Here is a 69364-nt window from a genome sequence, read left to right on the forward strand (position 1 = left end):
CGTAGCCTAGTGGTTGGGTTCGTGTGCTCCACTTGAGCGGCGCAGGGTTTCACGGGTTCGGATCCTGGGCACCGATGTGGCACCACTCATCGAGCCATGCTGAGGCGGCATCCCACATGCCACAACTGGAAGGACCCACAACTAAAAATACACAGCTATGTAGCAGGGGCTTTAGGGAGAAAAAGGAAAAATAAAATCCCTAAAAAAAAAAATAATGATGACTTTCGAAAGTCTCTCTTTTTTTCTACTTAAGAATGTTTTGACTTTGATGGTAATCTTAATTTGATTGGGTCAACAAGAACTTAAAATAGTTTGAAGGAATTGAAAACTCAACAGAGGATGCCTATCTGGAAAGTAGGGCTCAGTTTATTGTTAGATATACCATGTTCCTCTTTGCCCCTCATCAGTGAGTTAAATCACATCACATCATACTCATCACATCAAATATTAGGGAATTTTCAACATCTTTGCTCTCAGTATGTTAAAGTTATACTGGTAGGCCCATTTGAGATCAGTCCTATTATTGCTAACATTACTATTACGTATATATACGTACTGCCAAATGATATTCCAAATTGTTTTTTCTTTTAAATAGGTTTGTACGTTCTTTGTCTTTCACATTTTACTTGATGAGAGATGAGATTAATTTACATGGCAGACTGAGCACATGGTTTTACGTCACATTTATTCCAAGCCTTTTAAAATGAAAAAGTAGGAAAAAATAGAATAGAAAGAGAAATAAATTAGTGACAGTTTAAAAAGTGAGTGTGCCATCAGTGGACCAAAATTTTTTGCGCCATTCTTGATAGAGAGGAAGCAGAATGGTTCAAATACATTAAAAAAAATAAGATCAGAGGAAACAATAGCCCAATATACATTGAAAACTGTCATGGAAGTAGGAGCCTTTCTGGAGGAGCTCAATTTAAGGAGCAAGAAGAAAAGGACTCAGAACAATCTTGGAGTAGATTAATTGGGGAATTGTTTTCTAAGCTAACCAGACCAGTTGGCTCCTCCCTTCTCTCCCATTTGGGCTAAGCTGCAGACAAATAGTGTTTGTCCTCAGAATATAGCATTGAGAATGAGCACTGGGAGCAGAGGTAACTAGCGCAGTGCCCCAGGTAGCCTGTGGCCCTTAGGAGGCTCTCTCAGAAGATAATCTGCTCACACCCCCTCAGCAGCAACAGCAAGTCCCTCTCCTACAGTCACTCTAGGTAAACAGAGCAGGCAAGCTAAATTAAATTCAAAGAGGAGCACCAAACATTTGTGCAAAACTGGTACCAGGAAAGAGAAGCACCAAATTCAACAAACAGTAGATCTAAATTCTTAGAAAATGGTCAAAAGAACAAGACTTTAAAATAAGTATAGTTAATATCCTCAAGGAGACTTGAGAGATTATTGCATGTACAAAAAAGAAATAAAAGTCTAAGAAATTAAAGATAGAACAGTTAAAATAACTGAATAGCAAAATGGGCATAGCTGAAGAACATATTAGTGAATTGAAAATTGGAACTGAGGAATTCTCACACAAAACATAGAATGAAAAAAAAGATAAAATATAGGAGAAAAAATGAGATACACAGTTTAGATCCTAACATTTCAGCATCCATCTGTATAGGAGATCCAGAAAAGTAGAATGGCCGTAGGGGGCAGGAGAGGGAATCAGAATGAGTAACAGAAGAAATATTTTCCATAGCGTTCTTTAGGACCTGTGGAACAGTGTTGAATAGCTTCAGCGATAAGTCATCTTTGTCCTGCCAGCTTTTCTGTTGGTTTTTTTTTTTTTTTTAGGCAGATTAGCCCTAAGCTAACATCCCCCGCCAATGCTCTTTTTTAAAATTTTTTATCTTTTTTTTTTCCCCTTCTTCTCCCCAAAGCCCCCCAGTACGCAGTTGTATATCCTAGTTGTAGGTTCCTTCTGGTTCTGCTGTGAACTTAACCACTCGGCCACAGGGTCAGCCCTTTTTTTCCCCTAATCTTTCTTTGTTTTTTCGCCAATCCTCTTTTTGCTGAGAAAGATTGGCCCTGAGCTAGCATCTGTGCCTGTCTTCCTGTATTTTATATGTGGGACACCCATCACAGCATGGCTTGATGTACCAGCGAACCCCAGGCCACAGAAACAGAGTGCCCAACTTAACTGCTGCGCCACTGGCCCAGCCCCATCTTTGTCTTGCTTTTAAAATTAGTGACACTGCTTATGTTTCACTGGTACTAGATATGCTGTAGAATTTTGGTAGATAACGCTTTATCAAGTTGAGGGAATTTATTCTATTCCTACCAAAAACTAGTAGTTTTGTTGTTGTTTTATGATATTTGAATGGGTGTTGAATTGTCTTTTTTCCAGCATGAGTTAAGATGATCACAAGATTTTCTCCTTTAATTTGCAGGTTACATTGATTTATTAGTACTGAATCATCCTTGCATTGGAATAAACACTGTAAACACAAATTGGTATACTACCAATTTGCTAATATTTTGTTTCGTTTTGCTTAAATGTTCAGAAGTGAAATAGGATCATAGCTTTCTCTTTTTGTGATTGTTGTATATTTTGGCCAAGAACTGATTATTCAGCTTTTTTAAAAGAAAAAGTCAAAGTTAATCAAAGCAGCACATTTATCCCCCAAATCAGTACAAACCTGTATTGATATGAAAGCTTTGGGATGTTTTGTGAAAAGAAAACTGAAGGCTCCTAAACAGTAAAGGTTTAAACAGGAAATTTTATTTCATGTGATGTGATGAAAATTTTGTAATCTGTTAATTTCTTCTCCTTTTATGTTATTCTTCATTATTCTCTTATTGTAAATTTTATTTCTCTTTAGGTACGCATAGCTGCTAAATTCATCACTCATGCACCCCCAGGGGAATTTAACGAAGTGTTCAATGGTGAGTAAAGGTTAATATTTATTTTATTTTAAGCTCTCTTTAATTACATATAAGCACTTATTAAGTGCTTGCTATCTCTTATAATCCTTACAACATTATAGCTATAGCTCAGGAAATCAAGATTCAAAGAGGTTAAAATAACTTATCTAACGTCACCCAGCTAGTAAGTGTCAGAGCCCGAATTCAAACCCAGGTCTGAGGAAAAAGCATGCTCTTAATCCATAAGCTGGGACACATATCTTACGTGAGAAAAAATTTAAAGTAGTTTAATATGAACAAATGTAGAAACAATACTAAATTATTTTCATAGTTTTATATCTGTCATTATAAATCATAAATTTCTTCACTGCTTTTACTCAGAAAGAGGCATAATATAGGACACTTTCTAGAGCCATTGGAACTGAACTGACACTATCTGGGAACCTTGTTAAATATACAGATTCCAGTATCATCATCCTCTTAAGATTCTCATTCTTGAGGTCTGGGGTAGAATTGGATAATCTGTTTCATCAAGTTATCCCAGGTGATTCTGAGTCACAGCCAGTTTGAGAATGACTATTCCAATACATTTACAACCTTCCATACTATTCACTGTCTGAACTTACAGAATGAAAAATGATGAGGCATCTTGAACTTCATGGTAATATCAATCATCATAATCCCATTATAAGTTATTAAATTAATTCTTTACCTGCCCCTTAAATAAAATCATAATCTTTGTGCACCTTGGTTCAGTTTAGCAAACATTTATTTTGAAATTCTAGTTTTACATTAGAAGGTTATCTGTTTAGAGGAACTGTGTGATATTCATCTGTCCCTGGCCCAGAGCCCCACACGTCAGAGAACAACCAATAATTTCCAAGTAACTCGGTCAACATATAAACATTTACTATAAGGAGTAAATAGTACAATAGAAGTAAATCAAGACATTCTTCTTTTATACTTGTTTATGGCTTTTGAGTACTAACATCAAGAGAAGAAAATGCAGCCTTTCTTTCCCTAGTCTTTCTTCCATATTGACCAAATGTAAACTTTCAGTAACTGAGCTCTCAGAAGATTCTCCTTCTATTTTAAACTTTATCCAACTGATTAGCTCAGATAAATTCTTGACTTAACAAAAATTTATGGTCTTTGTAGTTAGAAGTATCTTGTTTTATTTCTGACAATTGAAAGTACTTTACAAGAGAATCATGAGAATAATTGATACCAAAGCATTAGATTAAGAATTGGCAAGCTACTTGTGACTTGAGGGCTGGTTTTTATTGGCATGCTACACATTGGCCTCTGCCAGCACCTTTCAGAAGCTCTGAGTGTCAGTGGCATTTGGCTTATAATTAGCTTTCCTTCTTGGAGCTAATGCTTGGTAGTTTCTTAGTAACAAGGACCCTCTTCTTCCAAAAGATAAGTGACTGGGCTCTTGACACACAGCTTTTTAAAAAGATTGTAGGCACCCACGTTAGATTCTCCAAAGAAAAATATGTTTAGCAGTTTCACTGCTACTGACTGAGTGGTGCCCAGCTTTCTTGGTCTGATGTTATAGAAAAGCCTGCAATTCTTAATCTAATTTTAAAGAATTCTTTAGATACAAAGCTAACAGTCCTAACTGTAACCTTCTGTAAACCATGTTTTTCATTTGCTATGGAATACCTTGAGAAGTTATTATTGGATTATTGTACCACAAATAATTATTTACAAATCTATGAACATGCGCGTCTGTTTGCATTTTTAGAATTTCCACACATACATTGTATCCAAAGACTAACCTCACAAAGCCTGATTTTTAAAAAATCTAATCTGAAAATCTGCTAAAATTTCTCGTTTGTCTTCTACTGAACATTTTAATTTTAACATCTTTTAACATTTTTTTCCTCCTCAGATGTTCGGCTACTACTTAATAATGACAATCTCCTCAGGGAAGGGGCAGCACAGTAAGTCTCTTTTCAAATCCACTTACATGTTGTTCCAATTTTGGGCAAACCATGTTAATAGTAACCTGAAAATTAAGTTTTAAGTTCTTCAAATTAAAGCAGTTGGTTTTAGCAGTTTTAGTCGTTTTTTTCTTGGAGAAAACATGCTTCCTCAAAGTGTTGTTTACTTCCTTAAAGCTTGTTATATATGGTCTTATTTATTTTTATTTTATTTTTGTCCAGATTTTCCCTATTAAAGCAGAATTTAATGTTAACTGTTAGGTTTTTTTCTATAGTTCCTTGTTGAATTTTTTTAGAACTGCTAGTTATAGAAAGATTAGGCTACTGTTGAGAAATGGTATTGCTCAAATTGCCAAAGAATAGCAGATATTCGTAAAGTGCCTTAATAGTTAGAATTAACCATAGGATAATAGCGTGATTATTCTACCCAGTCGTTGACTCCTTATCATGGTCAGGCTAATTAATCTTTCTGAAATACTATTTTTATTTTGTCCTTGTCCTCAAAAGCATTAGTGGTGTTTTTTGTTTTTTGTCATCAAGTCTGAGCACTGTCTAGCTTTCAAGGCCCCCTGTTATCTAGCTTTATCACTGCTCACTGTCCTTTACTCTTCATAGAAAGTTCTGTTTCAGTTACAGTCTATTCAGCTGGCCCAGAGTTCCTTTGTAAAGAGGAAACCAGAATTGGATAATGACTGGAAAGGGTAGGGTGGGGAGATGGGACAAAGATTTTGATGCAGAACAAGAATAATTATCATAAAGGCATTTGGTATGATATTTAATTGGTTTAGATTTTAGCTGTGGAAAACTGCTTTAAGAGCTGCTTCCTGAGAAACAGTCTTCTTTTCCTGCCCTGTCCGTGCTGCTGTTTTGGAACTCGTTTTGGGACACAGATTCTGCAAACCTAAAATTTGCATACCATTACTCTAATTTGTTATCATGAATGATACCCTAATTATACATTGATTTAGAAAATTTTGCATTAATTTAGGCACACACTAAAGATACATTCTAATGCTGATTTCCCTTAGATGCGTAGAATCTGCCATAGAAAAAGACATTTGTGATTTGCTAGTTCAACCCCTGTCTACGCTCTGCCCTTTCATTGAAAGAATCTCATCTACTTGCTGTCAATACATGGTTATCCAATCAGAATGCTTCTAATAGTAAGGAATTCACTGTCTCACAAGGCAAGTTCTTCAATTTGCCGGCCATATTGGTCTTAGTTTTATCCTTGAGAGCTACCCAGAATAAATCTATATGTACTTCACTTGATAAGGTACTGCTAAAGGAGGGATGGGAGTGGAATGCCAAGACCCAAGGGTAATTGCATCCTAAGCCTATTGTTCCATTTCTAATTAAGAGTGACAGTGGAATTTGGTATGCAGTTCAGAAGCTTCAAGTGCTTTCACTGCACTGACAATAAAGCTTTATGTTTAGAAATATTTGGGTTCTTACAGACTCTAGATTCTTGAAGAACCTGCTTGCTAAAGGAGAATGGTCTTATGCCCAAATATTTGATTTTCCATAGGGATGAAGAGTTCAGTTTTATTTCTAATGAGGCGCTTTAGTTCTTTGACCATAGTCCTCATAGTAAGCACTCAGTACATGTTGTATCAGTAATCGTCATCCTCATCATTATTCCCTTCTATATAGAATGATGGAGGCCTGAACTACCTAGAATTTACCGTCTTCTCTGGATTTCCACCTATGCTTCTGACCACCAGAACCATTCTCTGATAATTCCCAGCACTTCTGGACTAAGTAGGGTGCTGTAGGCCACGTTAAAGAGTAGATTTTATTCTCAGAAAGACAGGAAATTATTGAGTATTTTGAGCAGAGAATGACATGATGAGGGTTATATTTAAGAACTATCACTGGCTGCTATGCAGCAGGCCAAAGATTGAAGTAAGATGAGTACTTAGAAGATGATTAGATTAGGACAGAGATAAATTGTGGTGGTTTGGACTAGAGTGGTAGTAGTAGGGGCAGTGGGAAGGAGTCAGATTCTGAATATATACTCAAGGTCTAATCTACAAAATTTACTGATGGATGTAAAGTGTGAGAGAAAAAAAGAATCAAGAATGATCCCAAGTTTTTGGCACATGCAATTGGTAGAATGGAAATGCCATTTACTTGAGATGGGATTAAATGTTAAATTTTAGTGTTGGCATTTGTAATCTATAGTCTTAGGACATATCCTAGAATGGAATGCTTATTTACTCCCTAGTCTTTAACCTTTTTTTAAAAAAATTAATCCATTTTCCATGAACATTTAATTTTCATTCCATTCTGAAGAGCCAGTGTCTTTAAGACTCATTTTGCTGCATGGAGATGTGGTGTTACAAGGAAAGGATTTGTTAAAGAAAACACCAGTAACTTAAAATGAGAAGATTGAAGATTAGCGTTAAATATTTGAAGAAGTTTAAATATTTGTTACTTTGGTTTCTCTTGACAAGTCTAGGAAAACTTTAATGCTCTGTTTAAAACCAGTGGTCTAGCAGGTGTTTTATTTTATTTTTTAATAGATAAGAGAAATAAGGTGAGTTTTACTTGAGCCAGAGTGAGGACTATAACCTGAGAAGGCCTTAGAAAGCATTCTGGAGAAGTGTGGTTTTCAGTACATCTTTTTAGAACAAAGAACATACACTAAACACACCAGCGTTCATTTTCATCAAAGTTTCAAAGAGGTATTTAGTTAGCAGGTGTTTTAGTAGGTTAAAATTGGGCTAGAGAGATGTTTCTCTCTTGCCTTGGCAAGTGACTTCTGTGAGAAGACTGATAACTTTATAATAATAGAAGTGTATTATGTTTTCTTATACTACAGCTTATTTCCATCTTTCTTTTGCCTTTTACTTTAGCTTACTTTCTAAGATATTCTAGAGAGCCACGGAAAATGTGGAGTTTCATGAATCTAGGCACTTGACAAATAATAATATTAGACATGCACTTTGATTATTCATATCCCTTTTCTTTAATAACTTCTACTCTGCCTTAGGCTCTCCTCTGAGACTTGACTGATGCTCAGCTTTCACCTCACCTTCTCCCCATGTCAGATGCCTTCCAGTACATTTAATTACGGTCTCTCCTACCCTTTCCTGCCTCAGACAGTCCAGAATAAAGAAGATGATGTTTCCAAAATAGTGCATCAATTGAAGATTCTTTTGAATTACTGAAAGCTTCTGTCTCAGTGATTAAAATTGTTAGTAGGTCACAATAATCAGATTGCTTAAAGCTTGGGAATTTTCTGAGTGGCAGCTCTGTTGGAGTTTAGGAGTGGAGAGGAGAAGGTGCTTTCAGAGCTTGGGGCACTTCTGAGATCTCTGTGAAGAAGAATTCCTTCAGAGAACTAGAAGGCATTATGATGAAAGCAGTTGTCTGGAGAGAAAGGGAAAAAGCACCAGAGAGTGTTTTCACATTCTCTTTCACTATTATGTGAACTACCTTTTGTGTTTATTTATATGTAATTCTTTTCTCTCCCTTCCCCCCCTTTTTTTAAATTTTTTAAAAAACAGTGCATTTGCCCAGTATAACATGGATCAGTTCACGCCTGTGAAGATAGAAGGATATGAAGATCAGGTAATAATTGTTCCTATTAGATAGGCTATGCCTGGAAGGTAGTAGAAATCCTGTAAACCAAATCAGGTATCTGAAGATAAGATGCTGAATAAGTTCATGTCTTAGTTTTCATAGCTTTTGTAAATATTCTACATATTAGGAAATTCTTCCTCTCTCTGATAAAACTAGGAGTTTCTTTGACAGGAAAAGAGAGCTGGCCCTAACGAAAGCAGTGAAAATAAAAGGAGTTGAGTTTTACACAAGTTCTCCTGCTGTCTCTAATTCTCCTTGGTAAGAATAACAGGAGACATATTTAATGGGAAAACAGGTATTCCTATTCAAATACAGGAACAAAGCAAATGTTCCCATTATTACTATAGTTATTAACATTGTATGACAGGGCTGTGCAGATTCATTAAGGTACGCTTCAAAGGCAATGTGGCACTAAAGACCACATGCCTTTTAAAAGTCTGAATCGAGGCCACAAGCCCACTAAATTTATCTGAGGAAAATAAATATATAAATGTGTAGAAAGATTATTTGAAGCAAGGTTTCTAATATTGGAAATTTTGGAGTAATGTAAATGTCCAATATTAAATTAAATATCTATAGACCAAAATGTTATGTAGCCATTGAAAACTGATATAAATATTGATCTGGGAAGATGTTCATGATGTATTAAGCTAGAACATAAGGCAACATATGTTGAATTATGCTAGTTTATTTTTTAAATATTTAAATGAACAGTTATACTGTATTAGAATCAATGCATTTTAAATTCAATGAAAGATGCATCATTTTATCTACCACCAAGAAAGAAAAAAACACTGCCAGTTATGGGGCTGGCCCAGTGGCACAGCGGTTCACTGCACACATTCTGCTTCAGCGGCCTGGGGTTCGCTGGTTCAGATCCCAGGTGCGGCCATGTCATCGCTTGGCAAGCCATGCTGTGACAGGCGTCCCACATACAAAGTAGAGGAAGATGGGCATGGATGTTAGCTCAGGGCCATTCTTCGTCAGCAAAAAGAGGAGGATTGGCAGCAGATGTTAGCTCAGGGCTAATCTTCTTCAAAAGAAAACAAACAGCAACAAAAAAAACACTGCCAATTAAACTATGACACAGTCCTAAGATGCACCAAGTGTAAGATGCATCCCATTTTATGAGATGTTAAATCACGGGGGAAATGAATATATGCATCTTAAGAATCAAAGAAATCAGAGTATATAGTTGTACATCGAAAAGGAAATGTGGGAAAACATACCCCAAAATGTTAACTCCCTATGTGTTGGGATTACAGGATTACTGGAAATTTGTTTTGTTTGTTATTTTTTGTTTGTTTTGGTTTATATTTTTGCTTATCTTAATCTTCTCAATGAGAATAGATTAATTACAAATATAAAATACAGAAATACTGGAAAATAAATGATAAATATTGCTTGTAGTTGATATTGTATACTTTAATAATGTAGAGGAATTATTGAAATAATAACGTCTGTATCCAGATGCATGATATAAGAACATTCCCATATTCCAGTAGTAGCCAGCTTAAAAATGTAGTCAAGAAGAGATCACATTCTTAGCCGTAACAAAACAGGAAGAAGACATTATATGGACACTAAAATAAGGAAAGATGTGTGAGTTATTAAAGTAGATGCCATCACTGCATATTAAAAAAAATCAACTACAATGGTTAACTAAATAGAGATTTTATTTTTGTCACATAAGAAGTAAAGAGATAATATTTAGGACTGTTATGGCAGCTCCATGATGTCATCAGAGACCGAAGCTGCTTCTAGCTCTCTATTCTGCCATCCTTAGGTATGGTTTTCATTATCATGCTCTTGAGATAGCTGCTTTATTTCTGGGCACTAAATCCGTGTTCCAGGAAGGAGTAAGCAGGAAAGTGCAAAAGGTGCTATTGGCCATTCTAGAAGCAACTTACACTGATAAGTTACTGCCAGAATGCATATCACTTTATCATTCCTAGCTGAGAAGTGTCATTTTTTTAGGTCTACACCTGCTTCTTGAAAACCTTTAAGGTTCTGTTAGTAAGGAGAAAAGAATGGATATTGCATAAGAAACTAGCAAGAGTCTGCCACACAGTTCATATACACTTACACACACACACATTTTAATCAGAGAAATAAGTGGAAAATTAAATAGATTTAAATGCCACATTTCTGAATAAGAAATATAAATGGTATGGGCAATTTTGTTTTTGAAATAGGTTTCATACAATTCCTATGAAAATTATAATAAACTGTACAAGATTATTCTGATCAAGAACAACAATGAAGGAACACTAATACTAGCAAACAAAGATGTAAAGCAACACTTGTAGAGTCCTTAAACCTAAGTATCATAAAACAGAAGGGAAGAGGAAACAGTTGATAAAATATTTGAGATTAATCTAACTTTGATTCCTCATGTCAACAATATGCTTAGATTAAGTGGAGTTTAAAGGCATTTCCTAAATTATAAAAATTTAGTAGGAAGGAAATGGAAAGAGAATCATAACTTGAGTGATGAAACATTAGAAAAGTTTATTTACAAAGTGACTTCTGCATAATAAAAAGTTTTAAAAATAAGACTTAAAAAGGAGAAAATATGTACCTCAAACATAATAGATAAAGGGGTTATTTGAATATCTAAGGATGATGCCGAGAGTTCAGTGGATAAATGAGCAACAGACATGAGCCTATTGCACCCAATTGGGGAATAGAAAGTAAACTTGGAAAAGTGTTACATCACCTAGTAATAGTAATTAAGGAGGTGCAGATTAAAATTTTAATGTGAATATATTTACGTTTTAGTTATAAAAGTTACAAAGTTATAATGAGAAAGCTTTATGAGGGTAAGACTTAGGAAAACAGTTACATGTATTGTTTCTACCATCATTACAAACAAGCTTTTTTAAGGGTAGTCTGGTGATGAGGACAGGAATCTCAAACCTATGAATTCTTTCCAATGAATTTTTTTTAAAGAGAAGATTTTATTTATGTAGAATTTATAGCAGCTTTCTTAATGGTAGAAACTGTAAATAGCTTAAACCTCCCTCAGTTCAGAAATGATTAAGTATACTTTGGTACGTAAATATTGTGATATCATGTAGTATTATTAAAAATGGTACATGTGTCAAAAGACAAATAGCAAATTAGGGGGAAAATACACGGAACCAAAAACACATGCAAAGGGTTAATCTCTCTAATTAATAGAGTTCAACTAGAGAGAGAGAAAAGACCCAGTAGAAAAGTGGGCAAAAGATAAGAGCAGACATTTCACAGAAGAGGAAATATAAATGACTATTTTTAAAAGGTGAAAAGAAATGCCAATTAAAATTTCTACTGATGGGCTTGTAACTTGGTACAACACCCTATTGATAGAGGGCAGTTTGTCAATCTCTATAAAAATTTTGGATGCAGGGGTCGGCCCTGTGGCTGAGTGGTTAAGTTTGCGCACTGCGCTGCAGGTGGCCCAGTGTTTCGTTGGTTCGAATCCTGGGCGTGGACATGGCACTGCTCATCAAACCACGCTGAGGCAGCATCTCACATGCCGCAACTAGAAGGACCCACAACGAAGAATATACAACTATATACCAGGGGGCTTTGGGAAGAAAAAGGAAAAAAATAAAATCTTAAAAAAAAAGAATTTTGGATGCATTTACCCTTTGGCCTATGTGTCCCACTTCAGGGAATTTATCCCACAGGCATACTTGAAACATGTACATAATTTTTACGTAGTAAACATACAAGGACATTTGTTGCAGTATTGTTCATAATAGCAAAAGATTGGAAACAACTTTACTGTCCATTGGTAGGGGACTGTTTGAATAAATTTTTGTACATCCATACAATGGAGTAGTATACAGCTGTAATACAAAAGAAGGAAGTTCTCTGAGTACTGTATGGAAATATCTTCTAAATACATTAAGTTAAAAAAAGAAAAAAAGTACAGTATAGTATGCTAGTTTTTGTGTAAAAGGGGGGGGTGGAGAATACATATTCATGTTTGTATTTGTAAAAAAGAAATGCTGAAAGAATACTCTAAATCAAGAATTGGCAAGTTTTTTCTGTAAAGAGCCAGATGGTAAATATTTTCAGCTTTGTGGAACATAACGTCAGTCACGACTGTTCAACTCTGCTGTTAGAGCAGGAAAGCAGCTGTAGACAATACAAAAACAAACAAGCAGGACTGTGTTCAATAAAACTTTATTTAGAAAAACAGGTGGTACCCACACACATAGCTTGCCAACCCTTGTTCTAAATTAGTAAAACCAGTTACCTGGTGGGGAATGGGAAATTTGTCAGGAATTTGATGGATGGGAAATAAAGGTGAGAAAAAGACGTGACTATATATTTGTTTCATTTTTGAACCATGTAAATGTATTACCTATTTTAAATGCTAAGTATAATGACTGGAAAAGATTCATGAAATATGTAAAAAACAAATAACAAACGTGTTTATGTAAGTTATTACAGCTATGTATAAAGTATATATACATAGGTAATAGATAGAAACCAAGAAATGAAGGGTATGGTTAGAATGAGGGAAATGTTGCAATTTAGAGTTGACTTGCCCATAAACATAGTACTTTATAAGAATAAAAATGTGACTTGATTGAAAAATTGATATGACAGAGAAATGTGACTAAATGAAAAGTTAACTGTCTTCTTCAGAATTTTTATTTGTTTTGTAAAATGTGACAGGAAGAACTATCTTTTGTATAGTTACTCATATTTGTAATTATTCTTTGGAAGGTCTTAATTACAGAACACGGTGACCTGGGTAATAGCAGATTTTTAGATCCAAGAAACAAAATTTCCTTTAAGTTTGATCACTTACGGAAAGAAGCAAGTGACCCCCAGCCAGAGGAAGTGGATGGAGGTCTGAAGTCATGGAGAGAATCCTGTGACAGTGCTTTAAAGGCCTATGTGAAAGATCATTATTCCAACGGCTTCTGTACTGTTAAGTATCTCTTTGCTTCATTATTACAGAGTGTTTTATTTCTTACATTACCTTATTCTTTGGGGGCTTTGGCCAGCCAAACATCACTTCTTAGTTACAGTCTCCTCTGCATTGTATTCCCTAAATAGTTTTTGAAAGGGGTATAAGTGGAAAATTTTATATGGAAAATTCCTTTTTAAAATCTCAGTGCATAAAAATTTTAGACCTCCAGTGTAACCTATTTCACATTTGTCTTATTTACTCATCAGAAATTGCTTTGGGGGCTGGCACCATGGCCGAGTGGTGAAGTTCGCACCCTCCGCTTCGGCGGCCTGGGGTTTTGCTGGTTCGGATCCTGGGCGCAGGCATGGCACCGCTGGTCAGGCCACGCTGAGGTGGCGTCCCACGTGCCACAACTAGAAGGATCCACAACTAAAATATACGACTATGTACTGGGGGGACTTGGGGAGAAAAAGCAGAAAGAAATAAAAAAAGAAGATTGGCAACTATTGTTAGCTCAGGTGCCAATCTTTAAAAACAAATAAATTCCCTTATATCCATCCAAAAAAAGTTTTTAAAGGTCTTTAGCTTGGACATGGGAAAAAAGTAAAGATTGTCAAGCCACTGGCCGCATTTATGACTTTTGGGTATAGATATTTTTGCAGAAAGCTGTTTCTACATAGTTTAGATGCTTTCACTGGATAGTCAAAACTATTTGAACAAAACAGTGTCTTAAAAATCATGGGTAATGTGACTTTCTTTTACTACCTCTTGGCTCTAAAAAAACGATAAATTTGGCTCTATCATGATTTCTCCTTTGTAAAATTGTGGCATATGATTAAGAAAAATGTTGGTTAGAATATTTTAAGTATGTAATGATACTGAGTTAAATGGCAGTATGGAATATTGGTTAAGAACACTAACTTTGAAGCCATACTAAGTGGTTTAAATCCTAGCCCTGCCGCTTAACTAGTTGTGTGACCTTGGGCGAATTATTTAACATCTCTGTACTTCAATTTCTTCATCTATAAAATGGAAGTAATAGTTCTTACCTCATAGGCTTTTTGTGAGGACTAAATGAGTTATTAATGCTTATAAGGTGCTTGAAAAGTGCCTGACACAAAGTAAACTCTGCATAAATGTTGGATATCGTTATTATTATGTGTTTGAGCTTTTTTCTTTTTAAATAATGGAGAAAACTCATTATGGTGGGTAAGGGAGATATGACACACTCTCTTTTAGAAATGGACTATTCAATTCTAAATATACTTTCAACTTACCATTTGTTACGTATTCAAAGTTTGTCACTACCCATTCCTAATTTGGAAAGCTTCCATACTGAATAACCCTACTGTCCTTTTCTCGCTTCTTCTCTTAGCTAACTAATGAGCTATGGAAAGTCATGGAGTTGTTCTAACAGTATCCACTGTACCCAAGTGTCTTATATCCTAATCTGTTCTGCTTAGTAATTCTTAATCTCATCGCAATATTTCCTATGATATTTTCCATATAGTGTGTTCCAAACCTTTCTCATTGTCCTTAGACAGGCATCTAATCCCCCTCATTTTAACAGGATTGAGAATGACTTGAAACCTTTTTATTTCTCTTCTTTCTACACTCAGAAGTCTTCCTCTTCTTCCATTGTACTTGAATCTGAAGAAGAAGGATCCTTATTCTTGATTTCATACTATTCTGTCTACTTCAAGATGTCTTCTTGTGACTTTGTTTTCTCTTCTGATCTATTTCTCTTTACCTAGAAATATTTTTATTTCTCTTGTCCTTAAGGGGGAAAAAACCTTTTCCTCAGTCATAATAATTCCTGTAAGTTACTTCTCTTTTCATCTCTTTCCACCCTGCCCTTTCTCCCTCTCCTCCACTGTCTCCCTGCCCTCACCTCTGTCTGCTGCACAACCAAACCAGGGAACATTCTGCTCCTACCAGTGCCATTTCCTCATTACCTACCCTCTTCTTAACCCTGTGAAGTTTGGCTTCAGTCTCTATTGTATAGAAACTGTTCTTTGAGGTTACTCATGGTTCCTGAATTGCCTGATCCAGTGTCCTTTTCTTGGTCCTTGACATGTATATGGCATTTCACGCTGAAACCAACCAGCTACTTCTAGAAATTATCTTTTCCTTAGACTGGTATGTCAGCACCCTCTCATTATTCTTACTCTGTCTCTACTTATTTCTTTTCTCCTCCCCTACTTTTATAAATGTAGGCATTTCCCATTGCTGTATTTCTTTCTCTTGAAAACTCATTCTTTATTTAATATAGAGAAAGTAACAGAATTTGGTGTTTGGAGTCTACCTTTACCTCTGACTTTCTGAATGACCTTGGGCGAGAAGCTCTAGGAACTTCGACCTTATCATCTGTAGATGGTAACAATGTGTTTCACCAGATTTATTAGAGCAAAAGAAAGTACATGTAAAAACATTTTGTGGATTATACAGCACTATTTATTTTTTTTTGCTTTCCTTTGGTAATCACATTTCTGTTCACCTCCGTCACACTAAATAACAGTTGCTGTTTCTACCTGCTAGCTGGACATCTCCATCTGAATTTCCCAGTTTGTTAATGACACCACCATCTTTCTAGTCATCCAAGCATACAAGTACTTTGGCTCCTTCCTTTCTTTTGCCCTTCGCTTGCAATGTATTCCTAGACTTTTGATTGTGCTTCTGCATCCTGATACCCATTGATACTGCCCTAACTTGTTACCTAGATTAATTCTGTGGCCTCGTTACCAACTTACCAGCTTTTCTTCCATTTTACCCTGCACACCCATATTGGTTATTCTCCCAAAGTAATAGTTCTGGTCCTGTTGTTTTGGTGTCTGTCCATTGCTTGTAGAATAAAATCCACACTTCTTACCTTACATCTACTACTACATCACCTAAATCTACCATCCTATATTGTCTCCATTAGTCTACTTCACACACGCGCTCTAACTTGACAGAACTAATTGCCTTTCACTGAACAAGCCCCCAGTTTCCTGCCTGAACTGTTTACTTATCTTTATTCTTAGTCTCTGCTTATCAGAATCTCATCTGTCTTGTAAGGCCCAGCCTAATGGCCACCTCCCTGGTACCCTAAACCAGGAGCAGTATTCCCCTCTGTATCATTGTGTCACTGTCTCCTCTAGAACTTAACCTGTTCTGCTTTGTGTTCATATCCCATGTTGTAAGCTCATCCTATCTGATTCTTTGTCTCCCCCAAGGATTTAACACACTGCTTTTGTACAGTGTTTATCATTTAGAGTAAATAGGTTTTCGGAGTCTAACTTTTTTTTTTTAAACAATAGGTTTATGCTAAAACTATAGATGGGCAACAGACCATTATTGCATGTATTGAAAGCCACCAGTTTCAGCCCAAAAACTTCTGGTAAGAAAGTAATATTCTCTTCTATTTGTATTTAATTTATATTGGAAAGAAACCAAACCAGCAGTTGAGACTTGGTTTTTAATGTAACTAGCCTGGGATAAGTTATTTGGCTTGGAGGCTCTATTCCCCATCTGCAAAATGAAGGATTTACACATGATCATTTAGATTTCTCCCAATTCTAAGATTTTATAATCTGTCTTTTTAAAAAGTACTGTTGAGTGAGAATAAGTGATTAATAAAATGCCCAGTTGAAAGTCTGAGTTTTGCTTGGGTTTGGGTATTAATGCTTGAATTAATTACATAACTCAGGTGCCCATCCATCTGTTTGTGGGAAACCCTCCCATGAACAGAATAGGTATGGTTTTCTACTCTAATATAAAAAAAAAGAAAAATGAAAGTCAAAATAACTTAGAAAAGGCTTATGATTAGGCCACTTGGATACAAACTTAAATTTGAGTGGAGAGAACTTTGCATTTGTCAAACTGGAAATGACTTGTTTCTTTTTTTTTCCTCTTCCCTAAATTCTCTGTCTCAGTGGGAAATCTCTTTTTTTGAGCTTATTGCTAATTCCGCAGTGATATATGTGTGTGTGTTTAATTTATAGGAATGGTCGCTGGAGATCAGAGTGGAAGTTCACTATCACACCACCTACAGCCCAGGTGGTTGGAGTACTTAAGATTCAGGTGAGATCCCAACATGTTAATAGGTCATGTTAAAACATCACATCTTTAAAACAAACATGCAAGTTGGTGTTTGTGCTGGTATTAGAAATAAGGAACAAGTATATGTAGATGCAAAGGGAGATCTATGGTAGTGAATGGAAATAGAAACTTCTTTCCTGGGGAAGTAGTTAAACAGAGAGAGCTATTCTGGGCTGATAAAGGATGGTCATGCAGAGTATACTGCTTGCTTGTTATTTTTCTTTTTCAAAGATAACCTAAGATCTTTCCAGAAATTATCAAACAGCAGTTCTAGGAGAGAAGAGAATAAATAATTATTAAGAAGTAACTATATAGCAGCTACTGTGACTTACTTAGGGTCTTTCGTGTATATCATCTCATTTAAGTGTGCACATAAACGTGTACAGCTATGCATTGCTGCATGATGGGGATATGTTCTGAGAAATGTGTCATTAGGCGATTTTGTTGTTGTGTGAACATCATAGAGGGTACTTACACAAACCTAGATAGTGTAGCCTACTACACACCTAGGCTATATGGTACTAATCTTATGGGATCACCGTGGGATCACTGTTGTATATGTGGTCCATCTTTGAAACGTCGTTATGCAGCACATTACTGAATATAAAACTTAACTTTTAGCTCTGAAGAAAGCTAAATGAATGGGTTTGCTGTTTTGTTTTTTTTACAGTAGTGACAGCATATTTTAAAATCAAGTAAATAAAACAGAAACTAGAGAGAATGGTCAAGTGTCATCACGTAATGGAATATAAATAACCAAGCAGACTAGATTTCTAATGCTGGTGTCAGGAAATACAGAAAGGTGAATAAGGAGCTTATCAACTCGTTTGATGGCTATCTGGACTGAAGTCTTCTGATATGCTAGCAGAGGTTTGACTTTTAAAATTGAGGGTGATTCAGTTCTTAGGCCCAACTAACTCTTAAGGTCAGAGTAAACAGTTACTGATAACTGAGAAGAGCAGTACCTAATTGTACTTTTGTTATACTGTATTAAGTCTTGCTTTAATAACAGTTGGCAAGAGTTACCTTTTTTAATGGTATAATTTAATCAAAACATATGTAATAGATGTCTGTACCCACTCTTTTCATACCTACCGATAGCTTCCTGCTATACAAGTAGCTGCAACTTTTCCTGGGAACTTTTCCTGGCTATAGGATCATGCCCAGCCCAGATGAGGCAAGCTGGAAGTGTTAAGTTCACAGCTCTGGAGCAGCCCTTATTGTTGTGTAAGAGTTGGTAGATAAATATGCCAGCTTCCTCACCCCTCTGGTGGGGTAACTCTGAAGCATGTTCTACTTAGTCTTCCAGAATCCAGTGCCCACAGTTGTAACCTGATCATTAATGCACCCATACTTCTTCCCTTTTGTGTCTCACTTCCTCAGTCCTTACTAGTGCTTCCTGAGATTACGTTTCAAATAAACTTCTTCCTTTCAAATCTTTAGGTCTGCTTCTGGGGGAGCCCAAACTAAGATAACATACTGTTCTATTTCTATTAATCATATCTATGAGGAGCCTAACGCTCTAGACCTCTTGTAACTATGGCGTCAGCATTAACCTGGCAGTTTATTTTAAATTTATGTAAGTAAATTTATTTTCCTTCTAGAAGGAAATAGTTACTTGTGTTTCAGCTTTGCCAATGCAAACCTATAAATTAAGAGCACACATCACAAAGAGTGATAGTTTCTGATAAGACTTTTATAACAGGGCCCAGTACCCAGACCTTATTTACCCCTTTTAACCACAGTGTGTCCCATCACATTTTGGGGAAAGGCTTACTTCATTTACATATCTTTTAATAATCAGAGAGTTATTTGGAAAAGTCATTAAGATATTTAGCCCTTTGGTTATTCTATAGGCAAAAGAGTAGCTCTGGGAAGGCAGCAGTTTCTGAGGATTTATGTTGATTGGAGTCATGTTGAAATTTTTATTAGTGAATGAGACTTAGAAAAGGTTTCATCGGGCTGGCCCAGTGGTGCAGCAGTTAATTGGTGGCCCGGGATTTGCTGGTTTGGATCCTGGGTGTGGACATGGCACCGCTTGGCAAAAGCCATGCTGTGGCAGGCGTCCCACGTTTAAAATAGAGGAAGATGGGCATGGATGTTATCTCAGGGCCAGTCTTCCTCAGCAAAAAGAGGAGAACTGGCAGTAGTTAGCTCAGGGCTAATCTTCCTCAAAAAAAAAGAAAAAGAAAAGGTTTCATTGCTTTTGGCAACTGTGAAGCTGGGGAGATCCCAGCCAAGCCAACAGTATCAGATCTCGTTGTCCTCCCAGCCCTTCAACTCCTCCCCCAAACCCCTCAGTAAAATGTTTGATCCCTCCTCCCCCCACCCCGCCTCCCGCAAAAAGTAAAGTTATCATTAGTGTGTTAGATAATGAAATTGATATTTTTAGAATTTTCAGTTGAGTTCATGAACTACAAGACTTAGTGGCCTTACCCTATATTCCTATCCATGTCCTGATTCGTGAGAAACATGATAGACATTCAAACGAATTGCATAGTTTTTATTCTTGGACAAAAAAGATGTGTCCTGCATGGATTCTGAGATATGCTGCAAATATACAAGTTCTTGTGTCTTCTCCGGACAGATCTCTATTTTTTTTACTGTCTTCCATGCTATTTGTATTCTCTCCCCTTCCCAGTGTTCTTTTCAACCTCTGGACTTTCAGTTTTTTAAGTTAAAAAAACAAAACTGGTGTTTGGGGTTGTGATTCACCTGTATTTTGAATATCTTTGTCCTTGTCTGTTGGAACTTTAGCCTTTATATGTCATCATTATTTAACCCAGTCTTTTTTGCCCATATCTTTGCTGTTCTGGTTTTTGCATGTATCACAGGCATTTATCAACTCCCTGCTTTTCCAGTATATTGTTAGATTGTCCTTTCCTCTCTAATCTCTTTTAGAAAGCCAAAAGATGAAATTTAAGTGTTTGGAGAGAGTATAGAAAGTCTAGCATCTCTTGCCTGTCTGGACAGAGCCAGCTATTTGTCCCCATTGGGGAAGACACCAATTTTTATCCCTTAAACAAGGCTACATAGTGGGTTTATGTTGTCCAGGGAAGTCCTTTTGTTTCTAATGGGATCATGGTTTCTGCCTAGATGAAGCTTGGCTGTTTTTATCCCCTTCTGATGACATCTTAGGAGAGAGGAGTCCCTTATGATACACTTTACTTCTACCTGGATGAGGGAATTTCTAATTTCTTGACAAAACATAGCATTGGGAAATATTATGCATTTTAAATAAGGCTTTAATTTGGGTATTTGACCTAATTCAGATCCTAGCTCCTTCTCCTACTGGATATATGAACGTGGGTAAGTTATTAAACTGCCTCGAGCCTCAGTTTCCTCATCTGTAACATAGGATTAACAGTAGTCCCTATCTCAGAGTTTTTGTAAAGATTGAATGAGATAATAAGGAATACGTAAAATGTTTGCGTAGTGCCTAACAAATAGTAAGGAATCAATAAATAATAGCTATAGTAATGCAAATTATTGCTCCTTTCTTCTCCTTTTCTGCTTTATCTCTAAAAATATTCCTTTTTGTTCAAATATCTCCTGGTAGTATGGACTAGATGAAGGAAACCGGCATTACCTAGATTGCTGTTCTAGCATTATGCCCTCGATTTCAGCTCCCTCCACTTTATTTTCTTCATAACACAAGTGTAATCTTGTGTAATCTCAAACATTCCCTTTCCCTGAGTCCCCATCACCTGTATAATAGGATAAAGCCTGAATTCTTAACATGGTTTAGAAGGCAATTAGCTCTTCACAGTCTGTCTCCAGCTTACTTCATAGCAGTGTCCTCCTGCCACACTACTCTTTACACATACTCATCTGCGGTGAGTTCTTTGTTCCTCCCTAAACTAAAAAGGTTGTGTTCCATTCTCTTGTGGTTTTTTTAATCCCCTTGCTAGATCCCCTTCTCTACCTTGTCCACTTAGGTGACAACTCCTATTTTCAAGACCCTGTTCAAATGCACTTAATAAAAGGATACTCTCATCCTGTTCTGTACGACCAGTTTGTAGCCATGTTAAGGTGACTGAAACTCTCTTGTAAGTTGCCAAAAATTCCTGAGCCTTATATGGTGTTGGTTGGTTAGTCTGTGTCTTGTGTACCCCTCCTTCTTGCTAATTGTTTCCATAATTGTAGCACCCTATTTTACCTCATATCCTCAGAACTGCTTTTGTCTTACTTATTTCTGTAGTCTAATTTACCAGTAGAATATTTGTTTTTCAATCCTATCTTTAACCCTCAATTAAGCTTTTCCTGCACCTGATCAGATCTACTTACCAATATTGATGATAGAGTATTGGAGAGATGTGTAAGGGATTAAAATCCATTAAAATTCCTTGGTTTTCACAGAGGAATGCTAATGTTCCATGATTTAAATTATTTTAATACTGTTAAGAGTGGAATCTTAGGATCTTTGTGTCTGCACTGCCTAGCATAGTACCTGAAATGCAATAAGCATATCATAAAATGTTTGTTGAACTTAATTAATAATTAGTTTTCCCTGATAAGGAAAGAGAGGATTTCTTTTTAACTGAGGTCATAATAGTTTATGACATTGTGAAATTTCAACTGTACATTATTTTTCAGTCATCATACATATGCGCCCCTTTACCCCTTATGCCTCTCGCCCCCGCCCCCGCCCCCGCCCAACCCTCTTCCCCTCTGGTAACCTCTAATCTGTTTGAAAGAGAGAATTTTTAAATTTAAATGTTCTGTGAATTTTAACCACTATTGTAAATTAACATTGGTCATATTAATTATTCGTTCAGAGTTGATAAAGATTGGGGATGGCGTAAGGCATAGATTTGTGTCTAAGCAGTAGGTTTCTCTGTGAACTACACATAAACTTGCTCAAACTTGTCTCACACAGGTTCACTATTATGAAGATGGCAATGTTCAGTTGGTTAGTCATAAAGATGTACAGGATTCAGTAACTGTTTCGGTGAGTGTGAAATATTTAATATCTGCCTGACTTGTGTCTTTTTTTTTTCTTTAAAAAATTAGTTTTGATCCTGAGTACTGATTCTGCCACTAGAAATTCAATTTGTTTTCAGTGCTTTGATTTTGGCAGCTTATAAGAGTTTATAACCAACCAGCTATATTAGTTCCTAGTCTGACTCAGAATAGTGCTAATGGCTTTGGAGAGCTCAAACTTCCTTCTTTCTCAGTTGTGAGATTTACTCAACAACAGCAGTATCTTCCATCAGTAAATACCAGGAGGCAGGAAAGTTTGCCAGACTAAATCCTGTGGAGCTGCATCCATATCGTTAGAGAAACTGAACATCTTTAGGAGTATTCAATCAAAAAGTAAGGTGCTCTATACCTAGAAAGAAGGGGCATAATTTTTCTTGCATTCTCAGTACTTCTTTATATTCCTAGACGTTATCAAACACCCTCAAATAGCTTTTCTTTAGGTGTGTCATATCTATCAATATTTACCTTATTAGAAATTAAAACTGAGAAATGCTAAAAATATTTATTAATAACAGTAACAAACCCATTACTTGTTAACCTAAATAACATTTTCATGAAAAACAACTGTTTTTCAAACCAAAAAAAAAATTAGTGAAAAGAATAGCATTGGTTTACCTTTTTATAAATTGTGTAATGTCTGACTTAATAAAAGACAACTGGATTCTCATATGTGCTTCACACATTCCATTAGCCCTCAAAGTGATGAAGTCATCACACATCATGTAGCTTCTATGAAACTGCATTGTATACACATGAGAGTGAGAATGAAAAAGGCAAGTAACTTTGTCTTAGTATTATTATGAAAATAGAATAGTTTTGACTATTTGAAAGAATCTTGGGACTACTGCTCTAGACGTTAAATCTTACCCTCTTACCCTTAATTCTGTTGTACTTAATGGTGAAAGGAGGAGAGAGATTCAGTTTATTTTGTACCTGAATCATGTAAAACAGAATGTGATTGGTTGGTTTAATATCATAAGTAGCAAATAGAAGAGTATATGAGCTTAACACATGTGACTGATATGTCTGAGGGCTTTGTTTATATCATATTAAACCAGAGATATAGGCGTAAAAATTTCAAGACATCATAATGATGTCTTCTGGGCATACTGCGGTAGATTGGAAAGAGCATGGGTTTTTTGGGCAAAAACCTGGATTCAGATCCCATCTTTATCGTTCAAAAGCTGTATAATTTTGGTCAAATCACTTGAGAGGATTCTGTTATCTCATCTGCAAAAGGAAGGTGATGATAACAGATCTACTTCACAGAGTTGTAAGAATCAAAGAAAGTAATGTGCATGGCAACACTGGATAAACTATAAGTTGTTATAAAGCGTAAGTTAAGATGGACTTTTCATGGGGCCAGCCCCGCAGCCAAGTGGTTAAGTTCACGCATTCCACTTCAGTGGTTCAGGGTTTCACCAGTGTGGATCCTGGGCACCAACATGGCACTACTCATCAAGCCATGCTGAGGTGGCATCCCATATGCCACAACTAGAAGGACCCACAACAAAAAAAAATACAACTGTGTACTGGGGAGCTTTGGGGATAAAAAGGAAAAATTAAAAATCTTTAAAAAAAGATGGACTTTTCAGTATCTTTATTCACTCATTGCTTACACATTTTTAAAAATTCATATTTTCTCCTCCTCCTTTCATTAGAATGAAGCTCAAACTGCCAAGGAGTTTATCAAAATCATAGAACATGCAGAAAATGAGTATCAGGTAAGAAGATTTGGAACTAGTTTTTCTAGATCTAGTACGTTATTATTTTGCTGTTAACATGTTTTATTAGACTTCTCTGTGTCCTTTTAACATAAATACATGTGTTGTTCAGTGTTACTAAGTATGGAGACTTTGTAGACCTTGCAACTTGGTCCTCTGCTTACAATCAAGGTTTCAACATTGGAAGGGACAATAGCCCTAGTTTTAGAAATAATATAGGTGCGCTTCTTAACCCACTTTAGAGTTTGGAGAAGAGCTTACTAGAAACATTATGTCCTGTCTGTGCTTCTTAGGGGGCTGAAGCATGTCCTTTAACTACAGACTTACTTTCCTATTTACAGCCATCACATTTCTGTTCAAACAACTTATCTTCAATTGTCTATTGCAGACAGCAATTAGTGAAAACTATCAAACAATGTCAGACACCACGTTCAAGGCCTTGCGCCGGCAGCTTCCAGTTACCCGCACCAAAATCGACTGGAACAAGATACTCAGCTACAAGATTGGCAAAGAAATGCAAAATGCTTAAAGGCTGGATGTAGGATTCATCAATATGTGGAAAGAAAGGATTCAACGTGTGGTCATATGATAAATAAGTGATTTATAAACAAGAGTGGTATTTTGCTAGGGCTTTCAGAGTTAACAGGTTTTCTAGCCTCATGGAATACTGTTGAACCTATAGCATTGTCTTGATTCCTTTGTGTTCTCTGCCTTGTAATTTTCTGTTTTTACTATATCTACTTGTAAATTTTTTTTTTTAAATTCTGCCACATTTAATGATGAAGAAAGAGTTCTATCCTGGAGTTGTTTTACTGTTTAGAAAATTTTCCTAGCCATGAAGCCTTGTATCGATAGAGACAGGTAATAGGTTCAGTACTTTTCAACCCCTGTCCTTCCAAGCACTTCTGGTACTTCAGTGGTTTTTACTGATCCACCAACAGCTAAAGAGGCCATGCTACAAACTATAGCTGAATGGAAGACACACTCATCCTTCTCCCTCTGCAACTGCTTTGATCATCATTTATAGCATCTCATAACTGTAGTTTTTGAAAGTTTGGATTGGGACTTCTCAGGTCCTTTTGGTGGGGGGCAAAGGAAGTTTTCTGGAAATTCCATTATAGCCAGCTTCTCTGGGGAAGTTGTTTTTAATCCAAAGACTTGAACCACATTCCCTGCACATGAACGTGTTTGCCTTTTTATCTTCCCTCATTGTCTTCCCTCATTTAGCACCATTATAGTTACAGACATCTGCATTTTTAGAAGAGTTTTACCCATTTATTATTTTTTTTTATATTCAAGAACTGCTGACATACTAGGGATGTAGTAGAGTATAAAACTTGAAAAATGCAGATGTTGAAGGAGTAATAGGTATCTTGTGCTTTAATACTTTGTGGCAGGATTGTACTGTAAGCAAATGAGTCAAACTACTATGTAAATCTCAAACAAAAACTAAAAATGAACCAAAGTGAAAAGGATAGCTTCCAGGCAGTATGTTTCTATTGTAACCTGTTATTTAAGGAAATACTAGTGATTTGTTCTAAATAGGATGTACAACTTGTTCCAAATTGCTCCTCTTCAGTCCTGCCTGCCAAGAACTCAAATGTAACTGTGATATAGCAACCCTTCCCAGGTATATTGGCAGGTATATGTGTGATCTCAGAATACACAGGTGACATAGATTTGATATGACAACCGGTAATGGTGGATTCATTTACATTGTTTACACTTCTATGACCAGGCCTTAAGGGAAGGTCAGTTTTTTAAAAACCAAGTAGTGTCTTCCCACCTATCTCCAAATACATGTCAAAAAAGAAGGGTGTTTGTGCTTCAAGCTTTGTTTTTGCTCAGTAATACAGTCAAGCAAGAGTTTGTTTCCAGGTGATCTGTTGAGCTGTGTAAGCATTTTGTTTATTTCAAATAAAATATATTTGTATTATTTGTCATTCATACTATCCATCCCTACCACACTATCCTCTGTATCAGGTAGTCCAATAGAAATATACCTGTTTTGTTCTTAAATTGTCTGAGTCTCTCCTCTTTGATCCATCTCTTTAGCCTTTGTTCTCAAGGTAAGATGTAGAACTGTATTTGATCTTACTTGATGAGAACGTTCAGGGATTCTGAAATTGGTTCCTACCTTCAACTATTGCAGCTTCATTGAATGTCCAAAGACTTGCAAAGAACAGGTCTTTCCTTTTTTTAGTTTGAGCAGTGTCTCTATGGATCATACAGCTCTTCTCTCAGAGGCTACCGGTGGTTCAAAGGTTTTGTTTTGCATTTTTCATTTCTGTCAAAAAGAAGAATCTAGTTGTCTTCTCTACATATCACTCAGAAAACAAGGTCCAAGTATGGTTGTAGTTACTAGGCAGGAAGTAGAAATGAAAGAATCCCTGTACTTTGAATTTGGGTAATATTTCACATTGACTTAACTCTGCTGCTTTCCTTCCATAAAAGTCTGGCTTAGCTACAGACATGTGGGAAAGGCTTTTATCCTGGTTCCCAAGAGAGAACCAGAGAAGCTTCAAACAGTGCTTCACCTCCATCCAAGGCCAGTAAAAATTCCCACCTTTTTGAGGGACATTCAGCTGTACTATACTTGTAGTGCAAACAAATTCAAACATTCTTGCCTTTTCCTTTAACTTATTAACTCTGTCAGCCTGCCCCCAGGGTATCCCATCGATTTCCTTAACCCATACAGAGTTGCATAAAAACTCTTAATCTCCTGGCCATCGAAAGCCCTTAGTTACTTGTATTAATTGGGAGGAAGTCAACCCTCCTTGCCAAGTCCTGCAGAGACTTCCTGACTTCCTTAACCTCCTTCAACAGAATATTTGCTTGAATTGTGTCTTATTTTATCACATGCTGCTGAAATCAGCTGATGGTATCCTAGGGCAAAGGTTTCCCAGCCAGATGGAAAGGACTTTTCTGTGAGGCCTCACTTGTCTGTTTGAAATTACGCTGCTGAAGACTGTTTGTTTCATTTGAGCCTGGGTGGTTGTGCTCCTCTTAGTCGGCTATTTGCAGTGCCTGTTCTCTGTTTTATAATCTAGAACTTTGATGCTGGACTCACCTAGGTTCATAGGATACTTGGCAAACCTTGGCGCATTCTTTCCAAACTCACAAAAGAATGATAGATACCTGAAGGCCAATTTATGAATTTATAATTGTATATAGAACTACCAAGCTACCTACTACTGGGGAAGTCAAAGAATAAGAAAGGAAGATTGGTAAATAGAGAACAAACCTGGGTGGTCCCATAAGATAAGTTAAACTAACTAAAATTCTCCCTAGAACAGATGGGGTATGCATAAGAAGACAAGGTAGATCTAAACCTTCTGATGGCAGAAACCAATTTCACACCCCCTCAAATTCAGAGAATTGTCAACACGACTTCCATAGTCAATCTATAAATCAAAATTGGGGTGAGTTTATTATGAGCCAAGTTTGAGGACTATAGCCCAGAGCCACCTTTCCCCAAGGAAGGAAGCGCACCAAAGAAGTGTGGTGTACAGAGTGGTTATATACCATCTTGGAACAAAGCTTACATCACACATGACAGGAGTATATCTTTTGCTACTGTCACGAGATGCTTAGCTGGCACAGCAGATCAGTGGTCACAAGGTGAGCATAGCAGGATGGTAATTAATCCTTAGTTTCCAGGAAGAGATGCTTATCCTTAAAGAATGCCGATCTAGGGGTGGAAGTTACATCCCTATCTTTAAGGGCATCATTCTTGTCTTTGGGACATAGTAAATGTTTAAAGCAGATATACAATGCATGCTCAACAGGCCACGTCAGGCCCTTTTGGAAAAACAAGATTCAGCCAAATTAGTCTTACACAAATGGCTTCCTCATAAACTCCAATATATATTATTGCTTTTCATTTATTTATCAGTATCAAAAAGCACTCTTATGTATAAGAATATATACAGTTGATTCTCATCATTCACTGTAGTTGTGTTCTCTAAAGTTGCCAGCAAAAACTGAATTAGCAAATACTGAAACATTGCTCCAAAGAGAAATACAGGGTAAGGTTCCTGTGAGCTTATGGTCACAATACTTTTGTCGACTGAATAATACATAATCTTGTTTTGTGTGTGTTTCTATTTAAATCATCTTAGTTAATATACATTGTTTATTCAGTGACATTGAACTCATGACCAACAGCACTATATAACTCATGCCTGAACGAAGCTTACCTAACATGGAATTTCGTCTGTAAGGCACATCACAGCCTTCTTGTGCTTAGGAACACTAGACATCTGTAGACAGGCCTAGGGGCCATTTTAAGCAGTGAAATCACTAATAAAAAGCACAAAAATTCAAAAAATGTGACCACAGAAAGGACATTTGTTTATAATGTGAGCTGAAACAAGAAGGCAGAAGATACCTTGTTCCATTTCAGCTGGAAATGTGCTCATTGGGCAACTCAAATTCTTTTGCTGCTCTGCACATGTCCATGAATGACTGCAAAAGTACGGCAAGTATTGATTTTGGGGTTACGAATTTTAGTGAGTAGGTGAATTGGCAAATACATGATCTGCAAATAATGAGGATCCACTGTACCAGCCACGGCCTCTCCTCTGGTCTATGGTAGACTGACCAATTTCAGAATTTCAGTTTAATGGCTGATTCTGGTTGCCTTAGTACATACAGTCTGGTTAGAATACAGTTAAAGAACGTTCAGTGCCAAACTGGAGAACCCAAGTAACTGGAGTAATGAGAATTAAGAAAATATGGAGCTTTTAATCTTCTCCAAAGTAGTTATCCTAGGAGGCCATAGGTTTATTCCAGTAACACTGCTGGCCAAAGTTAACTTTCAGATTGCCTTCAGTGTTATTTGGACCCATACTAAAGTCAACCTTATTACTTATTTAAAGTCAGATTCTTCTAAGTGCACATGGGGAAGGATCCAAGGAAGTGAGACCTGAGCTGTATGTGAAAGGTGGGAAGACCATTCTAGACACCTAGACATCCAAGTGTGAAAAAACAATTACAATTCCATGTAAAGTGTATTTTTCCAGATGAAACTGGTTAGAGAGGTTCCGTTGTAACCAAGGCCACATAACATCACATTTGTACCCAAGTTTTTACTTTTCACAGCTGTTTGTGTGTTTTTAGAACATCCAAGAGATAGGCCTAACCAGAGATAGGAGGTGATGTATCCAAGAATAAGGGAATTTAGATTTGCTGCCCAGAATGGAGCCAGACATTCAGTTTGGGTTTGGTGGATAGTAAGTAGGTTTTTGAAATGGTAAGTAACAAAGCAATTTTGAGGAGTTCACTGTCTTTCCTACTCTCAGTCTTCATCAGGTAATTGGGAAAGAAAAATGGTATAATCTGTGGGTACTTTTCTAGTTCTTTCCCCTACTTTGCATAATCAATTTCTAAGACATAATGTACCTCCCCCTCCCCACTTTTGTCCATCCCACATTGTATTTTTGGTTCCCAGTGACATTGCATTTCCTGTTGCCTACAGCCTGTTATTCTTGGCTTTAGTTGGTAGCCTGGGGAAAGGCAAAAAGGTAGCCCAGCTTGCATGACCTGGGTTCTGGATATTCTTCACACTAGGTCATATTGAGGGTGTGGCCTCCTACAAGGAATTACTTTGAAGAACAACACTACCTTTGATATGTTAAAAAACAAAATTCAAGTAAATTTGAAGATCTAATTAGCTTTATTAAACGATTCATGAATCTGGCAGCATCCCATCCAGCAAACGGAAGGGCACTCGAGTAGTGGAACAAAATGGAAGGTTTTTATAGGGAGGAGGGTGGGGCACAAAAGTTATTAGCAAAAGAAAAGAATTGTTTCAGACCAGGTCATCTTGTTTTGGGGGGAAGGAAACGCTGCGGTTTTATCATGCAGATTACCTCACTAGTGGTAATCAGGAAATTTCAGATTGACTGTTTTAAAGGTCACATTTCTAGGAAGGGGGAAATTGCATTTGAGTTTTGGTTGGCTCTCCTGGGGGGCAAACGATTCCACTTTGGGCCTGCCGCCTCAGTTTTAATAGATATATTTGGAACGCTGGTATATTTTTTTAAAAACATTTTTTATATACTTTTATTATCTTTGCCCCATTCTAGTGTGTGTTTTTGTTATTCCAGAGGATAAGCAGATGCAGAGGCTTGTTGTTTTCTGTTGCTTGTGGTGCTGGCCCCACCCCCTTTAGTTTGTCTTAGTCAGTCTTAGCCCGTGTTTTACTTTTCTTCCTGGTACTGATGCTGTAGCTGTTAACCATTTACTGCCTAACATAACAGCCTTTTCCTCTCAAGAAGCTAATATTTTGATGACTTGGGCAACCCTTACTTATATGCCAGTAACAATTAAAAGGCAATACAGACTGGAATGCAATTAAGTGCCCTAATATGTGGCTCAAGGGTAGAGATTATCAGCCTTTCCACATCGCGAAGTCTGTGCGGCAGAGAAAAGTAGTGACTGTTCGTTCTGGCAGAGCCCCTTGTCCCTCCCTCCCACACACGTACACACCTTTATCTCAGAGACACTTGGTTCTTTCCCCAAACTTCTTTGGCTCTTATGCCTTCCTCCCTGAGTCTGAAAGCCCAAGAAGGGAAAATGGGGGAGGGGGGCGTGCCGCTCGCTTCCGTACTGGTTTATGTCCCTGGCAGTCTGGGGGAGGTGCTGGATGAGCTGCCCCAGTCCAGCTGCAGCCGACCCAGGTCCCAGTCCCTGCCCTTTGCTCTTCTGCTTTTCACTAGGTCCCCAGGCTCTGGGGGTTGGGCGTGGGAGTAGCCCTAGCTGAGCCTCGGAAGTCCTCCTGGACTGTTCGGGGGCCCCAGGCGGTAGCCACGTTCTGATTCTGGCTTGAAGCCAGGGGAGGGAGCTTGGGGTAAGGGGAGGGCCCTGAGGGAGGGGTCAGGCTCCTGAGGAAAGAGTTAATGGGAAGAGGGGGAGGGGATAGGACGAAGAGATCGAAGGGAAGGCTCAGGTAGGAAAAGAACGGAGGTGGGAAGCGTGGTAGGGAGAAGGGATCCTGCAGGATCAGGGGTCAGAGTTAGGGGGTTCCCCCCTTGCTGCAGCCGCATCCGAGGGCCGCTAACTTCTAGCTGCGGCGGCGACTTTCAGTTTCATTTCCACCAACCCTCCTGCCTGGGCCGCAGCCGCCGCCGCGATGCCCAGTAAGTTCAGCTGCCGGCAGCTCCGGGAGACGGGCCAATGCTTCGAGAGTTTCCTGGTCGTTCGGGGACTGGACATGGAGACAGATCGCGAGCGGCTGCGGACCATTTATAATCGGGACTTCAAGACCAGGTACGGGCCGGCCCACTCCCTGGCCCAGAATCGTGGGCCCAGCGCGCCGCCAAGACCCCCGCGGCGGGGCCACCTTTCCCGCCCCGGGGCGCGGAAGGAGGCAGCTCCCCCAGTGGCTCAGCCCGGTCCCGGGGCGGCGCAGACCTCCCCTCCCGCGCCGTGCCCACGCCCCGCCAGCGCCGCCCGGAGCCCGCCCGCTCTGCCCCGGCCGGGCCCCTGCGCCGAGTCCCCGCGGGTAGCCTCGCGGGCAGTCCGCTCCCTGCGGCCCCAGGCCGGGAGCCGCGTCCTGCGCCCACGCGCCGCTGGCGGGGGCTGGGGCGGCGCTGGGCGTGGGGGAGGGGAGCCCGGGAGGGGGCCCGGGCGGCGCGGGAGCGCAGGGAGGGAGCTGCCTGCTGGAGGCGCCGAGCCCGGGCTTGGGCTTCCCGGGACCCCCGCCCCCTTTTGGATGGGCTGCATCTTCGGGGGCCGCTATCCCAGAGAGCTAAGAGACCTAGTGTGGGAGGGAGAATCTCAGGGCATTCGGCAAAGAAGAAAAAGGCACGAACTACATGCGTACCAAACCTCCGTTAACACCTGTGGCTTCTCCATGGAGACCCAGGGCCAGGACCAGGATCCTGGAGGCCCCTTGTCACCCCCCTTTCCTGTTACCATCCAAGTAAAAAAGAGACTTCCCTCTGTCAAACCACGGAATTGTGCTTTAAAAACACCTCTGTCAGCAGGCTGCAGCCTTGGGCCGAAAACCAAGAAACAATTTAACATGAGTAAATGTAAAGACATACAAATAAATACAGCGTGGTGGGACTTTAGGCTTAACCACAGACCTCCTGAAAAAGACTGGGTTTTCGCAGACGAAAAGGCCAGTATGGCTGCTGCCAGAGGAAAGGAGCATTAGACTGTATTAACAGTGTGGTTTGGGGTTGGGAAGGAGGTAGTGACTCTCCATATTGACCAGATCGTATCTGGATTATTGTTTTTAATAATGAGTGTCACATTTTAAGAGGGGCATTAACAGGCTTGAGCACCATCTGAAGAAGGGGCAAAGATGAGATCTGTTTTATGCTCCCCCACTGTGCTGGGCTCCATGGGGAATAGAAAGATGAAAAATACACAATCCCTGGGGAACAGTAGAGACTATGATGTGCATACAATATACATGCATCCAAGATACTAGAATAAATCGTAAATAAAATGAAGATTATAATAGAGATAATAAGAAAAATGCTGGAGGAACATAAAGCAGACACCACTGAGTTCACATCATCAACACTTCACATATGTGAATTCAGCTGTGTCCACAAAAAATGAGTACAACATGGCACTAAACACAAGTCAACTACTTCTTTTGGCTCTGCTAAAGAAATTATTATCCTGACACTTGTTAAAACTGTAAGGAAGACTTTCATCGAGACTATTGCAATAGCGGAGAGAGATCTAGCTGAACTTTAAATACAGCAAAGACAGCTGGGAATTTATAGCCAAGGAGCAGAACAAGGACGTCAGTGGATAGAAAATTACCAAGAGGAGACATGAAGAGTAGAGGGATTCTGGCTAAAGGCAAGGTTAAGGATTTACATATGAAAGGTATGGGATGAGGAATTTGGTAAGATATCAAGGGTCCGGGATTCTTAACACAACTGACAGCAGGATTCTTGCTGAGACTGTGCTAGGCTGGCCAGAGATGGGTGGGCAGGGGCGGGGAGGCAAAGTTGAGACCCAATCAAGAAGAGGGTTTGGAGGGGCCGGACTTAAATTTGGTCAGGAGGAGTTTGTCAGCTCTAAAGCAAAGATACACACTATGTCCCAATACTGGGGAAAAACAAGCTATGTGAGATTACACACAGAACACCAAATATACTGTACATTATGGGTGAATTTAAGAGGTTTTCAAAAGTAATTTTTTCTGTATGCACTTGTTTTTCCTGCAAGTAAGATACCGCTCCCCTGTAATTATTAGGAAATTCAATGGAAAAGGTGGCATTGACCTTGGCCTTGAAGGATGTAGTTTTAGTATTTGGAGGAGAAGGAAAGGCTTCTGTGTTGATCCATGTTCTGTCCTGAGATCTAGTCAAAGAAACGAAGAAATGTTGCCCTAAAAAGAGGAAAAATTGGAGAGGACAAGGTAGTTATCTTTGAATATTTTAAAGACTGTCCTGGTGGAGACACTGTACTTCCGTGTCATTCCAGAAGGCAGAACTAGATTCTCTGAACATGCCCCCTCATGCTCCGTCCTTCGGGTGGAGGAGATTTCTAATTCTGATTAGAGAGAAATTGCTTATGCATCCTTTAAACCCAGGCTGGAATGCTGTGACGTCATCCTCCCAATGGGAATTCATTGCTTCTTCCTCTGGGCTCTTCTAGCTCATTCTTCACACCCTGGTTATGGCCCAGTTACACTCGGCCTTGTGTTAGAGCTAGTACGGAGCTGTCTTCCCCCACCAGCCTGTCAGATCCTCTGAAGGCACAGACAGGCTTTTCATCATGGTTGCACCTGCCCTCAGTCCTCATCATAGAGCCTTGTAGGTAGTAGATGCTCAATAAATGCTTGCAGAATCTAATTGAATTAGTAAAGAGTTGAGCTACAAAAGAATAGGCTGTAGGGGAGGTATAGCAAGTCACCCTCTGTCAAGAATGCCAAGGAGATTCCTACACTGGCAGGGATAGGGCCCTTCCAACTAGGTTATTTTATGATGTGATGAGATGCTCTGCTCCCAACTCTTGCCTTTTCTCAGTTCTTGTTATTCATTTAGCAAACATATTGAATGAGGCTCACTATGAGCCTGTGCCTTGGTTCCTGCCTCTAAAGGGTGTAGTCTAGTAGGGAGTGGCAGATGTGTAGACAAACATGTAATACAGTTCTGCCGGTGCTAGTATAGTGTTTAGACAACTGGAGTTAAAATCCCGGCTCTGCCACTTGCTAGTTGCATTTGATTTTGAACAACTATCTAAATTTTCCTAACTGTTAAGTGTGTAAAATAATGCCTTTCTCTCAGGGTTGTATGGGGCCAAAATGAGCTATTGTAGGTAAAGGATTTACCCTGAGTAGCATATTGTGCGGGCTTTGGAAGTAGTAGCTGTCATTAGTACAGTGATGGCTAGGAGTCTGTTGTGTGAAGTAAGGACTGGTGTCGTGAAAAGTTTCTGAGAGAAGACTATTCTTGCTTTGGGAGTTGCTGCAGATACACAGAAGGAGCCTAACTGTCTTCAGGAGGCGGCAAGTAAGTAAGTATTTAATTACTGTTGTGATAAGGGCTTGTAAGAAAAAGGCCAGCGTGCGTTGCAAGTGTGTATCTTGGACATCTGACCTAGTCTGGGAATCAAGGGTTTGTGAGAGAAAGTGAAATTTGAACAGAATCTTGAAGGATAAACAGGAGTTAGCAGATGTAAGAGGCAAGGAGAGAGCACTCCAGACAAAGGGAGTAGAACCTTCAAAGGCTTGGGGAGAACCCGGTGACATGAGGCCACAGGGAGGCAGGGGCTGGATTGGGCAGGTCCTTGTGGGTGGTGGAGAGGTATTGTGGGGTTTTTTTGGTTAGTTTTGTTTTTTAACCTTAACAGAATAGGGAAGCACAGACAGTTTGAAAGTAGGAGACTGACAGAATCAGGGTTTTAGAAAGATCATCCTGGCTTCCGGGTGGAGAATGGCTTGGTGGTTGGACCCCTATCCACGGTAAAAAAAAACTACATTTTACTCTGGGGTCTGGTATACACAGCTTTCACAGAACAATATGTGTCCTTGAAACAATCTTAACCTCACTCCCTGCCCTCTGATATTTTTTATTCTATTTTACTTCAATTTTATAAAAATCCTGGTCTTGACCCACTAATGAGAGTTGCAACCCACAGTTTGTAACACACAGAACTAGATGTCCTTTTAAGATCACTTCCAAATCTGATATTCTGTTCTGAATAACCATTCTTCCAGCTATTAGTCTTTCCTTGGTCTAAAAAGATTAGTCATCGTTCACCCAACAAATAACAGAGGCCAAGGGCAGGGCATTACAGACCAAGGATGTCCACAGCAGCAGAAGTCTGGAAGGGAGTGCAGTGGTACAAGTAGCTGGGAATGGCTGAGGTGCCGTGAAGGATGAATTGACTAGAGGCCCCGTGTGGAGTGTGGACCTGTGCCTCAGGTTCTTCTGTAAAATGGGGTGATGATAATTGCTACCTCAAAGGGTTGTCATGAGGTTTAAATGAGATAACGCATGTAGGTACTTAGAACAGCACACAGTAAGTGCTCAATAAATGTTCTCTATTGTTGTTGTTGATGGTGTTGTTGTCGTTGCGTTATCATTGTTAATGTGGGAGGATCCAAGTAGAGGACTTAATCCTGTTGACTGTGGAGTCATAAATTGAGGGACCGGCCCTGATTTGTGTGTGATAATAACTCCTGCTGATTTAGGGGATGGACCGGGACAGGGGTGTGAAGAGGAAAACCAGCAGTTCATAGGGCTTAGAAAAATATGATCAGGCAGTTCACAGAAGAAATAGAATGACTAATAAACAGAAGGAAAGATCCTCCACTGTATTAGAGATCAGGGAAGTGCAAATTTAAACAAGATAACATTTTTTGCTTTTCAGATTGTCAGAAATTTAAAAGATTGGAGGTTTCTGATGTTAAGTGTCTAAGAAAAGGAGTTTTCTCAAATCCTTGTTAGTGAGACTGTAAGTCTGTACAACCTATTTACAGGACAGTTTGGCAGAACTTACTAAAGTTGTAAAGATTCCTTCTCTTTGGCCCGGAAGAAGTTCTACTTCAAGGCATTTGTCCCATATATCACCTATAGTAAACAGTTTTTGTGCAAGATGGTTATTATAACATTTGAAATACAGTAGGCAAAAATTGTAGTTAGCCTGCCTACCACAGTGCATTCAAACTGTGCTATCCTTTATAGCCATTCAAAAGAGCGAAGTGGCTTGATAAAATGTTGTGATGAAAGGATATCCATGGTGGTGAAAGCACTCTGTTGCAGAATAGTATGTGTAATATAAAAAATATGTATGCTTAAAAAATGTTTTTGTGTGCATAGAAGAAAGTGGAAAAATATACATCAAGCGCTTAAACAGGTAGTTGGGAGTGAGTGAGTGGGGGTCCTTAATATTTTATGTTAGATGTTTGTCTTGTTTAAATGTTTTTTAGTACTTTTGGTGACCACCCTTTCATCCGTCTCTCTCCTTATGCGTGATACTTCCATCACACAATGTAAATTTACCCACATGGGATCATTATAATAGACCTTTTTTTTATTATGGACCCTCCCCATATCAGCGTCCCACCTCCATTTCCTTGTTCTGCCCCATGCTCAGGAATTCATGATATCAACCAGGGTATCTTTTTAGTTGTTATTTTATTAGAAAAGAGATCATGTTACGCACATTTTCTACATCTCAATTTTCTTACTCGAAAATATGTCGTGGAAATCACTCCTGACCGTCAAATGCATTGGGGGTTTTCCCCAATATTTTATGGTGACAGATTTCAAACATAAAGAAAAGTTGAAATAATTGTACAGTGAACACCCATATTACACCCTTACCTAGATTTGTTAATTAGCATTTTATACGTCTGCTCATCGATCCATCCCTCCAGCCATCGTAATTTTTTGATGCATTTCAAAGTAAGTTGCAGGTATCAGTGCAGTTAACCCCTAAACGCTTCAGCATGATTATCATTAACTATAGGAGTTCAAAATTTGTTTACGATTCTTTTTTTTTAAGTAAAATTTACATATAATGAAATGGACACATTTTAAGTGTACCATTCTATGAATTTTAACGAATTCATATGCCTGTGTGCAACCCCCTGTTAAGATACAGAACGTGACATCACCCCAGAAAGTTCCCTTATCTCCTTTCCTAGTCAGTCCTCACCCTGAGCACCCAAAAGCAACCAGTGCTCTGCTTTTTTCAGAGAGAGTACCTGTTCTCAAATAGCACGCACTCTTTCAGTAAGGCATCTTTCACTTGACGTAACGTTTTTGAGATTCATCCGTGTTGTAGTGTGCATCAGTAGTTTCTTTTTATCACTGTGTAGTATTCCTTGTATGAATACAAATCACAGTTTGTTTATCTGTTCTCCTGTTCACGGACACGGTTTTCAGTTTGGGGCTATTATGAATAAAATTGCCATGAAGATTCTTGCACAAGTCGCTTTGTGGACATATGTTTTCATTTCTCTTGGGGATATCCCTAGGGGTCTAATTGCTGGGTCAGGGGGTATTTACTTATTTATTTTTAATCTTGGGCAGAGTGCTTAACCTCTTTTCGGTGGCAGCAGCCGAGTCTTCTGGACTGGTCTGCTGTGATCTTGTCTGGGGTTTAGACTGCTCAGCCTTCCTTACTTCCTGCCGGTTTTCTGAGCTGCCTTCTTCAAACCTCTCAGCAGTTTTAATTAAGCTCTTCTCACTTAAATCATCCATAATTTATTCTGTTGCCTACAACTAATGACTCCAAATGTACACAGCCATCTGAAAGTAGTGTGACCATGCCTTCATACATTTTAGTTCCCTTCCACTTCCTTCCTTCCTTTATCTATATAGTGCAAGTTGGACAGGTATGTTACCTGACACCTAACATTCCAGGCCATTGCACGGTGGGGCTATATGTCAGCCAGCAGTTCAGTGTTTGCATTGTCATCTTTTTTGTCTATAAAACAACAATCTAGAGTGACTTTGATATTACTTTCACCCATTCTACCAGCAAGTATTTATTGAATAAATACCAGCACTGGGTCTACACCAGGTATTAGAGTTGCACTGTTTTTTAATGAATTTTTATTGCAATTATAATATAGTATTCTTTTCATTAAAAGTCAGAACATTACAATATATATTTAGTTTTACAAGAAACTATCGAACCTTTTTCCAAAGTGATTGTACCATTTTATATTCTGACCAACAACACGTGAGCATTCTGGTGTTTCCATATCCTTGTCAACGTTTGGTGTTGTCAGCCTTTTAAATTTTAGCCATTCAGGTGGGTGTGATGCGTTCTTTTTGATGGCTGTATAATATTCCATGGTACAGGTGTTTAGAATTTATTCAGCCCTCTCTCTCGATGGGTATTTGTTTTGTTTCCAGTTCTTGGCTACTGTGAATGACTGCAGAAGCATCCTTGCATGTATGTCCTTACACATTGGTACTTTCCTTTCCATGGGATATGTTCCCAAGAATGAGATTCCTGAGTTAAAGGATACCTGTATTTCAAATGTTAGCAGATGTTTGCAGATTGTTTTCCAAAAGATTGTAATACACTTCACCTTTCTACCAGCAATGTATGAGAGTTCACTTTTCCAGATATACATAACAGCAATGCATGTTGTGACTATTTTCCATTTTGTCAGTCTAACAAACAAAATATTTCATTTTTACTTTAATTTGCGTTTCTCTACTTTTGGAGATCTTTTCATACTTCTTTGATCATCTGGATTTGTTCTTTAAGTTGAATATTCAATTTTTCAATTGAATTGTCTGCCTTTTTTCCCTAGAAATCTAGGTGACTAGATGTATAATACAGGAATTGGGGCTTGTTTCTCAAGTATGTACTAAGTTTGTGGGTTTAAAATATATATATGAATATTTATTATGGCTGTCACCTTAGGGCAGGGATAGGTGAATTAGGGTAGTCGTAACAGATATGGGGAATAATTTTGAGAAATACTTAGATGGTAGCACCCACAGTAGATGTTACAAAACATGCAAAGTTGAGTTCCTCCTGCCCATGCACCCACACAGAAGTTTCTAAAGACAGATTTCACATTAATGTTTTGATTCGGGCTTCTCCTAAAACCCAGAAGATCTGGCTATCTTGGGCCTACATTTCCTGCTAGGAGCATTTGTCTGGAGATGAGCATCAGTTATCCCTTTCAACGGCATGGTTCAGTCCCTTCAGAGCCCTGATTCCTCCCCTGCACCAAGCCCAGAGCTCTGCGGCATTTCACGGCACCTGCACTTGTTGTCTTGTTGTTGAGTAAGATTGGCCCTGAGCTACTATCTGTTGCCAATCTTCCTCTTTTTGCTTGAGGAAGGTTTGCCCTGAGCTAATATCTGTGCCAATCTTCCTCTATTTTGTGTGTGGGTCACTGCCACAGCATGGCTGACGGGTAGTGTAGGTCCCTACCAGGATCCAAACTCAGGAACCCCCCACCGCCAAAATGGAGCACCCTGAACTTAACCACTATGGCCCAGGGGCCAACCCCAGCATTTGTTTTCTTATAGTAGTTATGAGGGGCGTGTAGTCCTTCTTACTCTAATGATTCAAAAATGGGACTGTACAGGTGCCTGAGAGGGCTACAGGTATCAAAGACACCTGCAGGGCCAGGCTTCTGTCAGCATTTGAATTTGTGCCCCATCCATGGAATTCACTGACCAAGGGGCCCTGGTGAAAGTTACTGGTGGCTTCCTGGTTTCAGTCCCTGTAGGACTGGGCCTCTCAGCGGCGTTTGAGCCTGATACCTGATTCTGAGACTCTTCCTGATTCTCCTCCCTCTCCTGGGGGCATTTCCTTCTCTGTTTTCTCTTCCTCCCTGGCTTGTCCTGGCCCTGCCTGTTCTCAGACTGCTCACACTCCCTGGGGCGATCACAGACATTTTCATGGTTGTAACTACTACCTGAGGACTGCCGAACATTAGGCTCTACTTTGACGTTAGCCTGAGTTCTCAGCTTCTGACTCATGGAACCAGCTGCCTCTGGACACAGGAGTCTCAAACTGAGCATGTCCAAATCCAAAGGTCATGGTCAGTCCCTCCAGCAACCTCTTTCTCCCCCTCCTCCCCTCCTACTCTCCCCCCTCCCTTTACCTCCTGTCTCAGGTATAGTCCCCAAATAGTCCCCAAAGCCCAGCCTCCGTTCCCCCTCTTGTCAATCACCAAATTCTGCTGATTTTATACTCTAAATATTATCAGATCTAGCCCCTCTTCTATTCTTACCACAGCCTTGTTCAGACCCTAGTCACCTTTTAATTGGACTATTACAATGGCTTTCTTCTAACTGGTCTCCCTGCCTGCAGTCTTGCCTCCAGCAAATCCATCCTCCAATCCTGATGCCAGAGTGATCTGAAATGCAGATCTGATCTTGCCACTCCCCTGCTTAAAACCCACCGCCTGGTGGTTCTGTAACCGCAGTGTAGCATCTGAGGCGGGCTGAAAGTAAGTTGTTACTCCTCCTCCTCCTGCTACTGTTAGTACTATTGTTTACTACTAATACAAATACTAATAATAGTAGCTAACATTTACTGAGTATTTGCTATGATGTTTTCAAATGATTTATTATCTTTTTAAAACAAGTGAGAGCCAATTCAAAGTCTTCCAAATAGTATCATTCTCATTGGCCCGGGGTGAGGGAGAGGGGCAGAGTTACAGGCAGGGGGCACCAGGGAGATGTCCATAACTGTAAATGATCTTATTATATGCTCATGAGTGACCGTGCTGATTTAGCTTTAATAGTTATATAGGGATTACCATGGCCCTTAGGAACTAGCATCTGCTTTCATTCCCTACAAAGGAAAGAGGGAGGGTGGTCAGTAGTCCAGATCTTGAATATTTCCACGAAGTATGTCACATATGGGGATGTCCTCTGGCTCCTGGATGTTAGTAAAGGAGGACGACTGCTGGCCTTCAGGGTCAAGTCCAGGCTTTAGGACCTGGCATACAAAACTATGTGTGACCTGGTCCCTGCCCACCTCTGCTGCCCTCTGCCACTCCCTTCCTTGCACTTTTCACTCTAGTACAACCAGACTGTGTGTGATACTAATCCTAGCATCTCTTACTGAGATCTCCTTATGTGCCAAGCACTGGGCTAAGTGGACACTGCAATGTCCATCTCATGTAATCCTCACAGCACCTCCACGAGGTAAGTCTGTAGTTAGCCCCATTGTATAGGGAGGAAAGCGAGGCTCTGAGAGATGAAGTGACCCGAGATGGCCCACTAGTGACAGAGTGGGTAGTCCCCCCAGCCCCTTGCACTTGTTCTTGCATATCCGCCCACCTTAGCTCACACCCTACCTGGCTGACCCCCATTGGTCCTTCAGGACTCCATTCTGACCCTGTCTCCTGGGGAAGCCTTCCTAGACCCGCCGCTGTCCCCAGGCTGCCTGGAAGCCTCCTTTTTGCTGTGCTCCCGGCAGCTTGCTGGAATTGCTATGTTCAGTCTGCTCCTTGAGGCAGGTCTGAGTCTTTTGCCTCTTTGAACCCCCAGCATCTAGCGCAGTGTCTGGCACATAACAGGTCTCTGTAAGTGTTTGTTGACTTGACTAAACTGAATTCCAGGCGCTGAATCTTGCGGTTATTGTCCTTCTGACCACTTTTCCCTGTCTTCACCTTCTCTAGGCACAAAGCCAAGCTATTTGATCTCTGGAGAAGGATCCTTTCCCTTCCTGCTTGGGTTCCACCTGCACCCTTTGACTTCAGGTGGAAACTGCTGTCTGATCAGCCACCTTGCCCACACACCCTGGACATCTGTACTCTGTGACCCCTCTCTCACTCTGCACCATCAGGCTGGCCCCCAGCTCCACCCCTTCGAATCAACAATTCAGCTTCCCCTTAGCTTTAGCTCTTTCCACTGGGTTATTTGTATCTTTTCTGTCCCCAATAGTTTTCCCAAAAAATCTTCATTTCTTTCTCTCTCTTCCCTTAGCTTTCCAAATCAACAGCCCATGATTGAGCTTTTCTCAGAATTGCACAATCCACAATCTGCTGCTTAAAACAATCATATTTTGTCTAGGAAAGTCCCGTTGCCTTCCCTTAAAACATTAAAAATTCCTACAATCCCTCGCCTGAGTCTCTGTCCCTGGGCCCTGTCCTGTTCCCCAGCAGGGCTGGTGTGTCCAGCACAGAGTGACCCTCAGACGCCCTTCCCAACATGTCGCCCTGCCTTCCCTCACTTCCCAGTCTCCTCTGCTTCCGGCAGCTTTGGGACCCCCGCCCCTGGCTTCTCCTCCATGCTGTATGGAATGAAGTTTGCAAATCTGGCCTACGTCACCAAGACACGGGTCAGGTTCTTCAGACTCGACCGCTGGGCTGACGTGTGGCTCCCAGAAAAGAGGAGAATGAAGCTGGGGTCAGATATCAGCAAACACCACAAGTCACTGCTAGCCAAGATCTTTTATGACAGGTGTGTATGTGTGTGAGGGGGTTGTGTAGAGAGGGGCCTGGGTGTGGGGAAGCTGTCCGGCTGAGAAAAGAGTGTGTTGTCTCAGCTTGGGGTAAGGCCCCTCCTTCAAGGAGTGGGGGAAGGGTAGGGAAGGAGCTAATTGGTTTGGGGGGAGGGAGTGGGTTGCCTGAGCACAGCTGGCACTTTGCCAGCCTCCCCAGCCTAAAACTTGCCCCAAGCAACTTGCCTCCAGTCCAGGCCCCTCCCGCCCCAGCCCCCGCCCTTGACTCCCACTCTCCCCAGGGCTGAGTATCTTCACGGGAAACATGGGGTGGACGTGGAAGTCCAGGGGCCCCATGAAGCCCGAGATGGGCAGCTCCTTATCCGCCTGGATTTGAACCGCAAGGAGGTGCTGACCCTGAGGCTTCGGAACGGAGGAACGCAGCCGGTCACCCTCACCCACCTCTTCCCACTCTGCCGGACCTCCCAGTTTGCCTTCTACAATGGAGACCAGGAGCTGCCCTGCCCGCTGGGCCCCGGTGAGTGGGTTTCCAAAGGAAAAGGCCTCTGGTGGATAGGGTCTTGCCCTAGGAAGGGTTACCATTGCTGTCCTCTGGGCTCCTGGCTTGGGATGGGGCTATTTGGGGGGGGTTATCCAGGGTAGAGAGGCTGGTGGGAGGAGGCTCCCTCCTTGCCCCCCGCTCACTCACCCATCCTCTTGCAGGTGAATGCTATGAGCTCCATGTCCACTGTCAGACCAGCTTTGTGGGCTACTTCCCAGCCACGGTGCTCTGGGAGCTGCTGGGACCCGGGGAACCGGGTTCAGAAGGAGCTGGCACTTTCTACATTGCCCGCTTCTTGGCTGCTGTCGCCCACAGTCCCCTTGCAGCACAACTGAAGCCCACGACTCCCTTCAAGCGGACTCGGATCACTGGAAACCCTGTAGTGACCAACCGGATAGAGGAAGGAGAGAGACCTGACCGGTAACTCCTCTCTCCAGCGCAGTCGGGGCTGGGGGGCCCCAACCCAACCGTGCGGGCCCTGGGGAAGAGCACAGAGCTGGGGGCCGGAGCCCCCTTTCCTAACGGCGAGTTCTTAACTCCTCTGGGCAGCAGATACAAGGACAGTGTGAAAAAATGTTAAGCATTTTTGACAGTATGATGGATTGTCAGGCAGCCCGTGGTAGACATCTCTCTCTTTTTTAACAATTTTGAGATAATTCACATGTCATAGAGTTCACTCATTTAAAGTGTGCAGTGCGTTGGTTTTTAGTATATTCACAGATATGTGCAACCTTCACCACAATCCGTGTTAGAGCATTTCATTACCCTAGAATGGGTACTACCTAGGTGGGGACGTACTACCCACCACCCTTTAGCTCCCCATTCCCTCCCAGCCCTAAGCAACCACTCATTTACTTTCTGTCCCTATAGATTTGCCTATTCTGGAAATTTCATATGAATGGAGTCAAATAGTATGTGTAGACATCTCTTGATATGGTTAGGTGTTTACAAAATGCTGAACTGTAAAAGCACGCTATAGACCATTGTGCTTTTGCTGTTAAAAATACGTGTATAGGGCCAGCCCAGTGGCGCAGCGGTTAAGTTCGCACGTTCCACTTCTCGGGGGCCCAGGGTTCGCTGGTTCAGATCCCGGGTGCGGACATGGTACCACTTGGCACGCCATGCTGTGGTAGGCGTCCCACATATAAAGTAGAGGAAGATGGGCACGGATGTTAGCTCAGGACCAGGCTTCCTCAGCAAAAAAAAAAAAAAAGAGGAGGACTGGCAGTAGTTAGCTCAGGGCTGATCTTCCTCAAAAAAAAAAAAAAATACGTGTATATAATACAAACCAACAAAAAAGTCTGGAAGACTACCTACCAAAAAGTTAATGTCAGTTATCCCTGGATGGTGAGAATGTTATTTATTTACTCATTTATTTATTACCTGTTTTCTCGAGTTTTTTCTCTAATGAACATGTATTGCTTATATACGTATTCTATTCCTATATATGTATTACATATATATTTTCTTAATGCTTCCAAAAATGAGAACAGCCCAACCTTGAAGCGAGCAGCCACATGAGGTAGTGAGTTCTGCCTCCTCGGGCCCAGGCTGCTGACCCCTGTCAATGATAGTTTTGTAGAAGGGCTTGTGTATCCTCCAGGGAGGGGCCTTCTCAGAGTCTCTGAAGGTGAGGGGTCTCTGTGTTCCTGATAGCTTTTCCTTCCCCACCCTGCAGCGCTAAGGGCTATGACCTGGAGCTAAGTATGGCGCTGGGGACGTACTACCCACCACCCCGCCTCCGGCAGCTGCTCCCCACCCTTCTTCAGGGAACAAGTATCTTCACTGCTCCAAAGGAGATTGCTGAGATCAAGTAAGTACCACCACTCTGCACCCCTCATGCTGCTTTATCTGTCTCTTCCCTGCTGGCTTCTTCACGTTGCCCCGAAACCTCTGTCCTCGGCCTCCCATGCTCCGTTCGTTCATTCCCTTACTGAGCACGCACTGTGCTCCGGGCACTGTTCAAGGTGAATCACTCATGGCCTTGTCCATCCTAGTGGGGAGCAGTGAGCATCTGTCTTATAATTTCATGTCATGATGAGTGCTATGAAGAAGTAAACTGAAGCTCACTAAAACTAAAGCAGGGTGAGGGGTTGGGCCATACTGAGGGCAGTTAGTCCTGGCCTCTTTGAGGAGATGACGTCTGAGCAGGGAATGACATCTGAATGGGGTGAGGGTGTATGTCATAGGAGGATCTGGGGAGAGAATGTTCCAGACCCTAGGGTCCACAGTGCAAATGGCCAAGTCAGATCTGAGGTAGAGGGCAGGGGCATTCGAGGAAGGGAGTGAGAACCAGGGCTGTCTTCTTCGAGGCCTTGAGCCATCCACTTCTCTGCCCTTCTAGTCTTCCCTGATGCCTGATGTTTTCATAGTCCCAGAGCTGAGGATGGGAGAGGGTGGATGCTCCTGGGCATGGGGGTTACCTGACTCATCCTATTCCTGTTCCTGCCCCTCCCACCCGCCCAACCATCACTGCCAGGGCCCAGCTGGAGACAGCCCTCAAGTGGAGGAACTACGAGGTGAAGCTCCGGCTGCTGCTGCACCTGGAGGAGCTGCAGATGGAACATGACATCCGGCACTATGACCTGGAGTCGGTGCCCATGACCTGGGACCCTGTAGACCAGAACCCCAGGCTGCTCACACTGGAGGTTGGGGCTTGGATTGTGTGCGGGGAGGTGGGCTCAGGTCAGCCACCAGCCCGCAGGCTATGGGCAGAACACTGTTCCTGAGGGCAGGGCATAACAAGAGGAAGGACGAAGTTGTTCCTGCCCCAGAGGGCTTAGCAACGTGCCCCAAAAGAGGTGGCAGAGCAAGGCAGTGGGGAGGACCTGAGTTTTAGTTCAGACTTGCTACCACTGCCTGTGTGGCCTTCACAAGTCCCTTGCTCTCTCTCGGTTTTAGTCGCCTCATCTGAAAAGCACAGAGCTGGACTAGATAATTCTTAGAGCCCCTTCCAGCTCTCAGATGTTGAACGTGTACACATAAGCCCAGAATTACACATGAGAATGGATCCTGCACACTGAGTGCTGAGGAAGGGACCCAGTGGGGGCGGGGGGGGGGGGGGCGGCTTGAGGATGTCAGGGAAGGATTCCTGCAGGAACTGAGTTTTGAAAAAGATTTTAAAAGCAGAGTAGGAATTGAGCTGTCCAAGATGGCAACTGAACCGGCTGGAAAGCTGGCTTCCACGTCCTGAAATCGTGCACTGGAGGGTTTCTGGGATTCCTGGGCTTAGCATCTCTGAGCAGCCTGGACAGACTTATCTCCTTCCTTGTCCCCTGACTCTTGTGCTATCTGGTGGGAGAGGAAAGAGGCAAAGCTCCCTGCGTCTTGGGGCGAAGGGTAGAGCTTCAGTCCTTGTCGCTCAGAGGAGGCCTGGAGAGCCTGGGGGTTGGGCCCTCCAGGGGGTAGAAGCTTGCTTGTGTTCATACCCCCTAGGTTCCCGGGGTGACCGAGAGCCGCCCTTCAGTGCTACGAGGGGACCACCTGTTTGCCCTTTTATCCTCTGAGACACACCAAGGGGACCCCGTCACCTATAAGGGCTTTGTACACAAGGTAGAATTGGACCGTGTCAAGCTGAGCTTTTCCATGAGGTAGGTGTTGGGGAAACCCTGAGCTGCCAGAAGGGTCTACAGATGCCCCTCTTAGGCCAGGGGAGGGGGGGGTCTTTCTCCCTGAGATGAGTGGAACCCCAGGGACGGGGCAAGAGGCTTTTCTTCAGGGGGACCCTGAGATACCTTGGCAGCTTCCTCTCCTGGAGGGATTGCGTGGAGGTCTTGGAAAGAGGGAGTAGAGTCGGGGTAGATGGAGGGAGTCCTGGCCTTTTATTGCCCACCCACCTAACTGGAACTCTTCCCCCTCTCTCCCTTCCCAAAGCCTCCTGAGCCGCTTTGTGGATGGGCTGACCTTCAAGGTGAACTTCACCTTTAACCGCCAGCCTCTGAGGGTGCAGCATCGCGCCCTGGAGCTGACGGGGCGCTGGCTGCTGTGGCCCATGCTCTTTCCTGTGGCCTCCCGTGGGGTCCCACTGCTGCCCTCAGATGTGAAGCTCAAGTGAGACTATGGGCAGGGGGGCTCTGGGGCTACCTGGAGCGTGGCATAGAGGATGGAGTCGGGGAGGCCTCTGGGACACTGGATGACTTCATGTTCCTGGCCCCTTTGCCAGGCTGTATGACCGGAGTCTGGAGTCAAACCCTGAGCAGCTACAGGCCATGAAGCACATTGTTATGGGCACCACTCGTCCAGCCCCTTACATCATCTTTGGGCCTCCAGGCACTGGCAAGACTGTCACCTTAGTGGAAGCCATCAAGCAGGTGGGTCATGAGCAAAGACCTGGGGCCTACACTCTGACTTCCCTGGGATCAAGCCGTTGTCCCCAGATTTCTGGTTCTGTCCAGCTTCCTGAACGTCCCTGAGCTAACATCAAGGGTCAGTATGACTGTTGAGCATTGTTGCACAGGTTGTGTACTGCATGCCTCTTGGAGTCACCATTCATGAGTCAGTCATCGTAGGCTTGTATATTTACTGCAGCAGTTTTCCAGCATTAAAGTGCTATTTGGACTAGCAAGGGGCTGTGGATCAGAACTTGCCATTTGTGTCACTAGCTCCCTCAGCTAGGGGAGGCAAATGCTATACTGCACCAGCCTGAGGCACCCCCAAGTCTCTCCCTCCCTCCCTCTGTCTGGAGACCAGGAATCTGCTTCCCACTGTGCTTATCCCCACCCCAGGTTGTGAAGCACCTGCCTGATGCCCACATCCTGGCCTGCGCTCCGTCCAACTCGGGGGCTGACCTCCTCTGTCAGCGGCTCCGGGTCCACCTGCCCAGCTCCATCTACCGTCTCCTGGCCCCCAGCAGGGACATCCGCATGGTGCCTGAGGACATCAAGGTACCTGGGGAAGTGCCAAAGAGCAAGGGATGGTGGATGCTGTGAGGGCTCTCAGGGTAGTCACTGGGGCCAGGAAACTAGGAGACCTGCATTCTGATACTTGTTGTGTGGCCTTGGGTGGGTTAGGACCCCTCTCTGGGCTTCAGTTTCCCCATGTATAAAGAGAGAGGTAAATAAAATTGCCTGGGGACCCCAGAGCCAGAGTCAGGGTGAGAATGGGTGGAGCCAAGCTGATTCCCCCTTTCCCTTCACAATCACAGCCCTGCTGTAACTGGGATGCAAGGAAGGGCGACTACGTATTTCCCGCCAAGAAGAAGCTGCAGGAATATCGTGTCTTAATTACCACCCTCATCACTGCCAGCAGGTGGGAAGTGTGTATGTGTGTCTCAGTGGCGTGTGTAAGTAAAGGGCAGGCTGGGGAGATGGGGAAGAATGGTGCCTGGGGAGGTGGGTGAGGGGCAGTTTGGATGAGCATTCAGATTGCAGTTGGGTACCTGGGTATGAACCCTGCATGGCCTGACACCTCCCAGGTTGGTCTCGGCCCAGTTTCCCATTGATCACTTCACACACATCTTCATCGATGAAGCTGGCCACTCCATGGAGCCTGAGAGTCTGGTGGCCATAGCAGGTGAGGGGCTCAAGGTGGGCTGTGGGTGTGCCACCCTGTGTGGGGGTCGGGGCCATCCCACCACACCTTTCTCCCCACCCTACCTTGCCTCCCAGGGCTGATGGAAGTCAAGGAAACAGACAATCCAGGAGGGCAGCTGGTGCTGGCAGGAGACCCTCGGCAGCTGGGGCCTGTGCTGCGTTCCCCACTGACCCAGAAGCATGGGCTGGGGTACTCACTGCTGGAGCGGCTGCTCACCTACAACGCCTTGTACAAGAAGGGCCCTGACGGCTACGACCCCCAGTTCATAACCAAGCTGCTGCGCAACTACAGGTACCCTGCACCCTCCCCTCTCCTGCAATCCCATGCCTTCACACCCTCTGTGCAGCCCTGGCTGGAGGCTCCCTCCTGCAGTCCTGTTGCTCAGATGCTGTGTGACGAAGAAAAACTATAAACTGGAAGGTCGGAGGTCTCCTCTCCAGCCCCGTCACTGCTACTCTTTGGCTGTGTGACTTAGCAAGTGGCTTCCCTCTAGAGCAGTTGGCTTGTCTGTGTATGGGGATGGTCAGACACTGGGATGTGTCTGGTCCCAGAGGAAGTTCCCAGGAAATCCAAAGAGAAACGAGAAAAACAGGCACAATGTAGTTTTTCATAAACCTAATTTTAAGAGCTGTACTTCCTTTAGTCAATGAGTTCACACATCTAAAATACTCAGATGGTTCCTAAGTGCTTAGTTCCTCAGATGAGTCCACTAAGAGTTCAATAAATGTAGCTATTATTAGTACTACTTATATTTTTGGATTTAACACATTATCTCATCAAATAATGGTGATAGTAGATGGTACTTGTTTTTGTACTATCCTTCCTTGGCAAAAGTGAAACCTGAGAGTGGGTCCCTAATTTCCTTTTTTTTTTCTTTTCAATGTGCTTGGTCTATGAAATTCTTGGTCCAGATGTTCTCGGGAACCACATTTGGTTCTGCTTTCTGTGGTTTACAGTGCCTAACAGCAGACATTGGAGGTGAACGCGTCTGCTATCCAGGGGGCAGCGGGGCAGGAGGATAATGTGTGTGGGCCCAGAGCAGGTAGAGCGGGGGCCGGGCGGGCAGGGCAGAAGTAATGGGCCCCTGGTCTTGCTCGTCCTTCCTCCTTCTGCATACCAGGTCCCACCCCACCATCCTGGACATTCCTAACCGGCTCTATTATGACGGGGAGCTGCAGGCCTGTGCTGATGTTGTGGACCGAGAGCGCTTCTGCCGCTGGGAGGGTCTGCCTCGACAGGTGAGGCTGAGCAGGGCAGGGGCTCAGGCTCCCACCCCTGGACCCTAACTTCCCTCCTACGGAAGGTAGGGGGTAGGAGGGGCCTCTGGGTAGAAGCTATAGGCCCCTCTCTGTCACCTTGGCCTGGGATCCCACATTCCCTGGATGGGTTTGGGGGTGGGAGGGAAGGGAGGCAGGGAGGTTCGGCTGAGGGTTTCCCCTGACCCCATGTCCAGGGCTTTCCCATCATCTTTCATGGCGTAATGGGCAAGGATGAGCGTGAGGGCAATAGCCCGTCCTTCTTCAACCCCGAAGAGGCTGCCACAGTGACTTCCTACCTGAAGCTGCTCCTGGCCCCCTCCTCCAAGAAGGGCAAAGCCCGCCTGAGCCCCCGAAGCGTGGGCGTCATCTCCCCATACCGGAAGCAGGTCAGGCCCTCAGTTCCCATCAGGGTTGGGACCCGCTAGATGGTACCTCCTTCGTAGCCAGACCAGTAGGCGCAGGTTCCAGGAGCTCAGGCCTCCGCTGGCCCCATATCTCAAAAGAGCTCAGATGTCAGCGGCCCCCTCCCTTTTTGCCCCCAGCTCCCTGGCCTCCTGCCTGGCTCCCTCTTGCATTGGAGTAATGGCATGAGAGAAAGGCACCTGTCCCCATCTTCCAGGTGGAGAAAATCCGTTATTGCATCACCAAACTTGACAAGGAGCTTCGGGGATTGGATGACATCAAGGACTTGAAGGTGACACTCAACTGCTTTTTCACAGTCCCTTCCTGCCTTGTGCCCCTCACTTCTCTGCTTCCTGAGACAACCTCAGGCTCTTGCTCTGATGCTCCAGGCCAGCAAATGTCCCCGCCCCACCCCTGATGCCTGAGACGGAACCCAAGCCTCTCACTTCTGGAGCTCCCGCCTTGTAGGTCTGGGATGGGATCAGGAAGCCTACGTGCTTAGAAAACACCCGACATGATTCCTACGATCAGGCTGGTTTAAGGCCTTTGCCCTAAGGATAAAGTCCAAACTCTCCAACTTGTCCCACCTGTCATGAGTGTCCCCGCTCACCTCTCCCACCCTTTGAGTCAGTCAGTAGCTTGACTCTTGTCTCAGGTGGTGGTTCTCAGCCCCAGCTGCAGATAAGAATCACCTGGAGAGCCTTCGGTACAGGGCGCCAGGGCCCCACCCAACCACTTAACACAGCTGTCTGGGAGCAGAGCCAGGGCGCTGGTACTTTTTACAGCCCCTCAGGTGATCTAGTCTGCAGCCAGGGCTGAAAACGGGCTTTAAGATTTAGAGGCCTCTCCCTTGGAAATTCTGATTCAGGGGGTCTGGTTGTATATTTTTAACAAGTACTTAGGGATTATCTTCGGGAAAGTTTGAAAAACACTGCTCTGAGTTTCCACGTTCTTTGCAACCCTGTTTTCTTTGGTTAGATCACTTTGCACCTCCCGCTCTAACTGGATTCACCCTTCAGGTTTCAGCTTCCTCGGCATCCTCCGGTCCTCCTTCCTGCCCCGGTCAGGACACTCACTCACTCCGTGAACTTCTCCACACCCCCTTGGAGCTGAAGCCCTCTGAGGCAGGGCTTGTCCCTCTGGTTCCCTTTGAGCCCTTGGGCTCATGCCTTGGCTCTCCCCCATCTAGGTGGGCTCCGTGGAAGAGTTCCAAGGCCAAGAACGGAGCGTCATCCTCATCTCCACCGTGCGAAGCAGCCAGAGCTTTGTGCAGCTGGATCTGGACTTCAACCTGGGTTTCCTAAAGAACCCCAAGGTTTGAGGGCAGGTGGGTGACTGGAGCTCTTCCTTCCTTGGGGCCCTTCCCTCCTGTGACCCCCACCACTTCTTCCTTCAGAGGTTCAACGTGGCTGTGACCCGGGCAAAGGCCTTGCTCATCGTGGTGGGCAACCCGCTCCTCCTGGGCCATGACCCCGACTGGAAAACGTGAGCATTCCCACCTTGTAAATCCTTCTTGGTGGCCACATCCCCCAGCCTAGGGCAGGTGGATCTTCATTAAGCAAGTCTTCGTGGCTCAGTTAATCCTCAGGTCTGTTCATCTTCATAATAACCCCGTTTAAGTTACCTGACAGTCAGAGGTTAAGCAACTTGCCCAAAGGCTGCTGTAGCAGGACCAAGGCTTAGCGTCCGGCCTCTGATGCTCCTCATCCAGGCCTGTGCAGCTGTGTGTGTGCATGTCCGTGTTCCCCACAGATTCCTGGAGTTCTGTAAAGAAAATGGGGGGTACACCGGGTGCCCCTTCCCTGCCAAACTGGACCTGCAACAGGGACAGAACTTACTCCAAGGTCTGAGCAAGCTCAGCCCCTCTACCTCAGGTATGGCTGGGCCGGGGTGGGCCAGGTAAGGGACAGGGCTAGGGGAGGAGGTAAGGAAGAGAAAGCTCACCTCCTTTCTTTCTAGGGCCCCAGAGTCATGACTACCTCCCCCAGGAGAGGGAGGGTGACGGCGGCCTGTCCCTGCAAGTGGAGCCAGAGTGGAGGAATGAGCTCTAAAGACACGCAGCGGCCTTCTCACACCAGCCAAGCCTTAATCGCCCTCCCGACCCTGAACCAGAACCCAGCCAAGCTGCCCCTCCAAGGGACCGGAAGGCTGGGGGAGGGAGTTTACAACCCAAGCCATTCCACCCCCTCCCCTGCTGGAGAGAATGACACATCAAGCTGCTAACAATTGGGGGAAGGGGGAGGAAGAAAAACTCTGTAAACAAAACCTTATTCTATGCAAAAGCCTCCATGTCTCCTCGCCTGGCCTCAGCTTCCTGAGCTCTCAAGCTGGCCCCCCCAGGGAAGGATGGGACTCTCACACCCCGCCCAGGGCCATCTCCCCATCCCCACTAGAGAGGAACCCAGCCCCCATGTCTGGGGGAGGATAGCCAGTGGGAGGGGGCAGAGAAGCCACCCACAGGTTTCTAAGTTTAGCCTCTGCTCCAGACCACTCCCCTCACCCGCCTCCCAGGCCCAGAGCCAGGCATGACCTCATGCTTGCCTCCAAGACTGCACCCTTCTGCCCGGGAGTCCTGCCTTTGCAGACAGGGGGCTAGCCTGGCCAGCAACTTGGAGAGATGGGACTCCAGGCTCACAGCCAAGACAGGGACCAGGAGAGAAAGACAAGAAACTGCTACGCACATGTTGGAGCCTGTGGCCTTTATTCATGCCCCCTACTAAGTATAGCCAGAGACAAGGCCCCTGCCCAAAGCAGAAACACCAGGGGCTCGAGATTACACCCTCCCAGTGCCCTACCCCAGACACTTCTGTGAGCCAGGTGTGTCTAAAGTGCTGGTGTGTGATGATCCTCTGGGGAAGGCCAAAGGGATCAGGGATCAGAAGCCCACCCCTGGACTGAGGCAGCAGGAGGAAGGACTCTACTCTGGAAGGACAGGGCATAGCCGTAGGTTCCCAGAGCTGGGAGGGAGGGCGGTCTACACCACCGGAAATCAATGCAGTCCTGGGGCTGGAGGAACTGAAGAAGGGAACCTTGGGCATGGAGCCCTAAGATGATGGGGCTGGGGGGTGGGTAGTTTCTGTACCCCTGTGAAGAGAGCGGGGAAGTAGGGGAAGCCTTGGGCATCTCAGAGGATGGGACATCCCCTCCGGCGCTTATTCTTGCGGACCTGGAGGCCAGCCCTAGTGGCCATCTCGAATACCTCCCGCACCCCCTCCTTGGTCTTGGCTGAGCACTCGAGGTAGCCAAAGGCACTGATCCGGTTCGCCATGTCCCGGCCTTCCTCGGATCGAACCGGCTCCTGGGAAGACGGAAGGTGAGAGGTCAAAGGAAGCTGGTAGCTAGGTGCACCTCTGACCACCTCAACTATAAGTGTAACTAAAATATCTCCTCTAGCCCTGACCGCACAAAGCACCCAAACCCTAGCCACCCTGGGCGGCTTTAGGGAGGCACTCAAGAGTCACAGTTACATTGAAAATTCTCTCCAGCAGCCCTATACCCAACAGTGTGCCGTTCTCATGCCTGAGTGAGGATCTGGCATCTCCTAACCGACCCCCCCCCACCTCCATTCTCCTTCCCAATCCATCTTCTGTGGCTGCCAGAATAATTTTAACAAGCAGACCTGACTGTGTCTGTGCCCAGTTTAAAACCTTGCCATGACTGTCCTCGCAGGATCGTCTATATTCCTTATCCTGGCAGCTTTCTCTAATAAACACTCATCTTCTGGTTAGAGACCCATGTACCAGGTGCCCAAATAAGCCATCTCCCTCCCTCTGGGCCTTTCTCCCAGCCACTTAAAATAATGCCCGCCCTCCCACATGCACGTCAGGCCACACCTCCCCAGGTATGCTGGGAGGGCGTGCCCTGCACACCCCAAGGGAACCATCTGATGAGAAGCTGTCTCCCTGAGGAAAGGGACTTCCTCATCTGACTGAACAGCCCCAAGTCCAAACAGAATGGACAACAGATGAATAAATTAGAATGCCAGTGGCCTTAAACAAACCACTCTGTGACAACTGCATCAGATACTGGGTCAGGCACTAGGGCCCTTCTGGCTCTTCCTCACCAGGGTGCAGACTACAAGGAGTAGGAGGTGGATACCACCATCCCCCCTAGCACAGGGCAGTCAGCCAGAGAGCGGGCTCCCTTTCCCAGCCTACAACCCCTCAGAGAACACTTTCCCACCAGGGCTTCTGGCCTGGCAGCCCCACCCACCTGCTTCATCTTGGCCAGCTCTCTCCTGGTATGCTCATCTTGCCTCAGGTCCTTCTTATTCCCCACTAGGATGATGGGCACATTGGGGCAGAAGTGCTTCACCTCCGGGGTCCATTTCTCAGGAATGTTCTCTGCAGAGATGTGTCCGAAAAGACGTTGGTCCCTCCTCTCAAGCTAGAAAGCTCCTGAGGGAAGGGGGGCCACCTTGTCTCCCCCTAGCAGTCTTAGAGGCTATTCAGCATGAAAGTCCCTTTCACAGCTCAATACCTCACCCCCCCACAGTACCCTCTGAGCCTTCCCAAGGGCCAGAGTTGCAGTGAAGGAGGCTGACAGCCCCCTCCCTGCTCCCACACAGCCTTCGCCTCTGAGGACGGCTGAAATGAGCCAAGGCAAGGGATACCTCTGGTTGGTTGATCCCAAGGGGTTCTCGATTCCCTCCCTCCAGTGCCTTCAGCCCCACCTCACCCAGGCTGTCGGGGCTGTCAATGGAGAAGCACATGAGGATGACGTCCGTGTCTGGGTAGGAGAGAGGCCGCAGGCGATCATAGTCTTCCTGCCCTGCTGTGTCCCACAGAGCCAGCTCCACCTGACACAGGGCCAGCGAGCAGCGGTCTGAGGGCCCCAGTTACACCCCCAGCCTCCCACCCAGCTCAAACCACTGGCCCTTCAGGCTTACTGGACATCTATTGAGCACCCTCTACGTGCCAGGGATAGTGCTAATGACTGTCACACGACATAAATTACGTGAGTTTTTTAAAATACTGAGACATCAGTGCTTGATCTTTGTGCAGTTTGTGCAATGGCAAAGTCTGCGATGGCACAGTTGTCATTGTGAGCACCACTGTTTTACTTAATTCTCAGAAAAACCTTTGAAGGAGGCCTTACTCTCCTTCATTGTCCCTACTTTGCAGTCAAGGCGCTTAAGCTCAGAGGCAAGGGGGCTGGGCCCAGATTACAGAGCCAGTGTGTAGAGAGCCAGGTGTATCTAGATGTCCCAAGACTGCAGTTCCACTTCCTAACTTGTACTGGTTCCAGCAGGGAGAGTGGAGCAAGCACTAGGTAGGTGATGAGGAAGGACATGCCCGGTCCAGAAGTGGCAGGGGCGGGGTCCCAAGGTGAGACAGGAAGGGGCTCTTCGCCTCACCTGCTTGCCGTCCACCTCTATGTCTGCGATGTAGTTCTCAAAGACAGTAGGGACGTAGACCTCTGGGAACTGATCCTTGCTGAAGACGATGAGGAGGCAAGTCTTCCCACAGGCCCCATCCCCCACAATCACCAGCTTCTTTCGGATCGCAGCCATGGCTGGGGCTGGCAGGGAAAAGGCAATGGACATTTTGGGAAAAGCCAACAAATCCAAAAACACCTCTGCGGCCCCCAAGACCTCCCTGGAAACTGACGCATCCAGCAAAGGAGGGAAGGGAGGCAAAAGGGACCTGTTCAGGCATGTTCTGGCCAAGAACCAACTGTTCAGGCAACTAAGCTTGAAATTCCTAATCTCGGGGTCAGGGACAGGTCTCCCCAACAGGTCAGAATACAGAAGTGGGAGGTGGAAGAACCACCCACCTGGGAGCCAAGAAAACATGAGTTCTTATCCAACCTACCCACCAACTGTGGGACCCTGGACACCCAGAGGGGTGCTCAGGGATCAGGGACAAGTCCAGAAGGGTCAGCTTTTATCTGCTATACAGCCATGCGTCACTTAACAAGGGGATGCATTCTGAGAAATGCGTCGTCAGGCGATTTCGTCGTTGGGCAAGCATCAGAGTGTACTCACACTCTAGCTGGTGTGTACCTAGATGACACAGCCTCCTACACACCTGGGCCACGTGGTACTAATCTCATGGGACCACCGTCATATATGTGGTCCGCTATTGACCAAAACATCATTATGTGGCGCCTAACTGTCCATATCAGGGTTTCAAGTCAGATTTCATTTGTTACCAGGAATTTGATACTTTTAAACTTTAATAATGGCTGAGGTCCAATCTAGAACACACTGTCCCTCACTCGACACTAGTCATGCCTGCCCAGTCACAAATGAGGAGTCCCTCTCCAAGACCACAGCTAGCAGACCCAGCTATGAGAGTGGCGGGTAAGGAAAAGAATAGTTATCCAGGCACTAGGTGCCAGGCACTGTGTTGGGCATTTTGACAAAAATCATCTCTCGCCGTCCCCAGAAGCCTGGAAGAGAGATGGTGCGCTTCCCATTTTGAGAAACTAGGAGTGAGGCACAGTGAGGTTAAGACATGCTCAGAGTCGTGGCAGGGACAGCACTCAAAGCAGGGCTGTGTGACTCGAAAGTCTGTTGCCTTTTCTACATATCACCCCAGAGGTGGGACGGAGAGCAGAGGGAGGGAATCCCAGACAGAGGGCAGTGGCAGCAGCCAGCCGGCTTCTCTGGCCCACCCAAAACTGGTCCCCAAAGCCCCAAGTGACACAAAGGAGGCTCAGTCCCAGCAGTGCCCACAGCCCACATTCGGGCAGCCTGCCTTCCTCCCCCCTTCCTCCTGGGCCTGGCAGCAACACTGGGTCACTCAGCCCGAGGCAGGGGACAATGACCACACTGTAGGGAGCCACTCATCCACCACAGCAGAGTGACTGAGAATAATCCACTAGGGAAACACCTCCACCCACTCCCTTCCTCCCCTCTGTCCAGCTCACCCCAAGGCCCTGCCCACCCCTCCCGGTGACTCAGGGCAAGGAGTCAGCTTCCCGGGGTTTCCATGTGTCCCCCGCCCCCAACACTCAGGAATGAGCATCTGCACAGTTCATCACACCTTCCCAGCTTCCCTGCCCCTAAGCTGAGCCTCACTTCCTCCTTCCCTGGGGAGAGGAGCTGACCTCCAGTCGGTTGAAGTTCCCAGGCCCACGGCCGGCTGGGGAGGAAGAGAGGGCGGGCTCTGGAGTGGAGATGAAGTCGAGGCTGTTGGGAAGGGGGAGGGGGCTAGAGCCTGAGCTGGGAGGAGCCCCAAAAAAGAGACAAATGAGGGCCAGTTCCAGCACCAACCAGACAGGGAGTACTTAAGAAAGAAAGGGATGGTAACCCGATCTCTGCCCCAACCCTGGCTTTTTCTCTCAGTCCCACATCCTGTCAAACTGGGCTGAACTCCTTTACTCCCCACATACCACCACTACCTCACCCCTGCCTCCATCTGCCTTTTAGGAAGTGAGCACTCCAGCCTAAGGCTAGCTCTCTTCAACAGTGGGATCCTGGGTGGCTTCCCTCCCCTACACACAAGTGCACACACACACACAGAAAACTGGGATGAGGGGAAGTGGATATGAGTCAGAGAGAATTTATAGGAGTTGAGAGTACACAGCCACACTCTCCCCACCACAAAAGGGACTCTCCCCGATACCCCAAAAAACAAGCAAGAAGACATTCACCATGCCAGCAGGTCCCTTCCTGAAAATGGAAACCATCCTTCAAAAAGGGGATCCCTGGAAATCCTACCCAGGTGACCAACTCCCCCCACCCACTCCCACCAGTTCCACTGGTCTAGCTGTGTGAAAACAGGTGGGGAGAGCCCCAACCTGGGACAGGCGGTGTCGGTGGAGGATGAATACCAGTTGCTTAGGTATGCTCATGCCACTGCTCTCCCCCAGCAGGGCAGTTTAGGTGGCACCAGACCGTGCGAGGCACAGGCCAGAACTCAGGGGCAAGGGCATGCATTCAGTGACCTGGAGCCCCCCAGCTCAATTAGAAGACTTTCCCTTCAGGCTCTGGTTGAGCCAGAGGAGAAGCTAGCCCAGGCCAGGCCAGGCCAGGCCCGGCCACTAGGCCCAAGGCCAAGATGGCAAGCACAACAGCTCCCTGCGAGAAACAGCCTCAGAGGAACTGCCCCACTGACCCTAAGAGGGGCAACGAAACCCCACACAGGGCCTGGAATGGAGCCTGGAACTCCGGGGGCCTTCCCAGAGATAAGACACTTTCCTGAGACAAGACAGCCACCCTTTCCTCAATCATTCTCTAGATTTCCAGATGACCCAGGGGTCCACTGTACCTTGCCCACCACCCCTAGGGTCTAGGGAAGGAATCAGATACTTTCCCTTCAACTTGAAAACCACAAGTTAGGGCAGGACTCAGCGTCGGGTGCGCCAGCCCAAACCCCTAGGATAATCTTTAGCCAGGTTGGGGAGTGTGACGGAGAGGGCTGGGAGGACACACATGAACGGAGGAGCTGGATCCTCCCCAGTCCCCCCTACCTCCCACCCCAGGCAGGCTCCAGGAACCGTCTAGGGCGGCGTCCAGATCCCGCCGAGCGGTGGCAGCCCCCAATGGTCACACCCCGCCCCTATTCCCGCCATTCCACCGGCCTGGCCCGGGGGAATTCCCACCTACACTGGGACTGGGGCCCAGACCCACACCCCACCGAGGTCCACCTCGGGCCGCCCGGCCTGGGAGCTAGGCTGGGACTCCGTCGCGGAGACCCAAGTTGCCCCCTCGCCCCTCACCCCTCGCCGGCGGGGCAGGTTCCGGGAAGCCGGGAGGGGAAGGGAAGGAACTCCGGCTCGGACACCAAGAGGCGAGAGGCCCTGCGGGGAGTTCCCGGGGGTGCCCCACTGCAGCCCAGGGAGGGGCCCAGCCAGCCCGACCCCGCACAGGCCAGACACCGGCAACCGGGAGGAGGGAGGACGGCCCGCGCTTTGGCCAAAGCCCCCTCCCCGGCCGGCGCCCCGGGCTCCCGCTCAGCAGAGAAGGGGAAAGTGCTGGCCCGGGGACGAGGTCCCAGGACGCCCGCTGCCACCAACCCCCGGCCCAGGGTACCTTCCGCTCGGCCGCCTCCAGCTGCGCGGCCGGTGCCGGAGGCTGAGATTGACCCGAGGGGCCCGCCCCGCCCTCCTTCGGCGCGGCGGCAGGGAGGGGAGGAGAGGGGCGGGCCCGCGGGGAGGGCCGCCCGGGGGCGGGCCTTGGCTCCGCCCGCCCACCGCCCCAGCCCGGGGCTGCCGCGGGTTGTTCCCGCCGCCGGCCGTGGAACCTGCGGGGCTGACCCCTGGGGTCAGCAGAGATGCCTGAACTGTGGAGGATGGGCGGCGAGGCGAGGGGGGGAGCGGGGGCGACCCCCGAGGACTGTGCCTCTGCCCCGCCTTCCAGCCCCAAGGGGCGGACCGGCGTCGGGAAAGTTGAGAGGCGCTCGGGGTGGGGTCAGGAGAGGGCCGCTGCTGCCCTCCGGTGGCCAACCGGCCACCCGCGCCTACAACACCTGGGACTTCGCGGGAGGCGGGATTGGGAAAGGGCGGCCTCCGGGACGCCCGGGGAGGGGCCTGCGGAACATGCCCACCCTCTGCTCCTAGAATAAGAGTAAGTACAGCTGAACGTCATCCCCGCGTCTTGAAGACCTTTCGGAACCTATGAGGCCCATGCCATGGTTCCACCTCACAATCCCCTTCCTTCCCCCTGCCTGGAAATTCCATGAGCCAATTCCTACGCAGCCCTCAAAGGGCACTCTTGGAAATCCTTCCATATCCCCAGCTGGGAATTCAGTTCCCACCCCCACTGTATTGTTTCTCAGCTGCTAGAGACACAGCCTGGTCTGATGTGTCCCATTGGGTATTCACCTATAAGTGTCTCTCCTTCCCTGTGAGGGGGCTGAGGAGGTGGATAGAGGATGAGGAAGTCTCCCAACAGCTTGCTAGCTCCGTACACTGTATAGCTCAGCCCTTAGATGTTTGGGTTTAGTATACTCATCCCCTTTTGCCTGTAAGAAAATTGAGGCTCAGAGAAGTTAAGTGGCTTGCCCAAATTTTGGCAATTTGTGACAGAGTAAGAATTCACACAGTCAAGCCTGTCTGGCTCTAACAGCAGTGATCCCTCATGCTGGCCCCCGTGCTCCTCCGGCCTGGCTCTTCCCACCACCTAACACAGTGGATGGCACATAATCACTTTTCAACAATTACCCTCTGAATGAATGAATGTTAGAAGTCGTAGAAGTCATACTTTAAAGATATGAAGTGCAACCCACACGTTTGATAAATGAGGAAACAGGTCTAGAGCAGTCTGGTCCCCAGGCCCCTTAACTTGCTCAGTTAACATTTATCGAGAGGCCAGCCCCGTGGCCGAGTGGTTAAGTTCGCGCGCTCTGCTTTGGCAGCCCAGGGTTTCACCGGTTCAGATCCTGGGCGTGGACATGGCACCGCTCATGAAGCCATGCTGAGGTGGCATCCCACATGCCACAACTAGAAGGATCCACAACTAAAAATGCATAACTATGTACCAGGGGGCTTATGGGGAGGAAAAAGGAAGAAAATAAAATAAAATCTTTTTAAAAAAAAAACATTTATTGAGTGTGAACTGAGAGCTGTGTGCTCAGTTCAGATCGATTTTTGCCTTCAAAGAACTTAGCCTAAATTCGGAATACAGATATCTTAAAGCTAGCTGACAGTTACCGAACCCTTAATACCTGGACTTGGCTCTACACACATGAATTACTTTAGACCTTACAGCAACCCTATAGGTAGTCCTGTTAGTTATCTCCACTTTACTGAAGCAAATTGAGGCTCAGGGAGGTTACAGAGCTAGTGTTGAGTCTGGCACCAGAACCCAGACAGCAGGACTCTGGAGCCCCTGCTCTTAGATGCTGCTCCCACCAACTCCTCACATAGATAGTCATAATACAGGAGGCAGTTGCTGTAGTGGGGCCTGTGGGCTGTGGGATACCCAGTCATGGAAGGCAGGTGAAGTGTTCAAGATAAGCTGATCAGTAGACTTTAAATGAGTTGGAGCTACTAGAGGCCCACAGAGTTACCGAAACCCCAGGAAGGTGGTGGTGGTGGTGAAAGAGGGGGTGGGAGAAGGAAGCAGTGGCCAGATCATGAAGGTCCTTATATGCCATGCTCAAGAGTTGAGTGTCGATTTTGGTGTAGGTGCAGTAAGGAGCCACTGTAATGTTCTCTCAGGGAAATAACCAACTCAGATTCACACTGTGGAAAGGTCACCCCAACTGCTGTGTCCCTGGCATACTGGGGGACGCAGGGGGGTGGCCTGGAGACAGAGCCGGGAGATGAGTTAGGAGGCTGCTGTAGTAAAGAACTAAGGTAATGATAGTGGAGGTGGAGATATGTGGACAAATATGCAATATATTTTTAAATATATAATCAACAATACTTAGTGATTGATTAGCTTGATGAGGAAGAGATGGAAGCCAAAGGTGAACAACTCCAAGATTTCTAAAGCAGCTGAGCTGGTGCCCAGCGAGATGATGAACCAGGACAAGGAACACGTTTGTGAGGCAAATGATGAATTCAGTTTGAGGTATGTTGAGCTGAAGTGCCTGTGGGATGTCTAGGAGATGTTTGGGAGATGACTGGGATATGTGGGTCTAAAGCTCAGGACAGATCTGGGCTAGACACCCTGATTTGGAAAACACCAGCAGGTGGAGTGAAGCCACAGAAGTGGATGAGTGTGTGTGGAGTCGGAAGGGCAGAGGGTGGAAGAAAGAACCTGGGAACACTACATTTTCAGGACTTTTCTGCTGTTCTTTCCACTACCCCAAAGAGCTTTTCCTTACCTTTTGGTTTCAAGTCAAAATAAAGGAAGACACAGACCTTTATCCATCTGATTTATTTACCAATAGCTATAATTTTGGATCTAACTGACACCCCTTCTTCAGTTAATTTGCCGCTAAAGAAGGTCAGGGAGACAACTTCAGAATTTGCGCTGGAAGAGGGGTAAACATGGAGAGGCTGGCACGGTGATAGGAGGGTCAGGGCTGAGCCCCTCAGGAGTAACTGCCTGGCCCTCCCAGGGGGATGACGAAGACCGAGATGTCATCCCCGGAACCCAGCTTGTTGTTGGGGAGACGCCAGCCACGATCCCGGGGGGTGCCCCGGGCCCCCAGGACCAGAGCTTGGGCCAGAGCTGTGTACCTGCCAGGAGCATATGTGCACATTCATGTACCAACATGTATATAGGAAGATAGACACGCAGGCCCTGATGTGGGTCCCCGAGCATTGCTTCCCTTGCCCCACCCCTTCCTTCCCCACTGTTATCCCCTTGCTGCCATACAACCCATACCTGCTGGGGTCATTGGGCTCATAGGCTGACAGGACCTTGTCCACCGTGGTGGCTACCTCACAGTCACTAGTGACATCCCACAGTCCATCTGTTCCCAGGACTAGCACGTCGTCTGGGCAATGCTCATACTGCGTCAGGTCATACACTCGCACCTGGTAGGAAAGAGGATGGAGAGGGACCATGGGGATAAAGGGACCTGGGGTGAAAGCCAGCCTGAGACCCCCAGAGGAGGGAAGGTGTGGTTCGGGGCCCCCGTAGGGCTCACCTCAGGGAAGCAGGAGAGGAAGGGCTTGATGGGCAGGGTGGAACTGCAGACCTTGAGGTTGTGGTCTCCCAAGCCCCGGGTCACCCCGATGGTGGCCATCACTCGAGCCTAGAGGAAATGAGGAGGGGGTGCTGCTATAGCCCTCTCCCCGACTCTCTGAAACTGAGGACCCCTCCCAACCCTACCCTCAGGTAGAACCTCCACCTCCCTAGAGAAGTTGTGGTGGGTCCTCTTGCCCTCTCCCACCTCTACCATGGAGTTTACCTTTTTGCCCTCCCCACAGACCAGAGGAAACCTGAGATCCTCCAGCTCGATCTTTTTGTAGGCCCTGGGAGGGGGGAGTAGAAGAGGCATCACCTAGGCATCAAAGCCCCTCTCCCCTAGGAGCCACTCCCCTCACACAAACCCCTTAGAAGGGCCACATCCCCCCAGCTCCCAGCCTAGTCCAGCCTCTGGCTTCCACCTTGCTGCTGGTGAGGGATTGGTTGTGTTGCCATGGGAACGGGCCCCAGCTCTGAGGGAAGTGTTACCAGCCGGTCATGTTCTGGTCCCTGTACAGCATCCTCTGCCCCAGCTCCTTGGGCTGAACTCTGCGGGGAAACTCAAGGTGGGTGAATTCACCACCCAGCAGCTCTGGTTTCAGGAAGCCCTGGGGTTGGGAGTGGGCAGAGAGAGCAGAAGGGCCAGGGGGGCATTAGGCTTACAGCACACCTTGGTGTAGAGATGATGTTAATCACAACAGACCCTTAAAAGGAGTTTACTATGTGCCATGCACTGTTCTAATATTAACATATATTAATTCATTTAATCCTCACAACAACCCTAAAGCAGGAACTATTGATGCAAATTAAGGGAACTATCAAAGGTCACACAATTAGCAAAGTACTTGAACCTGGATTCAATCCCCAGCAGTCGAGCTCCAGAGCCAGTGCTTTAAAACACTAAGCTGTACTGCCTCTCAGGGGCCTTTGCTGTTTCCTTCCCCATCCTCTGAGTCCACTTCCTTCCTCACTTGGGGCCACAGTGGGAGCCCTGGAGCAGCCCACGAACTTCCTGCTGCACCCTCCACCAGCTCAGCCCTCCATAGTTTGCAGAGCGGCCTTCCCAGTAAGCTCCCAGTAAGGAGCTGTCTGTGTGGTGGGAGTTTGAGAGTTCTTGGGGACATAGGGTACAGAGAGGTAAAAGACTCAACAGAGAACGGGAGTAGAGAGTTGGTTCCTACTTACAAGCAGCTGAAGACGCTGGCGCTCAGTCTCCGGGGTGAACTCCCGGGACATTGGGATGATTTCACCATTCCGGACAATGATGGCTCTGCCCAGAAAAAGAAAAGGTTTGGGCTTGGCTTTCCTCAGCCCCCTCATGGAGAATTCCAGAAAGACTAGGCCCTCTCCATAATGACCCTTAGGATCCCTCACCCAGACCCCTATATTTTCTCCCCTTGTGGATATTTCAGGCCTTTCCCTATGTCTGTGATCCCTGCTGACCCGCTCCAATATGACTTTTAGCACCTGCCACCTCACTCTCTTCTATTCTCCCATCCCAGAGAGTATGACCCCTGTAGCCATTTTCAAAGTCCCCCCTCCATACCTGCTGTCACCTGCATTGGCCACATACACTTTGCCTAGCAAGTAGACCACAACCAGTGCACAGCAGCCCCCCTCCACTTGGTGGCCACGCCGCTCCCGGGCCATCTGCTCATCCTGCCACGTGAGGAAGGGTCAAAGGGGGTGGATGAAGAGGAGGTTCCAGGCACACAGCCACCCACCCTCCATCTGCAGAAATAAACTGGCCCAGCCAAGCCACACTGAAAGAGAGGAGGGAAGACATGGGTATAACTTCCCCTTCTCCTGCCCTCTGAACTAGCCTCCGCTCAGGCTCTCAAAGGTGTTGTGAATTCCCCGGGGTCACCCCCTCAGGCCACCCGACTCCCATACAGAGTTGACCAGAGTGTCTGCTTAGCAGGCCCTTGGCCCAGACTGTCCACTCACCATGAGCTGGAAGGCATTCTCAATGGCTCCTACTACCAGGCTTTCATGGGTCACTTCCTTCTGCGAAGACCAGCAGGACTGAGGACCAACCAAGTGAGAGGAATCAGAGGAAATGGGGGCCCCTGGGGTGGACGGGAGGCAGAGCGGAGGTGGCGAGGGGTCCTGGAGTATCTCTACCAGGTCCTTTAGCTGCTCCCGAATGTGGCGATGCAGAAGCCGGGAGGCCATTTCAGCAGCTCCGCCCCCTGCATGCCCATCAAACAGGCCCCAGTAGTAGAAGCAGAGTCCCTGGTGGAGGAAAAGCTGGAGATGAGTGTGTTTGTGAGTGTGTGTATGTGTGATGCAGGAGAAGAGCAAGACTCTGGACATCCTTATAAACATCAGAGAGGAGGTCAGAGCCTGGTAGTAAAGGCAAATTAGATTTATTCACTTATTCACCAAGGCCTACTATGTGTCAGAGAAAGGAAAGCATCAAAAAACCAAACTCAGAGGATAAAAGATAAGAATAAGTATTGGTAATTAATTAAAACATCCATAAATTCATAAGCATCTATAGTTTAAGTGGAAAACTAAACATTCATACGGACATGGTAGAATATAACTGATCAATGCCAGATAAAAGTTCTATGCCAGAAGATGGAAAGTCAGTGAATTAGGAGGTATGTCTTCCACATGTCTCAGATTTAAAACTAGATGCCTGGAATCCCTGAGGAAGTGTCACTGTGTCTCTGGAGGCTAGGAAAAGGGGTGGGGGCTTACCTGTCCTCGGCTAGGCTCCCTCGGTGCCCCGGAAACACTCCTCCGACCTTCCACATACACCACTTCACAGCAAGCCTGGTCCTCATTGTGCCGGCTCTTGCCAGCGTTGATGACCCTGCCAGGCCAGAGTGACCACATCAGGTTGGACACCAGACCAGGTCCTGGAATAACCCCCACCTTAGACACACACACCCTCTCTGGCCTGCTGGCCAAGTTGAGAAAGGTCACAGCCACCTGGGATCCAGGCCAGAGGGAGGAGGAGAAGGGAGGCAGGGCAAGGCACAAGTAGTACTGTCTGGGTGGCAGGCCCTACCGTCTCCTAGAAAGACGAGCAGCAGCACCTGCCTGCCTCAGTTCCCCCATCCCAGGCAAAGGGGGGCATCTCTAAGGATACTGCTGGGGGAGGGTCTGCATAGGGGGCAAGAGGTTTTACTTCCTTTTACCAAGACCCTACACCCCACCCTGAACCCGAGAGAACTCTTCTAGTACCTTGTCCACAGCACCCCACCCTCATGGGCACGACCACCCTTATCGTAAAACCATTCAGTGAAAGTTTTTGCTGCTTTGGCAATGAGGAAGTGTTCCAGCCCACATCGGGAAAGAGGAATCGAAATAGGGTAGGGGAGGAAGCCCACCTGGACTGCGCAGCGGCCACATAACCACCAATTCTTCCCAAATAGGAAGCTAAAAGAGCTGCTTGTGGGGCCACGGGCCCACCAGCCACCACCCTCAGCGACCTCAGCGGCCCCATCTCTCAGTGCTCTGCTTTCCCAGCAGATGCATTAAAAATACACGCAGTCTGGGAGCAAGCCGGCTGCTCCCGCCACTCCGACCGCTCCGGGCCGGGGATCCACTTCCTCGCCTGGCCAGCGCAAGTTCACCCGCCGAGGGGCGTTCAAAGGGGACCCTCCCGCTTCCCCGGGCGGCCCCCTCCCCCGTCCCTGGGGAAGACTGCGGCCGCCTGGTGTCGCGGGCTATTTCTGGGTGTGGAGGGGGAGGGGAACGGTAAGAGGAACAGGGAACTGGGGCGCTGGGGTCGGGAAGTCCAGGAGCGAGTCTTCCTAGCCGCCATCTGCCCTATTAAAAGGGACCCCCAGCTCCTTGAAACCCCTCCTCCCTCAGCCATTAAACGACAGGGCCAAGACCGAGAACTGGCCAACTCATCCTTCTCTGGCCCTCCACCCTCGGGCTCCGGGAGGGAAGAAGGTCCCGAGGCTGCGCGGATGAGGGTAGTCAACGAGCTGGAAGGTCCTGAGGAAGGCTGCACTCGACTTGAGAAAGGGCTGGGAGGGGGTGCGGCTCAAAGCCCAGAGGACTGCAAAGGTCCTGGGAAAACGAAACTCCTGGCACGGAGCGCGGCGAGGGGAACGCATCCCAGGGCTCGAGATGCTGAGGTGGGGAGGGGGTAGGGGTGAGGTTGCCACCCCAGTTAGGGAGCCCCTGGGGGCGCTCACTCGGCGTAGCCTGTGCTCCAGGGCAGGCGACGGCCAGTGTCCGGAGGGCTTTGCACGGCCCGGCCAGCGTGGTCGTCGGCGCGTCGCAGCCCCCCTGGGCTCAGCTGCAGAAAGGTCGGTCTGGAGAAGCTCGCTCGAGCCTCTACTGTCTTCGCGGGCGCCGCGCTCCCGCCCCTACTCCTTGCCGGAGGGCTCCTGGGCTTTTCTGGAGGGGCGGCGGGCAGCGCGGAGGTCGCGTTGGGTAGGTCCGGCGACTTGGGGCGCGGAGGCGGGGCGCCCCCGGAGCTCACCAGGTGCGCCACGGCCGAGCGCACCCGGTTTAGCATGCTGCCTCCCTGCCCCGCCCTCGGCCGTGGCCCCGCCCCTGGGCAGGCCCCGCCCCCTAGGGCCGGCGGTGGGCGGTGCTCGGTCCTGCCGGTTCTCCGCTGCCATTGGCTCGCGCCGGGCAGGGCCGGTCCCCGGCAAAACTTCCTCCCGCTTCGGGCCACCCCAGGAGCCGCCCAGCCGGCTCGCGGCCTCTTCCCCTCCCCGTTCCGGCTTCGCCCTGCCTCAGCTTCTTTGGGGAGGAAGGGTCTGCTGTTGTTGGAAGGGGACGGAGAGAAGGAAACCCTATTTCAGTCGTGCTCTGGATTAGAATCAGCTAGAACTTCCCCATTGTGACGGGAGGGTGGTGTCCCCTCGCCCCTCGGTTCGTTGTGGCCAGCCCACCCAGAGGGTGATGGAGCTGATGACCTCACAGCGAAACCAGCCGCCTCGGCGACCGCTGAGTGTGAAGCACCTGGTGTGACCACACCTCTGGCTGGGGCTGCTGGAGAGAGAGTGAGGGCGAGCGAGCTGGTGCTGGGTGCGGGAGTGCGGGGGATGGGAGTTGTAACAACCCAGGCTGGAGCCACCACCCTGAATTAGGGAGCGGAGGTAAGGTCCTGGGCCCCTGTCGGCGGTGTTCCCGGTGAAGACCACCTCTAGATGTGGGAGAGCGGTTACCAGTTCGACTCCACTTTCTTTCTCAGGAGCCAATCTCCCCCCACATTTGGACCTTCCCTGACCCCAGCAGGACTAGTTAGTAAGGATAACAATAACAACAATTACTACCGTTTGTTGAGGACTTACTACATCATAGGCCCTCTACAAAGCACTTTCCATGTATTAGGCCATGTATACCTCACACCAACCCCTCAAGTGGGTTTTATTATGTTCTTTTTACTGATAAGGCAGTACTGGAACTCCTTTCATTTTACATGACTTGCCCCAAGAGGTCACACAGCCAGTGAGGGATTCACATTCCCTCACAGGGATTCACTGTCACTCCCTGGACAGCCAACTTGATTCTGGTTAAGAACCAAGCTGATTTGTGGGTCTGACAGAGGAAGGGTTAAGGAGGTGAATGGCAGAGAGAAGGGGTGGGGGGGTGCCTTCTCTCCCACCCTCCTCCTCCTCTTGAGGCCGAGGCTGAGGGCAGTCCCAGGATGCTGAACAATCTCTGTGGCTGCCGCCAGGGGGAGACAAAGGCCAGGCTAAGCGCCTGCCTGCGGGGAGGATGGTACTTATGGTGGAAGAGCTCTGTACCTAAACCTGGTGTCAGGGAATTGATCACTAGGCCTCCAGAGGAACCTCCTACCCCATGCATGGTCCAGATGGGGACAAGGCCCTTGTAGTCCTAATGTAAGTCAGGGACCCCTGGCACCCAGCTGAGGGTTGGGACTCTACCTCTGAGCTCTGCTGGCAGAGTGCTGCCTGATCATAACCCTCTCCGTTCCCTGGGCTAAACTGTGCCCCTAGAACGGGTGGCTTTCCTGGCAGCTTCCACATGAAAATCTCAATAGTCATTCAGGTTTGTAGACTTGTTATAATTATGCCTGCACTCTGAACAGAGACAGCCAGAGAGAAAGAAGTCATGAGAAAAAAAAAGAATCAGACCCTAAGGCACATACAGGCAGACCGGGGGACAAAGAACATGCTGTGCTATGAGTATTTCCCTCCTGTTTGAGAAAAACTGGAGCCAGCTCTCAGATAAATGGCATAAACAAAGGCAAAGATTGAAGAAAAAAATATAACATCCTGGCTATTTTTATTATTCAGTGTTTCTGGGACAATTTACTTACCACTTTGCCGTGTCACCCAGCTCCCTAAGCCCAGCTCTTCAAAGCACGCACCAGGGTGTGGCTGCAAGTGGGCCACAGAGCCAGGACCCAGACACCCCCTGGCTCCAGCACGAGATGGTCAGCAGGGACGTCATCAGCTCCCTTGGGCTCCAGAACAGCCCCCGACCATACCCAAATCCTAAGGCTCTCCTCTCCCTGAAACTCTCACCTCCTATTCCTGGCATCGTCACACCTCCTCCATCCTCAGACTGCCCCAGAACCTGGCGGGAAGATCGACACCTCTACTTGTCCCTGAGGCAGCAGAGAGGAAGAGGGAGAAGGAGGCAGGGTGGGAAGAAGCAGACTTGTGAGATGCTCTGC

General features: G+C 45.8%; 5 protein-coding genes across 7 annotated transcripts in view; 3 read left to right on the forward strand and 2 right to left on the reverse strand.

Moving 5' to 3' along the window:
* CAPZA1 (capping actin protein of muscle Z-line subunit alpha 1) overlaps positions 1-26034 on the forward strand; it is a 45443-nt gene extending 19409 nt beyond the window's left edge. Inside the window, exons 2-10 of the mRNA XM_046645859.1 lie at positions 2817-2880; positions 4757-4808; positions 8321-8384; positions 13122-13328; positions 16611-16690; positions 17295-17373; positions 22271-22342; positions 24036-24098; positions 24487-26034. Coding sequence (XP_046501815.1) covers positions 2817-2880; positions 4757-4808; positions 8321-8384; positions 13122-13328; positions 16611-16690; positions 17295-17373; positions 22271-22342; positions 24036-24098; positions 24487-24627 — 822 coding nt within the window. The 3' untranslated portion in view covers positions 24628-26034. The remainder of the gene's footprint in view (positions 1-2816; positions 2881-4756; positions 4809-8320; positions 8385-13121; positions 13329-16610; positions 16691-17294; positions 17374-22270; positions 22343-24035; positions 24099-24486) is intronic.
* A 4796-nt stretch (positions 26035-30830) lies between these two features.
* Positions 30831-52503, forward strand: MOV10 (Mov10 RISC complex RNA helicase). 2 transcript variants are annotated; one of them, XM_046645456.1, is made up of 21 exons: positions 31240-31370; positions 40374-40512; positions 42272-42475; positions 42758-42993; positions 43179-43437; positions 44696-44830; positions 45497-45665; positions 46453-46607; positions 46891-47067; positions 47180-47327; positions 47742-47900; positions 48161-48264; positions 48431-48528; positions 48624-48840; positions 49670-49787; positions 50003-50194; positions 50428-50502; positions 51400-51525; positions 51607-51695; positions 51963-52084; positions 52170-52503. In XM_046645456.1, the coding sequence occupies exons 3-21, from the start codon at positions 42303-42305 to the stop codon at positions 52259-52261; spliced, it is 2844 nt and encodes a 947-aa protein (XP_046501412.1). In that variant the 5' UTR covers positions 31240-31370; positions 40374-40512; positions 42272-42302; the 3' UTR covers positions 52262-52503. The 2 variants fall into 2 exon arrangements, with proteins under 2 accessions (XP_046501411.1, XP_046501412.1); XM_046645455.1 differs by lacking the exon at positions 40374-40512 and having other exon boundaries at positions 30831-31370.
* A 389-nt stretch (positions 52504-52892) lies between these two features.
* Positions 52893-59295, reverse strand: RHOC (ras homolog family member C). 2 transcript variants are annotated; one of them, XM_046645459.1, is made up of 5 exons: positions 59191-59295; positions 55567-55730; positions 54888-55008; positions 54423-54553; positions 52893-53508 (listed from the first exon to the last, which is right to left on the reverse strand). In XM_046645459.1, exons 2-5 carry the CDS (start codon positions 55720-55722, stop codon positions 53335-53337), a joined length of 582 nt encoding a protein of 193 aa, XP_046501415.1. In that variant the 5' UTR covers positions 55723-55730; positions 59191-59295; the 3' UTR covers positions 52893-53334. The 2 variants fall into 2 exon arrangements, with proteins under 2 accessions (XP_046501415.1, XP_046501413.1); XM_046645457.1 differs by lacking the exon at positions 59191-59295 and adding an exon at positions 57264-57363.
* On the forward strand, positions 58701-59717 carry LOC124229857 (nascent polypeptide-associated complex subunit alpha, muscle-specific form-like). Its single transcript, XM_046645326.1, has one exon. It carries the CDS (start codon positions 58701-58703, stop codon positions 59715-59717), a length of 1017 nt encoding a protein of 338 aa, XP_046501282.1.
* Positions 59718-61981: 2264 nt separating this feature from the next.
* Positions 61982-67228, reverse strand: PPM1J (protein phosphatase, Mg2+/Mn2+ dependent 1J). The gene is made up of 10 exons (XM_046645649.1): positions 66903-67228; positions 65449-65563; positions 64690-64977; positions 64289-64401; positions 63928-64012; positions 63232-63350; positions 62966-63029; positions 62702-62809; positions 62437-62588; positions 61982-62288 (listed from the first exon to the last, which is right to left on the reverse strand). Exons 1-10 carry the CDS (start codon positions 67226-67228, stop codon positions 62141-62143), a joined length of 1518 nt encoding a protein of 505 aa, XP_046501605.1. The 3' UTR covers positions 61982-62140.
* Between the last annotated feature and the right edge of the window lie 2136 nt (positions 67229-69364).

Source organism: Equus quagga, chromosome 18 (assembly GCF_021613505.1).
Source record: "Equus quagga isolate Etosha38 chromosome 18, UCLA_HA_Equagga_1.0, whole genome shotgun sequence".
NCBI classification, from domain to species: Eukaryota; Metazoa; Chordata; class Mammalia; order Perissodactyla; family Equidae; genus Equus; species Equus quagga.

What these genes read in the sequence shown, in the direction of transcription:
- MOV10 (XM_046645455.1), top strand. Translation starts at nt 31,234, where the DNA reads ATGCCCAGTAAGTTCAGCTGCCGGCAGCTCCGGGAGACGGGCCAATGC. An exon ending in AAGCTGAGCTTTTCCATGAG is followed by an intron (nt 46,608 to 46,890) that starts GTAGGTGTTGGG and finishes CCCTTCCCAAAG; the next exon opens with CCTCCTGAGCCGCTTTGTGG. An exon ending in GTTTCCTAAAGAACCCCAAG is followed by an intron (nt 51,526 to 51,606) that starts GTTTGAGGGCAG and finishes TTCTTCCTTCAG; the next exon opens with AGGTTCAACGTGGCTGTGAC.
- RHOC (XM_046645459.1), bottom strand. Translation starts at nt 55,722, where the DNA reads ATGGCTGCGATCCGAAAGAAGCTGGTGATTGTGGGGGATGGGGCCTGT. An exon ending in TAGAGGTGGACGGCAAGCAG is followed by an intron (nt 55,009 to 55,566) that starts GTGAGGCGAAGA and finishes GCCCTGTGTCAG; the next exon opens with GTGGAGCTGGCTCTGTGGGA. An exon ending in TGACAGCCCCGACAGCCTGG is followed by an intron (nt 54,554 to 54,887) that starts GTGAGGTGGGGC and finishes ACATCTCTGCAG; the next exon opens with AGAACATTCCTGAGAAATGG.
- LOC124229857 (XM_046645326.1), top strand. Translation starts at nt 58,701, where the DNA reads ATGGTCACACCCCGCCCCTATTCCCGCCATTCCACCGGCCTGGCCCGG.
- PPM1J (XM_046645649.1), bottom strand. Translation starts at nt 67,228, where the DNA reads ATGCTAAACCGGGTGCGCTCGGCCGTGGCGCACCTGGTGAGCTCCGGG. An exon ending in TGGAGCACAGGCTACGCCGA is followed by an intron (nt 65,564 to 66,902) that starts GTGAGCGCCCCC and finishes CTGGCCTGGCAG; the next exon opens with GGTCATCAACGCTGGCAAGA. An exon ending in GGGAGCCTAGCCGAGGACAG is followed by an intron (nt 64,978 to 65,448) that starts GTAAGCCCCCAC and finishes TTCCTCCACCAG; the next exon opens with GGACTCTGCTTCTACTACTG.